Source organism: Lynx canadensis, chromosome A1 (genome assembly GCF_007474595.2).
Source record: "Lynx canadensis isolate LIC74 chromosome A1, mLynCan4.pri.v2, whole genome shotgun sequence".
Taxonomy (NCBI): Eukaryota; Metazoa; Chordata; class Mammalia; order Carnivora; family Felidae; genus Lynx; species Lynx canadensis.
In genome coordinates, this window is record NC_044303.2 from 191197999 (window position 1) to 191270087 (window position 72089).

The 72089-nt window shown below is 40.9% G+C and overlaps 1 protein-coding gene across 1 annotated transcript; it reads left to right on the forward strand.

Annotated features, from left to right (window-relative positions):
- Positions 1-9360: 9360 nt before the first annotated feature.
- On the forward strand, positions 9361-41957 carry TIMD4 (T cell immunoglobulin and mucin domain containing 4). Its single transcript, XM_030328578.1, has 9 exons — positions 9361-9445; positions 13877-14215; positions 16530-16757; positions 18118-18201; positions 19519-19602; positions 36556-36602; positions 38073-38166; positions 39677-39716; positions 40627-41957. The coding sequence occupies exons 1-9, from the start codon at positions 9388-9390 to the stop codon at positions 40709-40711; spliced, it is 1059 nt and encodes a 352-aa protein (XP_030184438.1). The 5' UTR covers positions 9361-9387; the 3' UTR covers positions 40712-41957.
- The last annotated feature ends 30132 nt before the right edge of the window (positions 41958-72089 follow it).

The following is a 72089-nucleotide window of genomic DNA, read 5'->3' on the forward strand; positions in this document are numbered from 1 at the left end:
ACCAGTCAGAACATGTATCCACCCAGGCATCATTTCTCCTTTTCTATTTGTGAGGATGACTTTATAAGGCCAATTGACTCATGCCAGCTTCCTCCTATCTTTGTTTCCATAGCTTATAAATCAAAACAGTGTCTTCCTAATTCTTCATGATTTCAAAGAACTTGCCCATAAGTAGTCTCATTTAATCCCTAAGCCAACTCTGTGGTGAAGAGATTATTCAATCCTATTTTAAAGATGAAGAAATTGAGGTTCAGAGAGGTGAGACAAGGTCTCATGGAGATTTCTGAAATATTTTCGTCTCCTGACAGCCTCTCTCATCTTTTTTCTACTTTGTCATCAGTTTAGCCCTTTAATAAGTCAAAATACTCATTCATTCACTCAACAAGAACTAGTTATCTACTGGAAGCCTGGCATGGGGCCAGTTGCAGGGGGTGTATATACATAGTCCCTTGTCCTAGAGGAGTGCTCTGTTGAAGAAGATGCTATCTGCTGTTCAACCAACAGCCTTTCCTTCTTTTAATTTCCTTCTTTAATTTTTTTCACAGGAAACCATTATATTCAATTTCTTGATTTCAGAGACCTTAGGTCCCTACCAGAAGCTCAGCAGATGGCCCTAATTGGTTGAAACCAGTCATAAATATGTAATAGGGTAGATTTGAGTGTTGACTGGTGATCTCGTTCTGGATAATAAGCTATAAGGGGAATTTGCCTAGAAGAGCATTCCTTTCCAAATAAAAGTCAAGGAATGATGATTTGAAAGCCACTATGACTCTCCTTTCCCTTTCCCAAAGATGAATTCGATGTTTGGAAGTATATTAACCCTTCCATGACCTTGTTGTGACAAACAACATGGGCCTAAGTCCTTGAGATATTTTTGAATTCTTGGGTTGCCTACATCCAGACTTCTTGTTATGAGAGGAAAAACAAACATATTTAGGCTTCTGTTGATTGGAATTTCTGTTACGCACAGTTGAATGGATTCCCAGGTGATTCAATGGACTATTTTGGTGACCAACTAATACACAAATTCTTATTTGTATTAGAGTTCTTAGTCTTTGCCTGTCTACCCCAGCCATTTCTGAGGGACTGTACCCCATCCATAGCTCCAATTTCCTAAGTTACAAATGGAATGACTGAGTTCTGCACAGTGGATCCTTTCTCCTCATGGACAAGGCTGATCCTAGGATAGCCAACTACCGATCTGCCTTTGAACTATAGCCTGGGCCTACCATAGAAAATGAGAACTGAAGGGACTAGAGTTCTCTTTCAAGAATTTGGAATTTAGAATTGAGAGAATAAGTCAGTGAGCTCAGAGAGCTGAGTTGAGAGTTGAGCTGAAAGGATTTGGGGCTGGGTTGTATAATACATACCATGAGCAAGCTGAAATCATGAGGAAGTTGGTCATGGGGAGAGTTTCAGGGAGAGGCAGAGATACCTAAAAGAAGAGTAGAGAAAATGATGCCTTGGAGATTCCTAATGGGGTATTGATTCCAGACCATGTGTGCTCTTGTCGTGAGTTACTTCTTCCTTGGGGCAATATTAGTGAACCTCTGTTCTTGTCCTCAAATAAGTTCTAACTAACATACTAGACAAGAAGAGCTGTATTTTAATCCCTTTTTCCTTGTAGTTCAAAAGATATATTTTTTATATTTGTTGGGATTATGTGTGAACAACACCCAACACAGTGCTTAACACATAGCCACAATTTAGTGAATATTAATTCCTTTTTATTTCCCTAACAACTAGGGCTGTACAGAAGTAGAACTGACTACTTGGAAGGAAGTATGAAAGCTGAGGTGTGACCACACATATCAAGCTTTAGAATGATGAGTAAATTAGTGATCCTTTCTTTACTTGCCTTTTTTCCCCCCCAAGATATCAAGATTCCATGGATCTGCATGTCTCTGACTGAATCAGCTTTGACAAGCAAACCAGTCTATTTTCTTTGCCTTATATCAGTCCCCACAAGGTAATGGGTTAAAATGAATGGCTATACCTAAGGCATATGCCCACCCTAATCATATGCCAGACTGGATCCATATAGATTAAAAAAGGGTTGGTTCCACAAAGGAAGGGATGTTGAACAGGCAACAACAAGATATATCCACTACAATAGGTCATTCTGTCTTTTGTGTTCTTCTAGCTCTACCTGCATAATAACTACTTGAATAATAACTAATATTTTTGGGGGTTCACTATCTGCATGGTACTCTGCTAAATGCTTTCCATAGGCCATCTCATTTAGTGCTCATAGCAATCCAAGATATAGGTACTACCATCTCTATTTTATAGAAGGTTAATTGAGCACAGAGACATTGAGTAAATTGTTCATAGCCATACAGCTAGTATGTGGTCAAGATGGAACCCAGGCAGTGCGATTTCCCATCCCATAGAAAATAAAGAAGTTGATGCAGGGGTCATAGAGTGAGAGGAAGCTTGCTAAATAGGCTCCCATGGTTGACAATGAGCAAGAGAGGCTGTCCTTCTACCTCAATAAAAGAACTCAAAAAATATCCTTTCCCAGGTTGAAGTCATTTCCTGACCTAACAGAATATGTAGTCATAAACTGCCAAAGCTGGAGGAGATTTAGAGATGTGACAACTTAGTTCTAGGCACATTTTAATGAAAATGCTCCCGTTTGTGGAATTCTTTCTTTTATAGGTTTTACTAACAGGCTCAGTAATCATCAACAAAAGATGGATTCCTCTTGGCCCTCAGACAGTGCCCTCCTTCATGTGGCTGATCAGGTCTTTTATGATCTGCCCTTGGCCTGTGTCCCCGTCCCCTCATTTGCACTTCTTCCCTCCTGATTTGAGGTCCAGCCATAGAGAAATTTACACACACACACCAATCATAATCCTCAGATCACTACATTGTCTCAGTGTTAGTCTACACATAGCCCTGTTTTATTTTATCTGTTCATTTACTTTTTTTTTTTTTTTTTTTTTTTTTTGGTCAGAGCATTTAAGTTTTACATTTACTTTTAAATACTATGATAAAGACCTGTGAAGCTTAAATTCTTCAGTTAGTCTAAAATCCTTTGTTGTTATAGTCACTGAGCTTTTACATGTTCTTTGTCCTGCTGGAAATTCTTTTCTATGCTGCCCCAATCCTCTCCAATATCCTTGAGGTCTATATTTAAAAAGTGTTCTTGACTCTCTTTTTCCATCTTCAAGACTGGGCTAGGAATCTTTTCTCAACATTCCCTTACTATTCTGTCCTTTCCTTATCACACCATGCTATATTGTCTATTAACTTGCTTGTCTGCCAGTAGGAGGCACCAGCTTGTGAACTTATTGAGGATAAGAGTGGCTGGTCTCATACTGCTGTCTCAGTGTTTAGCACAGTACATGGCACATAGCATGAATTCCATATATAGTCCAAAGGTTGGTGAACTCTTTCTGTTAAGACCAGATGGTAAATATTTTTAGCTTTGTGGGCAACACAGTGTCTGTTGCATTTACTCAACTCTGCCATTGTAGCATGAAAACAGCCATAAACAATATGTAAACATATGGGCACGGCAGTGTTGCAATATAACTTTATTTACAAAGATGGGTGGTGGGTGGGATCTGGTCAATGGGCAATAGTTTGCTGACCTCTTCTATAACTGATGAAGAAATGAACAAATAAAAATGAATGAGTGGGATTACATTTAACTTCATTTACCATAAAGGAAGTATTGTTTACCACAAAGAACTCTTTATTAGAAAACATGGATTCTATTTTCTTCATATCACTTAACAGTCTTTTATCTTTTGGCTTCCAACAGCCTTATCTTTAAATAGTAATTTAAATAATACCTCCTCTGCGTAAAATTTGAAACTGTCATATTCTTTTTTTTTTTTTTTTAATTTTTTTTCAACGTTTATTTATTTTTGGGACAGAGAGAGACAGAGCATGAACGGGGGAGGGGCAGAGAGAGAGGGAGACACAGAATCGGAAACAGGCTCCAGGCTCTGAGCCATCAGCCCAGAGCCTGACGCGGGGCTCGAACTCACGGACCGCGAGATCGTGACCTGGCTGAAGTCGGACGTTTAACCGGCTGCGCCACCCAGGCGCCCCGAAACTGTCATATTCTTAAGAGTAGGATCTATGCCTTATTTGTCTTTATCCCCAGAACCTAGCAGAATTCCACATGCCAAAAGTAAATAGATTGACAAGCCACTTGTTGAATGATTGAAAGGTCAGGGTGAAAGCAGGTATTTGGTGAAGCACGTAGTTGAGCCAGATAATTGTGTAAACTCTTATGATTGGAAAAACCTTAGCCATCCATCTGAATTACCATGATATAGAAGTTCTTCTAGATTTAAGAACATAGGTCTTTTGATTCCAAATGACTGAAGACCCCACACAAACGGGCTTTATTTCAAAAGGACATTTGTTGGCACATTGACATGTCTTGTTTCAGAGGTTCAAACCTTGTCAAGGACGTAGGATTCTCTATTTCTCCACTTGCCTTCTGCCTAATTGGTTCTCTCATCAGGCAGGCTTCACCCATTAGTGGCATAATGGATAAGTTTGGATCCAGGCCCATATCCTTATAGCTGAAAAATCAGTGGAAAATAGGGAACTAGAACTCAAAAATTCTAGTAAATGTGTCAAGGTTGTGTATCCTTGGCTTTATTCGGATCAATTGTTCATCCTTGATCCAAACACCATGGCCATGAATGAAATCAATACCATCTAAACTGCACTGACTAAAAATGAGGGAGGACCGGCTCTCCAGGTGCAAACCTCCATATGTAGAGGAAGGTGGTAAAGACATGAATTACCTAAAACTGCTATGGCCCTCTCTGAAGAATAATATACTTTAATACAGTAATACAAGTTGAGCATCCAATATTTGGATGAAGACCGTCTAGGGACCCTAACTTAGGAAGAGAGGATAACCAACCTTAACCTCTCGTTCCAGTGTGTGACCCCTTACAGATACTAAATTATTATTAGAATTTGCATTTCTAAAATAAAAGCATATGTGCATTCAAAATGCTTTATTTTAGAATAGCCTTAGGTTTACAGAAAAATGAAGATTGTACAGATAGTTCCCATACACCCCACACTTAGTTTCCCCTATTATTAACATCTTACATTATGGTAATGGTATACTTGTAACAGTTAATAAGCCAATATTAATACTATTAATACTATTGACCAAAGTCCAGAATTTTCTTAATTTTCACCTAAAGGCCTTTTTCTCTTCCAGGAGCCTATTTAGGATACCACATTACATTTAGTTGTCATGTCTCCTGAGGTTCCTCTTGGCTGTAACATTTTTTCAGATTTTCCCTTGGTTTTTTAATGACCTTGGCAGGTTTTTTTTAAGATTTTTAAAATTTATTTTGAAAGAGAAAGAGAGAGAAAGAGAGAGAGCATGCACAGGAGAGAGTAGGGAAGGGATGGAGAGAGAGGGGGAGTAACAGAATCCCAAGCAGGCTCTGTGCTATCAACTCAGAGCCCAACACGTGGCTCAATCTCACAAACCGTGAGATCATGATCTGAGCTGAAATCAAGAGTTGGATGCTTAAATGACTGAGCCACCCAGGAGCCCCATGACATTGGACATTTTGACAAGCATTTGTCAAATATTTTGTAGAATCTGCCTCAGTTTGGCTGTGTTTGATGGTTTTCTCATGATTGTACTGGGATGATGTTTCTTGGGAAGAAGAATTTACCACATGGGTAAAGTATCATTTATACCACATCATGTAAAGGGTGCAAACCATCAACATGACTTGTCTCTGTTGATGCTGGCCTTGATCACCTGCAAGAGGTAGTGTTTGCCAGATCTCTCCACTGTAAAGTTAGTTGTTGTTCTTACTGTCTTTACTGGAAGTTTGGGAAGGAAGTCACTGTGTTCAGCCTACAATTAAGGATAGGAGTTATGTTCTACCTTTCCTTTGAGGAGGAAGTAACTACATAAATTATTTGGAATGTTTTTGGACAGAAGATTTGTCTCTCCTTCCTCGCTTATTTATTGATTTGATCACTGTATCAGTATCGACATTTATTTTATACTTTGGGCTATAATCCAGTTCTAGTTTATTTTGTTGCTTGGGTTGTTCCTGCTTTAGTCATTGGTAGCTTTTTTGGTTGCCTCCTGTGTCCATTTAACAATCACATCATTGTGGATTTTACTTTTTATTTACTTTTTGAGCACTTTCAGACTTTCTAGCACAAGATGCTCCAGACTCATTTTAAGTATTTCCTGCCCCAGTCCTAGAACCAGACATTTCTCCAAGGAGCCTGGTTCCTTTTATTGGTGAGTGGTATTTAGAAACTAAGATCTAGATGTGAGATATGCTTAATATACACATTTTTTAAAGTAAAATTATTATAAAAGGCTTATAACTAAAAAAAACAGCCAATACCTTTCCTATTCCTTCCCATAAAATGTAAACTCTTTTGAGTTTTTTTCTTCTGTGTTTTTTTCCTTCCATATTACTAATAATGTGCTTTTACTGTTACTGTTTGATTGACCATTTTGATTACTGTCTATTGACCTCCTGAAGGGTGAGTACCCCCATTCCCCTTCCTCTCTGCCCATCTTCCCAATATACTTCTATCACAATTTTATGTTAAACTAGTAGCTAGAGTTTACATTATCATGACTGTACAACTATCTTTCCAATTGAGCAAATGTACTGTAATTTCATATTCTTTCATGTACAATATTTAGTGTTTCCTGATTGTAATAATTGTCTACTGTTTTCCTTTTCTTAATTTCCCAAGTGTTTATCAAAATTCATCTTAAATGATTCAAGCCCTTTCTATCAAAGACCGACTTGATCTATTTTCAAAATACCTAAATGCATGAGATAATCTATCAGTTACACTCACCACTACCACTGCCAGCCTTACTCCTCTGTCCTTTTGCTCCAGCCTGGTTTGCTTGTTGTGGTAACAAGTCTGCAAAGATGCTTCCCCTTCACCTCCAATGAACTTCCTGCTATTCGCACCCTTGTATTGTTCCTTCTACTTGAATCCAGGATGGCCTTCTATTTTTTTTAAATGTTTATTTATTTGATAGAGAGTGCATGTGAGTGGAGGAGCAGGGGAGGTGTAGGGATAGAGAGAGAGAATCCCAAGCAGATTCTGCACTTTCAGCACAGGGCCCTATGCAGGGCTCAATCTCATATCATGACCTGAGCTGAAATCAAGAGTTGGATGCTTAACCAACCAAGCCACCCAGGCGCCCCTGGGATGGCCTTCTTCTTGACCAATAGAATGCAGTGGAAATAATACTGAATCACATGTCAGTTTAGGTCATAACCTTTGCCCGTTCTTCCTGAGTCTGTCGGAATGCTCACCTTTTTTTTTTAAATGTTTTTATTTATTTTTGAGACAGAGAGAGACAGAGCATGAATGGGGGAGGGTCAGAGAGAGGGAGACACAGAATCCGAAGCAGGCTCCAGGCTCTGAGCTGTCAGCACAGAGCCTGACATGGGGCTCGAACTCACGGACTGTGAGATCATGACCTGAGCTGAAGTCAAACACTCAACCGATTGAGCCACCCAGGAGCCCTGAGGAATGCTCACTTTTGAGAAAACCATATACTGTGTAAGAAGCTCATTTACTTTGAGACTGCTATACTGAAGGAAGCCCAAGATGCCTGTGGAAAGGCCATGTGGAGGCACAGGGGTACCTGTCCAGCCACTAGGTCTTCTAGTCATCCCATCAATTTCCTAGACATGTGAGTACAAAGTCATCTTGGGTGTTGTCTTTGTATCTTTTTCATATTGAATATTTCCCCAAATGTCTCTGATCCTTAGTTATGTATTCATATTTAAAAGACACACTAAAAACTAATTAGGAATGCTGCATACATGACTGAGGCTCATGAACTGGTAGCTTTATTGAAGGGGAATTGTGTTGGTATTAATGGGGAGCACCTAAATATCAATATTTGTAAGTGTTTTATTAGGGCTATCTAATTTGTCCGGAGACTAATTCTCCCAGATTCCTAGGAAGAGGATCCCACAGTTCAGTGGGTAGTCAGTGGGAACATTTTCTCTGAATCCTTCTATTTTCATCCCTTCCCCCTGTTTTACTAGATTCTCTGAGTGCAGAGACTCATCCAGTATTGTATTTTCACCAATACTTTTACTATGAGCAATGTTGAAGGTCTGAGACTCATTTGGCTGGTTACAATCAAATGAGGATTTTTTTCTTAAATCTAGAGCATTTGTGCATCCTTAAATTCCCTCTCTGGAGCTGGGTATAATTTGGCCGGCCACTGGTATGGTGTGTCTCATAGCTGTGGTTCCCTAAGGACCACAGGTTGAAGGAGGGTGTCATGATCAAGAGCATGGATTTTGGGATCAGGGACACTTGGGCTTGAGTCATGTTTTCACCTTCTTGACTGTCAATGTCATTTATGTAGCCCCCTTAAGCCTCCATTCCCTCGTCTGTTAAATGGGAAAAAATACCTATTTCTTAGTGTTGTGAGAATTAAATAATACATCTGTATCATGTAGTAGAGTGCCTGGAATATAACTAAACATTCAGTAACCAATGATGATGACCTAAATCTATGTTAGAAAACATATCTGTTTGATTTGATTCCTCCTCTAACTGGTTCTGTGGTCTTGGATAGATCACTGAAGCTATAGAATCCAGAGGGCTATCATCTCACCCAAGCCTTATAGTCTGGTTCATGAGCTATCTTTTATGCTCTTCATCATTAGGTGATGAAGACTTCACTAAAAACTGGTAGAACTGGGTCTTGACCTTGGGCTTGTTTGTTACCTGAGCATGTCCTGTTATGGTCACGGTATGCTTCCTCTATTGAATTCTTCTTTCCTTGTCTAGTAAATTCTAATGGTGATTTTGTCTTATGTGATGGTTGATTGCTTTTGTTTGCCAGTTATCAGAGTAAAGGGGCTAAAGTTCCAGGTGATGGAGAACCAGGTGAACCAGGTAAAGGGAGCAGAGCCCATTTCCAGTCTAACTTTTCTTTGGTCCCTATGAGGAGTCCATGTTTAAATAGAAGCCAATGAGGTGAGTTCATTGCATTTTACTACAAGCTGCACAGGAGTGGGAAGGACTGTAGCTCATTCACAGCTTACACATGCACATACACACAAGCACATGCATGGATGCTAACACACAGGGTAGGAAATCTTTTGATATGTATGGACAAAGGAATACAGGTGCAACCTCACTATCAGTCCACACATTTCCACATACACTGGTGGTCAGGAGAAAGAGCTCAGCACATTTTATCATACATCTCTTGAGGGAGACTATTCAGGAGGGAGGAAAGGGAAGGTTATGAGGCAGAAAGAGAAATGAAACTAAAAGGTCCTGCCCTGTCAGCACTAACCAGAGTATAAGAAATGGACTTTGGACAGACAGACTGACTCCTGGGGCCTGCCAACAGTCAAAATGTCCAAAGGGCCTCTTATTCTCTGGCTGCTGATTGAACTTGGGCGGCTTTCTCTGAGTAAGTGTTCTGAATCCTTCCATGCAGGAGTCCCTGGAGAGCTTGGCATCCTGTGATAGATTTTCACAGCCGATCAGGCCTCAGTAGAGCAGAAGCCTGCTTCATTCTTGATTCCTTCCAGATTTTTTTCTTTGGAGGGTCTCTGCCTTTCTACTTACATAGGGTTTTATCCTGAGACTGGTTTTAGAGTTTTACAGTGGGCTAATTTGTATTCAAATCAGAAATGACAACTTAAGAAGAAACACAAAATAAAGGGTCAGATGAAATGGGGAAAAGAAATTTCCTCTGCAGGTGTTATTAGCATAGTTGGGGAATTCTTCTGCAGAGCTCTTATTATAATTTGTATTTTTCTCTTTATTTTCAGTGTTTTTGGTTTGCTTTTTGTTTGTCTTCTTTTGCTGGGTATGACGCTTCATCCCTCACCAGAAGGTGAGGTTTGTTGTGTCCAAGTTTTGGGTGATGCAAGTGTACACATTCATTCTGGGCCAGTTTAGACTTCTGTGTCCTGGCAGCCTTGGGCAAAATGCTCCTCACTGAGCTGCAGTGGTCTCAGTCACTAGTCATTAACAATGGAAACATGTCTAAATTGCTCTGGCTCTTCTATGTATGAAATGAGGGAGCCAGATAAGATCAGTTTGAACAATCCATGATTCTAGAACTAGACAGTATCTAATATCCCTAGCAGTTTTCAAAGTTAGTAGCTATTTGCAAATGATCTCTCAAATGTGCTGCCCGCAAAAGCACTTCTATTCCAAGGAAAACAAATGTGTTCTCTCTACCCTTCAAACCTTTGCCATGCTGTTTTTCATCCTGCCTTTCTTTTCTCGGTAACTACATGCATTATCAGGTCTCCACCCAAGTCAGGCTTTTCCTGAGCACTCTGAGCCTCTGGACGGGGTGAGGTGTTTCTGCTATGAATTCCTATCTTCCATGAAGTCATCCATCAGAGAACTTGTCACCCCGTAGTAATTGATCATTTAACTGCCTCTCTTCCTAGATACTCTGTAGGAATTAATGGAATGAAGGCAATCCCTGTCACTTTCTTTATCAGTGTTTTCAGTGGTCTTTATCTTGTCCTGAGTTGTTGAGGTGTGGAGGTTTACGTTGTGTTGAAGGTTGCTGGAGTCTATGTTCCCGCTCCTGGCTGGACACTGATGGGGTAGGCTTCTCCAATCCTATGTGAAGGAAGCAGCACCTAGAGAACTGTCTTTTGTTCATTTTTCATTTGTACTTTTTCTAAAATGACCAATTTAGAAGAGAGTGATTGCTCAGAATCAGCAAGGATAAATCAGGACTGGATATGCTCTTAAAAGATGCAGAATGAAACCCTTTCCTCAGTAAATAGTGAAAATGAGACCCTGACTGGGGAGGGGGCCTTTCCTGAGGTCACCACCTGGAGAAGGAACAAAGCTGGCAACAGAACCTAGGTTGTACCTACTGTCCTAGGTAATTCCCAAAAAGGGAATTTGATTATCAGTGATTCTTCTGCTCCAAGATACTTTTGTACCAGCAGGGAAGAGCTTCTTGTCCTATTTCTAAATTCTGAAATGCTTGGTTACTTGTACTAATACTTTATTAATTTCATGTGGCATTTGATACTTCATTGCATATAAACCTCCGAAATACTTCTGAAGCAAGTATTATATATCCCCCTTGCTTTCAATGATAATGAGGTCAGGATTATTGTGGCTTTCCCCCAAGAACACAAAAGCAGTAACTAGCAGAATGAAGTTTACGCTGTAGCCTAATGGGTGTTTTTCTGCCACACCAAATTGCCTGCTTCCTTTTTTTAAATATTAATTTTTAATCCAGTCAGTAATACAGAAACACCCCAGGTGAAAAAAATAACAGCATCATAAAGCTAAAATCCCTTTGACTACTCCCTCCTTCTCCAGTTCCTTTCCTCTGATGGCAAAGCCGACTGGAACAGTGAGTTGGGTGTATATCCCACCAGACACTTTTCTATGCATATACCTTCATATGTCTGTGCCCACAGACAAAAAAAAAAAAAAAAATGCAAACTGTTTTATTTGTTTTATAAGATGGTTTTGTATTTTATGTGTTGTTTTGAATTTGTCCTTTTCATACATTAATAAGGCTTGGAGTTTTCATGTCAACTGATAAAGATTTACTTCTAATAACCTTGGAATGATTGCATGGAATGAATAATTCATTATGTTTCCAGGGAATGCATATGCCATAGTTTTGCTGTTCCCCACATACATTGTTCACTTCATTCACATATATATGAAAGCTGCAGCAAACTTTTGCAAACGGATTTCCCTGTGCACATGTCTTTTTGTAGGGTAGATAACAAAGCACGGAATTGCTAAGGCTTAGCTAGGATACACGCATGCTCAATATTAATGGAAACTGCCAAATTGCCTCACAGTGTGGCTATACCAATTAAACTCCCATTTCATTCCAGTGTACTCCAATAGTCTATGTCATTTCCTGAGTCCCTGTCTGGCCAACTTTGATATTATTGGCATTCTAAATTTTTGCCAGTCTTACAGATGAAATTTACTGGCTTCTTGTATTTCTTTATCTATGCCTGTTATGTCTTCTGTCAATGTTTATATTGGGTGTTTTCTTACTGAGTAGTAGGGTGCCTCTTTCTATAGTATGATACTGGAAAAACAAACTGTTTAATCTCCAGCAGAAATAATTCCTGCATATATTTTTAATTAATTTTCCAAACATTCATAGGAATAAGCTCATATTGAGAAAGTTGCTAGTTTTAGGTGCATATGTTCTGTTGGTAATAGAGCTGAAGGTGATGACAATGAATTTCTTATGTATTTATTTTTCCTTGTTTCATGGTAGGCTAAATGGACTTCTAGAGCATTTGTGGTCACTGAAACATTCCTACTACAATGAAATGAATAAACTGTGATTTCAGGGTCTGAAATTTCAGGGCGTGTCTGAATTTGGTTTGTGCTTACCTTATTTTAGAGAGGGTTATGGGGACATTCCTGATACCTGGGTCAGAGAGGAACCTGGTACTCTTGGCCATGTGCTATACAACTTAGCCCAATGGGCCAACAAAGTCAGTGAATGTAGAATCTCACAGGAAGGTACCTTGGAGAAAACAAAGCAGGACGTACGTACCCTAGAGAAAGCAGGTGGAGTCCTGATGATCTGGAGCTTCAGCCTGTCTTCAGTAGCATTTTTTGGGAGTGGAGGGTTAGAACCAGCAATCGTTAGAACAATTGTTGATGCTCAATTAACCCAGTGGGCTTAACATTTGCAGCAGTGAAAATGTTTTGCAGATTCTTAGCGATGGAAGTAATCTTAGAAGAGCTTGTCCACTGGTCCTCAAATCCTGGGTGACTAGCAAGTGATATCAGAATGACCTGGAGAATTTCCATGGGCCTTGGCTTCAAACATTCTGATTCAGGGTTGGGCAATAAAATTTGCACTTTCAACACCTTCCCCAGGTCATGCTGATGAGCAGGCAAAGCTGGGAAATAGGACTGCTTCATTTCAGAAATAGCGATACCTTCCATCTCACACAACTAATATAGTAAAACTAACCCTTGGCATTTTTCTATGCATAGGTGCCATTCTTTCTAATTCTTGTGGTTCTTTCCAGTTTTAACATTAAAAAAGTGGGGCGCCTGGGTGGCGCAGTCGGTTAAGCGTCCGACTTCAGCCAGGTCACGATCTCGCGGTCCGTGAGTTCGAGCCCCGCGTCAGGCTCTGGGCTGATGGCTCAGAGCCTGGAGCCTGTTTCCAATTCTGTGTCTCCCTCTCTCTCTGCCCCTCCCCCGTTCATGCTCTGTCTCTCTCTGTCCCAAAAATAAATAAACATTGGAAAAAAAAATTTAAAAAAAACATTAAAAAAGTGTTCAAACTCCACCTAACTTCATGTTCTCTAGCAACAAATAAATGGTCCAGAGCAATCAATTTCTAGATCCAGTACTGAAAGGAGAGAAGGACAATGGAACGTAGTTCAACAGCCTATCTTACTGCCACAGCATTCTCTGGGTTTGAAAATGGAGGGAGTCCCAAGCAGTCAGGTCAGCAGTACATGGCCACTGTTTATTGAGGATACACTGGGTAGAGTGCTAGTTCTGGATGTGTTTACATGAGTTAGTGGAATTAGATTAAAGAGTTGGATTTTTCATTGGAAAAGTTTTTGGCTTATTGGAATGGTACTCAAGAACAGAGTTTTTAAATCAGCAAAAAGGGCTTGTTATGGAGATGAGTTCAGACCATGAGGTGGGTCAGCTATCTGTAACTGGGAGACAAAAGGGTGTGGAGTTAGGGACTCAGCAGTGGCTAAGGGCACATCAGAATTTAGGCTAAAAAATATACATAATGACTCTTCTCATCTTCCTGGAAGCATCTAGCTGCACAAACATCATGCAGTATATTTGAGAGATTTTAGTACTGCACAGCCTTAATTTTTCTCATCTTTCCTCACAGTTCCAGCTGCACCAGAGACTGTGAGAGGGTTTTTGGGTCAGTCGGTGACCTTGCCCTGTAAGTACTCCTCTTGGTCTGAAAACAGCAACAGCATGTGCTGGGGCAAGGGCCAGTGTCCCAAATCCAAGTGCAACAATGAGCTTCTCCACACTGATGGGATGACGGTGTTGTCCAGGAAGTCATCAAAATATGAACTTCAGGGCAATATCCGACAAGGCGATGTCTCCTTGACCATCTTGAACACCAACGAAGGTGACAACAGTGTATACTGCTGCCGCATAGAGGTCCCTGGCTGGTTCAATGACGTGAAAAAGAACATTCGCCTGCAGCTGAGGAGAGGTGTGTACATGAAGGGGCTTGTGTCTGTGGAAGGATAGATTCAACAGTTAATGGGGAATGGATGTACTGGGTGGTGTTGGGGAGGCTGTAGGTGCTTAAGCACGAGGGGGCAGATTAATTTTAAGATGTGTTGCTATGACTAGAGGAGGCACAGTATGGAGCAAATACCCATGGGGGCCAAGAAGACCACAGCAATGAATGGGTGGGGGGTGCATGGGAAGGGAACCAGTGAATTGGAGGGTCAGTCTGCAAAAGACATCTACTTCTTATTACGAGATTGTTGCTTTGTGCACAGTGTTTTCAGATTTCGCAATTTTTACGTGTATAACATTGATTTTTATATGTTGGCAAAGATTTTTTAAAAAATACCATATAAATTAAATAAAATGTGTCCATGGGTCAGCTTCAGCCCATAAGCCAAAGTTTGCAACTTCCAGCAAAGGGGAAAGGGCATGAGACTTGGAGACAATCACAGCAGTTTTCAGGTGGCCTTTCCGTCTGTTACTGTCAGTTGCTTTTGATGAAACTGCAATATGGTGGGATTCTTAAAGATTTGAGCTACATAGAAGGCAGCCTCTGGTTGAATTATGCTAACAGTAATCACCTTTCCTGCTTGTTGGGAATGGTGTCTCAGAGTAAGCTCTATGTTCAAACTGCATCAAAGATGGAGGGTTATCGGGGCACTTCAGTGGCTCAGTCAGCTGAGCGTCCAACTCTTGGTTTTGGCTCAGGTCATGATCTCATGGTTTTGTGAATTCAAACCCTACATCAGCTCTGCACTGCCAGGATGGAGCATGCTTGGGATTCTCTCTCTCTCTCTGCCCCTCCCCCACTCACGCTCTCTCCGTCTCTCTCAAAATAAATAAATAAACTTAAAAAAAAAAAAGATGGGGGATTCTTGTGCTTTGTTCCTGACTGGGTAGGCATCTTGGAAGGCAGGATCATATGCTTATAGCCACATGTTTAACAGAATTCTCAGGTGACACCAATGCACTCTAAAATTTGGGAACGACTTATGTGGATGCTTCTTATTTCAGAACTTTCATATACTTTAGTATATTTTTCTTTAAAAGCGACTTTGTGATAGAAAAGGTATTTTTCTGATTTACTGAAGTTTTATTAAAGTTAATTGAGGCTAATCCAAGTCTTCTACTTTCAAGCCTGATATAACCAGCTATTATTTTATAAAATACTTGTTGAACTCAATATCTATGGGTCATTTCTAAGCTCACTGAAATCTGTTAGAGTTAATCAAAATTTGACATATTTAAGAGATGGTAGCATATGTAGAATAACTGTGGCTGATGAACCCAAACTCAAATGTTAGGGGGTGAGTGGTGTCGGCATGAACTTGTCATTAATATATGAAAGAGACTACATTCTCATCCCATGTTGAACACCTTGGATTCATTTTTATTACAGATTTTAATTTTATTTCATTGTGGAAAGAGCACCTATGGTGAGTTCTGCTCACTTAACAAATTTTCAAGTATACAACTTATTATTGTTAACTTTAGGTATGAGTTGTACAACAGAACTTGAGCTTCTTCATCTTGCTTGACTAAAATTTCATGTTTGGGCTCACTTTTGATGCAATTGTTCATTTGCTCACTGATGTAATCTTTTTGGAATATCTACCATGTGCCCAACATTGTGGTAGGTATTAGATTTGTAGCAGAGAACAAAATAAATAGCAGACTTTCCCTTATGGAGCTTACAGTCTGGTGGGAGAAGCAGGTGTTAAACCATAATCATAAAATAAAAGTGAAGGTAAAGTATAGAGTGCAAAACCCAGAAACCTAATTGATTGCAGAATATGTGTGACCTCCTTACAACAGTGTCCTTTTAGCTGAGACATGAGGGTTCAGTAGGAGTCAGCCTAATGAAGAGAGAGGCTCGGAAGCAACAGGTACAAAGTCCCTCCAGTGTGAGGTCACTGTTTAGAGAGGTGAAGAAAAGCCAGTGGGCTGGAGACAAGTGAGAAGAGTAAAGTGGAGACCTGAGATTGTAAAGAAAGAGCCAGATCAAGTGGAATTTTTGTGGGCCAACTTGGGGTTGGGTCCTTTATCTCAAGGGCAAGGAGGACCCAGTAAAATCTTTTAAGCAGGGGACCAACATAATTATTTGTCATTTTAAAAGATTGTTCTAGCCAATGTGTAAAAAGCATATCGGAAAGGTCAAGAGTAGGGGCAAGAAACCCAACTTTCATGGGCATTCCAGTGGTCCAGGCCAGTGGACCAGGTGAGGGCAGCAGAAACAGAGAAATGGACAGATCCCACATATATTTGTACAATGTATCTTATATCGGTTACAGCTCCAACAACCAAGCGCCCAGCAACCACTACTGCCATGACGACAACCATAGCTGTGCTTCCAACAACAGCTGTGACTACACCTGAACTCACAACCAGAACACCACTTCAGACTACCCTCACAGCTGTGGCAACCACGTGCCCCCCAACAATATCAACCTTTCTTCCTGAAGCAACCCCAGTTCTTGAGACCACTGACCCTTCAATGGGAGCGCCCACCTTCACTACAGGTATATGGTACATTTGGCCATTCTTTCCCTTCTGCTGGTCAGATGTATCTTGGGTCCCTTGCAACAGGGTTCTTTTACTGAATGGGGCAGTTCAGAGACTTGCCCTTGTGTGTGTGCATTCTGGTTTGCTAGGGTTGTCATAACAAATGCCACAGGGGGCTTAAACAACAGAAATTTATTTTCTCATAATTCTGGAGGCTAGAAGTATGAGACAAAGGTGTCAGTACGACTGATTTCTTGGCTTATAAATGGCTACCTTCTTTCTGTGTCTTCATATGGTCTTCCCTCTGTGTCTCTGTCCTAATCTTATCTTCTCATAAGGACACCAGTCGTATTGAATTAGGGTCCATCCATATAACTTCATTTTACTTAATTATTTCTTTCTCCAAATAAGGGCACAATTTCCTGTATTGGGGGTTAGAATTTCAACATATGAATTTTGGGGAATATAGTTCGGTTTATAACTGTATGTATGTGCGTGTGTGTGAGTGAGGATGTGGTTTCATCAATCTGTTCCTTTTCTTTGTTTTATGGTTTCCTTTTTTGCCCCCCATTTTTTCTGTTTTTTGAAAGTCAGATTTTTTGGTTCTCCAGTTGACCTTCCAGGAATCTTAGAGATATTTATGCAACAGCTAGGATATGTCACCTGGGGTCAGACCCCAGTTTTATTCTTCCAGGGGTTAAGTCTCTGCCTTGGCATTAGAGATTGGTTGAGGAAAGGCCTCCAGATGCCTTAAAATATCCCTTGATGATGAACTAGTTCTACCTTTGTTTCTTCCTTCCTCTTTCCTTCCCTTCTTCTCTCAATCCCTTCCTCCCTCCCTTCCATTCTTTTCTTTTTCTTTCCTTCCTGCCCCTTCCCCCGCCCAAGTCGTTTTTGATCCTCCATCTTGGACCCTCACTGACTTACTAGCTTCATTACTTATAGGGCTTATCAAAGTGCCCACCATGTTTCAACCTCTGATACCAAGGTAATGCTATTGGAAACTCATTAAGAGATAGTGTGAAGGCTTTCTTAGCTGTCTCAGCTGCCTCAGTAAGGCCTGGATAATTTAAATAGCTTTATAATATTGAATCAGCTAATTCTGTTATACTCTGGGTTGTCACCTAAAGTTCATGAACCATAAACCAGCCAATTTTTGTATGTATTTTTAATTGTTTTTGGTGTTTAAAATAATCACCTTAAACTATGACATTTGTAGTTTTCTTGATCCTAAAAAAATTACTTGCAATCCTTGAAGAAAACCTGAAATATATAAAAAGGCGCAAAGACAAGTATAAAAATAGCCCTGGATCCCACCACTCGGCACAAACACTTATTTTTGCAGCTCTCTTTTATCAAACTTTTTTTATATTCCAGAATCAGAAAGTTTCTTTCTCTCCAGTGACTCTGAGAGAAGCACCGAGGTGACCTCTGGAAACATTGCCTTGCTTACATCCAGAGGTATGAGGACACTTTCTTTCTCTTTCTTTTCCTCATTTCTTAGGTTGAGGAGAGTAAAATGCTATTGAATGAGATAACTGAAGATGAATTTTGTGTCCTGTGTGCCATGAACCCTATCTAGGACAAATTGGACCACATTTGTGGTTCATTCATTCTTGTGGCTTTGAGAGAGAAAGGGGGGTGGGGAGAGAGACTGACCTTGATTGTTTAAGCAATTCCTCATGGTAGCACATTTCTGGAATATTTGCCTTTCCATTCCAGGTGAGGCAGTGCTTAGCCGTCTCATCCTAATTCCCAGTACAATGATTTTTTTTGACTTCCTTGAGGGACGTCCTCACTTGATCATTGGCTTTCTGTAGTAGAGAGAGAAATTCATTCATGTGATCTTTCATCCATCAAGACTTCTTTAGGTATTTAATAGGGGTCCAAGGGCAGAGAATATCCTAAAATAAGGCACGATTTACATCCATGGGGGGGTGCTAGAGAGAAGTGCCCAGGCTGGCACTTCTCTGTTTTATTCCTTTTTGCCAGGGATTTCTGGCCTTGGCTGATTTCCCAGGTGAGTTGGAGAGTTGAATAACTTCGTGGATATAATGGCCTTAGGTGAGTGCCTGGCATGTCAGTAAGTGCTCAAATGGCAGATTTTACTTAATGGGGCTTATAGTCAAGTAGAAGAAAACAGATATCTATGGGGTAAATAAATGAATCTGTTCTTGTGTTAGTACAATATAGGGAGGCAGTATGGCACAGGGTGTGTGCTCTGGTGTTACACTGCCTGGGTACAAGACCCACTTCTTAACTGTTGTATGACTCTGGGAAAGTTATTTAACCTCTTTGGGTCTTGGCTTCCTCATTGATAAAATGGGAATAATAATAACACCTATCCTGTGTCTCTTTCTGAAGATTAAATGAGAGGATACTTGTAGATCACTTAGAACAGCATGAACTGAATGCTCTGTAAACATTAGCTCTTCTTCTTCTTCTTCTTTTATTATTATTTTTTATTTAAAAAAGATTTTTTTTAACGTTTATTTATTTTTGACAGAGAGAGAGAGAGAGACAGAGCATGAGTGGGGGAGGGGCAGAGAGAGAGGGAGACACAGAATCTGAAGCAGGCTCCAAGCTCTGAGCTGTCAGATGCTCAACCAACTGAGCCACCCAGGCGCCCCATTCTACTTTTATTTTTTTTATGACAGAAGTTAGTTTAGGGGACAGTGGGGCACCAAAAATAAAAAAGACAAGTTTTTACCTAAGTTTGTTTTCTCTTTTCCTTTGTTTCTGTTTTGTTTTGTTTTTGTTTTGTTTTGTTTTTTTCAGAATCTGAAGGTTGGGGTCTCCAGTCAACGTCCCAGACATCAATGTGGGAAATGAGTGAGTCAGTGACTTTTCCTCAGCCAAGAGGTAAGGGGCTGTGCTCGTGAGGGTGATTTTGTCTTTGACCGTGGGAACAATCTGTCATCTGCCATCTGCCTGTTTGTCTTGGGATTTGGCTATTTTGGTTCCACTGTGGTCACATCCTACATCTTCCCACAAGCTGGGAAAGTGAAACCAGCTAATAGCAGCCATGTTTGCTTCTTCCCTCTTCTGCCTCTTTTCTGAAACCCCTGTGTTGGGATTCCCCTTCTTCCTTAGTTGTTTCTGTCTTGGAGCTAGAATTGCCAGAAAATCATCCATTCATTTAAAAAAATTAGTAATTTATTGTAAATTACACAAATATTACACTAATGTATTTTTGTTAGGGATACATAAAAAGTAGGAAAAAAATCTCTTTGACTCCCTGTCTTTAATCCCAGCCCTCCCTGTGATATAATCACTGCTATTAGTTAAAGAGGACCATTCCTAGATCTTTTTCTATTTCTTTATGTGTGTGTATAGAAATATGCAGTTTTGTTCTGTTGTGTAAATTAAAAAAAAATTCTATTATACTGTATGCAGCCTTCTGTATTTTGTTTATTTACCTAGCATTATATACTGGACTACTTTCCTTTCCAGTCCATGTAGATATATACCATTATGTTAAATTGCTGTATAGGATTTTATACTGTGGATACTTATAATATCCAATGCCCACGAAGGGACATTGAGGTGTTCTAATATTTCATTACCATAAGTAGTTTGCAGGGGCATCCTTGTATGTGAGAGCCTCCTTAAGTGTCTATGTCTAAGGGTCTAGGGTGGTGACTAAGAAGGAGAAATCCTAGGCTGAAAGAAATGTACACTTTAAATTTACTAACCATTACAAAATTGTCTTCTGGAAAGGCTTTGCCAATTTATTTTCCCACCCACAGTGTCTGCTTTCCTACATCTCCCCTATACTTGATATGACCATTTATTTAATTTTTTTTCAATCTCCTGAGAAGAAAATTCTGTCCCATTTTTTTGTTGTTCATTTTTTGTTGTCTCATTTTTTGTTGATTAACAAGGCATTTGAGTGTCTTTCCATATGTTTATTAGCCAAACAATGGTCCTGTAACTCTGTGAAGGAGGCAGTGTAACATCACTCACAAAGGCTCAGCAGATAGAATTGGAGAGGATGGGCAAGAGTAAGTGGAAAGAGGATACATTTTGAAGGAAGACTATAAATCAAGGTGAAATGCAAGGGTGACCTAATGTTGAAAAGTTTTGGTTTTTTTTTTTTTTTTTTTTGGCGCTACCTCATTCAGCTGGAAGACGGGAAATTTGGACTAGTTGTTGTTAACTTAGGTGAAGCTAGATGCCAAAGATCCAAACCTTCTTTGTCTGTGGCGTAGGGTAAAAGTGGGGGCTGTTTCCTGGCAGAAGAGAAGGTAGCAACGAGAAAAATGATGGAGAGTGGGCAAGGAGTTCTCAAAATGTTATCATTCATTCCATTTAAATCTCAGGCTATTTTACATTCAACTGCAAGGAAACAAGAGGTCATCTTGATGTTTCACCCTCTTCTGTAATACCCCAGATAATTGTTATTTCACTCCTCCTTGATAAATCCTGGAGGAGAGAGAATACTTGAAGCAACATCTAGAGGCTGCATTGCTGAGAAGGAGCTTGCTGTAAGAAGGTCTGTCTCTGTGTAACCTTTACTCATTATGGAAGAAACCAGGACTTATTGAACGCATATTATATGTGGTGCAGTGTGAAGCTGTTCTCATGGGCCACTTCATTCAATTCCTTTTTAGCAGATGCTCATACCCCTATTTTGTGCAACTTTTCTAAGGCCACACTGCTCTCAGGTTCCTGATGCAGGAAGTCTAGCTCTGAGTCCAAGCTCTTAGATATTATTTTATTTTGTCTTGCCTATCTGTCTGAAATAAATGGTGGTGTTCTTTCCGTTTACTGTCCTCTCATCCCACTGGTTGTAATGAAACATTTGTAACAATAATTGCACTTTCTATTGCCGAAGACTTAATTATGTGTTAGGTACTGTACTAAGTGTATTTAATGTGTATTTTCTTATTTAAATCTCATAGTGACCTTCTGATCGGGTACAGATATTATACCTATTTTAGAGATAAAGAAATGGAGGGTCAGAGAGTTTATTAGAGTAGCTGACATCTACTGAAGTCTCTCTTTGTTTCAATACTGCTCACGTTAAGCGCATTATTTCATCTGGCTTCTCACAAAATCCTATGAGATAGATACCATTATCACCTCCATTTTAGAGTTGAGGAAGGTTATATAACTTATCTGGTAAATGATGACCCGGGTTTAACCCATGTCGGTTCAACTCTGCTGCCATTCTGACATCATACTGTGTTGCTTCTCCCCACCCCTCACTCCCCAGTCTAGAGCCATTTACAGAATAATTCAGGATAAGTGCTACTTCTTCATTCACATGAAAGTGCTTTCAACTCCTTTCAGAGAGCTCACGTGACTCTGTGGGGTTTCTTTCCCTGGCCAAATATCCCTGATTCCTTCCTCATTTCTTCATGTAATTTTGGATGGCAAGCCTTCCGTGGATGAGAGCTGGTTTCAATTCTTCAAGAAGATCTGGTCAAAATTATTATTCCCTAAAGTCAGCATTACCCAGAGTGATAGTTCTTCGCCCCCACTCCATGGCTCCCTAGAATGGAGTTCGGAGACGTGGAGTGACTTACCCAAGATCATAGAGCTGGGCAGAGGGAGAGCTGGGACTCACACCAAGCCTCGGAGATTTTAAATTTTAAATGTCTGTGGTCTCCTGGGTGGAGTTGTCTGTGGACGGGCTGGGGGTGGTATGAACCCCCTGAAATTACATATATAATTATGTGTGCATATGTGCACATGCATTTTTCTGAGGGAAAAGTCTAGGACATATCTTTAGATTCTCCAAGAATTCTGCAAAGCTCCAAGTGGTTTGGAACCATCATTCAAACACAAACAAACAAACAACAATAAAAACTTGCATAGGTTTCTCCCCTCCCCCCACCCCGGAGCTAAAGAGTCTGTTTGAAGAATGCAAACTCTGACCCCTCCAGGTACATAGGAACTCAAAGCATTCCATCCAGCCTGAGGGTTCATTTCATTGGCAGCAGAAATTTGTGAAATAGTTCCAATTTGTTCCCTCAAGACAAATTTGTTCCCTCCCTCAAATTTCTTCCAATTTGTTCCCTCTACTGGGGAGGGACTCTGAAGTCATAATCTGATGGCCTGGGATTAAGTCTGCCATTGATTATGCCTTCCGTTCTTTTACTGCCTCAGTAACATCTCAGATCCTTTCTTTCTAGTCTTTTATCCTCACAGCCTCCAGGGTAGCTCTGGGTGGGGGTTGAAAAAGCTCACTGGGGAGTCTGAAGGCTCAGGCTTACATCCCAGCTCTGCCATTTTTGTGTTTCTGTTTTCTTTTAGATCCTCAGGTGAGTTATTTGTTCTGTTCTTCTCTAAATCTCAGTTTCCCGAAAACGTACAGTGATGATGATATTAGTACTTATTTCATAGGACTGTTAAGTGAGGAAACGCATAAGAAAAATACCTGGTACCTAATTACTGGCTAGTAAACGATAGTCCTTATGCCCTGTCCCCATTTCCTTTCTTCTTCACACATCTATTATTCCTACTCACACACCTTCATTTTTAGGTCTCTCTGGCAGGGTAACAAGAGGCCACTTTCACCAGCTCCCAACTGACTTGCTGTTCCTTATAAGCACACAGACACTTTTGGTTTTATGATTTTTTAAAATCTGTTAATTGCACCAGGGAAACAGCCAATGAGTGACAAAATTACAAACCTGGGAAAGTTACAAGAGCTTTTAAAATCTCACGGTAGTAATTCTCTACTTGTTACTGGAGTAAATCTGAGATTCTAAAAGCTCTTCACTGACTCCCTTTTAGGTGGCTCTACAGAATTCTTAATCATTGGTTTTATTCCTGCTTATGGACACATTTCATCTCCTGCTGCCTCTGAATTGTTTTGTCCTTCTCATACTGCTCAGTCTGTAGAGGCTCCACTCTACAATGTAGGCGTGGAATTCAAGTCATGCCTGAAAAAGAGCTGTGGTTGAGTGTGCCAAGCAAGAACTTCCAGATTCATGTTATTCATTTCATAGGACAACTCCAAGTAGGTTATCTCCTGCTTCAGTGCTCCCTCTACTTTTAAGGCATTTGCTGTAGACATCATGTGAAAAGGCCTACCTAGGGTGGCAAATCCTTGCCTCCACTCTAAGGCTGCCTAGAAATGGAGCTCAGAGATGTGAAGTGACTTGCCCGAGATCACACAGCTAGACAGAGAGAGACCTGAGACTCACACCCAGGTTTCAGGGGGTTTAAACTTGTGTTCATTAACTCCCAGGGAGGAGTATTGTCTATGGAAATCTGGGAAACTGAGAAGATTAGAAACTGGGGCCCAGAAAATGGGAGGAATGCTTTTAGAAACAGCTGCCCTATTACCATGTCTTTCTGTTTGACAAAGTCATCCAAAGCTTCATGGTCCAGAGCAAGCTGGCCTTTCCAAGGAGCCAAAGGATTCTCAGAGGACAAAGTGGTTGGAGATGAGACTTTTCTCTTTATCTTGGAATTTGTTTTGGGTACTTGGAAATAGGTAATATGATTTTTTGGTAAAGGCGTTTCAAATCCATCATTACTTAAACATGGCTTATTGAATTGATTTTCTATACATGGCATGGGAATAAATAAGTCATGACATCTGTCCTAAAAGGGGTCACACGTTAGTAAGATATACAGGCTATGTATAGCAAACAATCATCCAGTGGGTTTAGTTTTGGGATAGAAGTATGGAAAGTTTTCCTGGGGGCCCAAAGAAGGGAAAGATGGATTCTCTCCTGGAAAGGATGGCAAGCATAATTTAACTTAATAATCTTTGAATTGGTTCTTCAAGGATGAGAACATTTCATTGTGCAGGGAAGGGTGAACAGGCAGGAAGAAGAGCATGAACAAAAAGAAGGGAACTTGATAAGAGTATGAAATCTTTGGAGCTTGTCTAATAGTCTAGTTGAATAGAGACAAGAAGCTGGGAATGGTCTAGGTTCTTAAGGGACTTGATTGATAGGCTGAAGAATTTAGATTTTATTCCAGGGTCATGAGAAACCATTCATGTTTTCTGGGTAGGGAATGATATTTCCAGTTCTGTTTTAGGAAACATTGCTCTGGTAAGAGTGTGGGAGATGTATGAGAAGGAGCAAGCCTGGGGGCAGAGAGGCTACCCAGGAGCCTTTTGTAATAATTCATACCAGAGATGAATGTCTAGAGTAGAATAATGGCAGCAGTAACTACAGAGAGGGGACAGAGTCAAAGCCACTTAGGAGTTAGGATTGGGAGGACAGTGACCAGAGTAAGAATGAAGGATGACTCATTCTCTGTACTTGGGAGGTTAGATTGATGTGACAGGTTAACTAGTAAGGAACCCCAGGAAAATGGGTGAATTTGTTTGGGAGAGCTGGAGTTTGAAGGGCCCCTGAGGAATGTCTAATGGGCAGTTGGGAATATGGGGATGGGTTGACTTACGGATGCCTGGGTGAGAATGGGTGTCTTTGATGATTGGCACCTACCTCTGATCAAATAATAATTACCATGATTCAGGTTACAATTGTTGAACAGGGACTTAAAAATACACCAATAATTTAATACATATTATCTCATAAGGGACAGTTCAGGGCTCTAGATACGATTTGGGGAATCACTGATAATAAATGACACCAAATGCTTTTTATATACCAGGCTTGGGCACAGTGTCTCATTGTGAGGCATTGTCTGCATCTGTGAGAAAGATGCTATCATTACTTCCATTATAAAGGAAAAGAAACTGAGGTTTGGAGAAGTTAAATTTGCCAGAGTTTGAACCCTGGGTCTCTTGGCTCTTGAAACTCAGCTCTTAAGCACTTTATTATATTTTCTCATTAGGAGAGGGATAATGGAAAGCTCCTGTGAAATCACCTAAAGATATTGTGTGAGATGGAGGGAGAAATGAAAAGGTACAACCCCATAAAGGGACAACTACATTGGAAGAGGAGGCAGGGATGAAGACAGAAAAAGTAGGAAGGGATCCAGCAGAGCATGAGTGCAGAGAGGGCTGAGCTGACAAAAGTTATGGAGGGTATAGTCAAATACTGGGAAATTCAGAATGCTGGTCAAGAAGGATGAGGCCCTTAGGTGGCTGTGAACCATTAGGTGAACAGTGTTAGCTCTCTGGGTAGATGCTCTGAAGTCCAAGACGAGCAATTGTTAGAGAATGAATATTAGGTGTTCTTTCAAGAAGTTTGAGGATGGATATTTAGAGAAGGAGATAGTGAATGGAGCAAGGTTGGTCCTGGTGTAGCAGAAGGGGATCAGTCAAAAATGAGAGAGGTAGGGTTTGGTCTAGAAATGGAGGTAAGAGAAAAGGGAGTGAGGAGAGAATAAATGAAAGTGTGGAGCAATCTGATCTCATGTTGGCCTCCCAGGGGATGGAACCAAGACCTTGAACTTCAAGGTCATCCAGTTCATGTATATACCAGACCTGGCCATGGGTTGAAAACACAGGGTGCTTAGTAAAAATATAGATTGCTTTACTCTACCCAAGGCTTGAAGAATTAGAACCTACCCTGGGGGTGGGTCTAAGAAATTGTATGCTTAGCAAACTTCCTCAGGAGATTCTTTTGAAGCCATCCCATCCCTGGCCCCAAGAAGACATTTAGGAGTTGCTGGTGTAGTGTGCACTCTTCGTTCTACATAGAAAGAAACTGAGGCACACAGGCATAAAAAAGTTCAAAGAGAAGTGGGAACGAGGCCCCAGATAGGACTCTCTTCTGGCTCTCAAATCAGAGCTCTTTCCCCTACATTGCACTATTTTATTAAAGACAAAGCTGAGCCATGTTAGAACTTAACATTTTTTCTGGGTCCTCAGTTGATCAAGGACATAAAGAAGTTGTAGGGGGAATTGCTGTTTTCAGTACAAGTTCAGCAGAAGGAACAGAGGAAGGCAGGGGAATGAAGCAAAGCTCATTTTCACTCACAAATGCCGTTGTTAGGAGGAAAGAAATTGGATGCAGTTGATTTCAAAGTCAACATCTTTCGTGAGGCATTAGCCGATTTGTTTTATCTCTCATGCCCACGCTGTTCACAGGCTCGAATCAGTTGTAGGCTGGCAGTCTGGGGATAAAGGCAAAGGACAAAAAATGGATTTTCATGATTCTTCTCACAATAGCATTATATTCTACCAACCGTACAAATGATATTTTTTCATTAATAAAGCTGGGATTGAATCTGTGTAATTCTAGCATCTAACAGCTCACCTTCAGAAAGGTCAACCAAATAAAAACAAAGGGAGTTGCCAAGCTTTAAGAGAAGTATGTTTGTGGTAAAGCAAACAAAGGGAAAAAGAAGTAAGGTGTCTATTTCAGCCACTGAAATAGACCATGGAGCCAGTCCTAAGATGGGGCCTCGTTGACGGATAACCCAGTGAGCTGGGTGACCACTCTGCACACGGAAATGTTCCTCCGACACTGATCTAGGCCCTGGAGAGATCTTTGGTGTCACAGGGGAAAGGGTAATGACATACCTCAGCAGGTTCTGTGATGAGGCAAGGTATCGGTTCTCCCACTGTGAACAAGTCATTGACTGAAGCCCTTTGGCATGGCCGCCTGTTGAACTCTGGGGTGCTCAGCAGCCCAGCAGAGGGCGGCAGACATGGAAGGTGGAATCAGATAACATTGCTCTAACATTGTGAAGAGTTTTCAATCAATAAGAATCGTGCCTCAGATAAATCTCACTGGCTCTGATACTGCCACTGCTTGACTAGTGACCATTACTAGCTGTGCAGTCCTGGGCAAGAGATGGGACCTCCCTAAGTTTCAGTTGCCTCCTCTTTCAAGCACTCTGCTGAAGTTTACTTCCCTTGGTAGACTTATTTTGAAGTTCAAGAGTGATAATGTGAAAGTGTTTTGTGCACTTTCAGCTGCTTACATTGTGCTCATTATCATCATCATCAATAATAATAGTTAGAAATCTATAGTTATTTATATATTATTATAATAAATTATAATAAATTATAAAAATTATATTATTAATATTAAAATATTAAAGTTATAGTTAGAAAGATCTCCTTTCTAAAAACTGCACCCATCAAAGCAGCAAAAAGGTTAGGGTTCCATTCCAAATGGATTTCTTCCTATTTTGCTGCAAAATAGCAAGATCATTCACTCTCCACCACTGAACTTTCTATGGCAACTGTATGTGAGCATTTGCCATATTTTCCAAAGACCGTAGAGCTCAGAGGATAAGAGCTTGGCCTCTGCAGGTAGATAATCCTGGCTCTGAGATTTGCTCTTTCCTTTCCTAGCTACACGACTTGGGCAAGTCACCTGACATCTCTAGGCCACAGGATTCTCACTGGGCAGTGAGAAAACCAACGGTGTCTATTGCAAAGCATTTTCTTTAAAAAAAATTTTTTTTAAGGTTTACTTATTTTTGAGAGAGAAAGAGAGAAAGGGAGACAGAGACTCTGAAGCAGGCTCCACACAGTCAGTGCAGAGTCCAGTGCAGGGCTCGAACTCACAAGCCGTGAGATCATGACCTGCGCTGAAATCAAGAGTTGGGTGCTTAACCGACTGAGCCACCAGGTGCCTGACTGCAGAGCATTTTCTGAGCTCAAACATGGAAGTGCTTTGACATGGAAGTACTTGGCATTGTGTGTGGCATGTAGTATAGTTAAGTGCTTGGTATATGGTATCCACTTATTATTATTGTTGTTGTTAGCATTTCTGAGGTTCCTTGGTAAAGTGAGGACTTTGCCACCTCCCTCAACCAAAATCAATCAGCTGGTGTAGGAAGAGCTTTGCCCTGCAGAGAGGAGTCCGGGGTTGGGGGGGCGGGGATGGTGGATTAGGGATGAGGTCTTAGCTCTGCTTCACTTCATATTGGCACGTGAGAGTAGTGACTTGAGGTGACAACTCTGGGCTCTCATAATGATGACGACATTTTTGTTGGTGGGGCATCCTTGGAGGCAGTGGAAGTTTGATGCAAAGTTTGGAACGCAGTGACTTAAAAAATATATATATATATGATATAAAATTCATATCACATATATATAAATATATAAATATGTGATATTAATATATAAAAATATATAGATATATATGTGATATAAAATTTATATCATATATATAATATATATATATTTTTTTGAGAGAGAGAGAGTGAGCAGGGGAGGGGCAGAGAGAGAGAGGGTGGGGGGAGTAGAGGATCTGAAGCTGGCTCCATGCTGACAGCAACGAGCCCAATGTGGGTCTGGAACTCAAAAACTGTGAGGTCATGACCTGAGCTGAAGTCAGATGTTCAACCAACTGAGCCACCCAGGTGCCCCGGAACTCAGTGACTCTTAAATAATGGTGTTCTAGAGTTTCCTTCTGTTAACTCATCTGCATGAAATGTGAAGTCATCTTACCATTCCTTCTTCTTTATGAACCACATTGGGTGCCAACCCAATTTGCTGTCTGTTCCCTTTCAAAATTTAAAAAAAAAAAAAAAAAAAAAAAAGGTCCTTACCCAATTTTGCCCTTGGTGCTAAGGAACACCTGACTCACATATGGAATGATTGATTTATTTCAGCGTATGGTGCTCTTTTGATCATTGCACATATTAAAAACATTCAGAGGTCTCAAATTTTAAAGCAAGTATGTGAATTGAAGAAAGTTGTGTTTCTGTTTTCAAAAGCCGTTTTGAAATTCCAGATCTGCATTAGTGCTGCCAGGCAAGTACAAAAAATATGGGTTCTAGTCACTTCCTTCGTTACTCATTACTGTGAAACCCTGAATGAGTGAAACTGTCTCTAGATTTTAGTTTTTCCTTAAAAAGGGGGGGGATCAGAGGAGATAATTTCGAATTCTTTTCAAATCTAAAATACTCTCAGAAGGATCTTTTTTATCTTGCCTTTGAATTTTTAAGGCCATACCACCAGTGGTCCAGAAGGGGGCAGCATAAGCCAGATGCTACCTATGGAAGAACACCTGAAGGCTTGAAGTTGTCACTTTTAAAGTCCTAGGATTGTGCTAAGATTGTATCATTGAGTTGACTTATATCAGAACTAAATTTGCTTTAAAAGTACATACAGATGAGTCCTGTGTCTATGAATTTAATGAGTCAAAATACTCAGTTATCAGTTTTTAAGCAGACCCACTGAGAATATAGAGTGCTTTTATTTCCAGTTGATTTCTGGCACGTAGCCCACTGGCTAGAGTTTGTATTTTCAAATAGGATGCTAATGTGCTCTTTTTCTTTCCTCTCAGAGTGGTTATAATCATGATTTTTTGAGTCATTCAGAGTTGAGTTCAAATTTCCTTTATTATCTGTGCTACCTTGAAAGAGTGATTTAAACTTATTCAGCCTCAGTTTATGTCTGTAGAATGGATGGTATAAGCATTAAGTGAGATAATTTATATGAAGTGCTTATCGCTCTGCCAGGCATACCTTAGTGCTCAATAAGTTGACTTTTACAGGGAGTTCCAAGTAATTTTGAAGCAAATTTCCACCAGTGGGATGGCAAACGGGGTGATGTTCAAAATGGATTTTAAAAGATTTTCTTAACTCAAAATTCAATGCCATTCCAGATCTGCACATAGCATGTAGTTTTATTTCAGTGAGTAAGTTCGAGTCCACTACCTTAGGCATAACCATCTTGAGGGGAAGTCTCATCACTCTAGGGTCTGAAGGTCTAAAGGTTTTAGCATTAAAATTGTGCTCTGATATAACACATTTAATTCCCTGACTCCGTGGGTGTTGTTTTTGCATCCGGGGACTAACTATACCGGAAGTCAGCAAACTTCTGTAAAGGGCCAGACTGTACATATTTTCGGTCCTACCAGCCATGCTGGTGGTCTCAACTACTCCGCTCTGCCCTCGTAGTACAAAAGCAGCCCCAGATAACACATGAACAAATGGGCACTTCAATAAAACTTTACTGATGGGCATTCAATATGAATTGCCTGTAGTTTGCATGTGTGATGAGTTATTCTTCTTTTGATTTTTCCCCAATAAAAAAATATTAAAATGATTCCTAGCTCTCAGTCTGTACAAAAACAGGCAGTAGGTTGGATTCAACCCTTGGGCTATAGTTTGGCAACCCTTAATCTATATCATCCAGATACAGGACACATTCTTTAGAAAGGGCAGATGTGAGTCTCCTTCAACAGAGCTCCTCCAGCATATGTACTGAATACTGCTTCCTATCCTACTAGATGATAAAAGTCAAGGCAATGTTTTTATGTTGTGGTTTTAACATTTACACTTTATATTTTTATGTTATAAAATAAATACATGCTCTTGTAAAAGAAAACAGCAAAACACTGTAAAGTGAAATGACCTTGTATTCTAAACATTCTTCCCAAGCCCTCACCCAAATGACCAAGATGAAGAAATAATTACCATAACAGTTTGGGCTATATCTTTTCAGATCGTTTTTTTTCTCACGACAGAGTAACGTCTATCATTTTTTTTCACACAAAACATTTTACAAAATCATTTTTAAACGTACTTTAAAATGTATTCAACATTTTTTTCAATAAATCTTTATTACAAAGCCACTATGTATCATGCATGTGTTAGTTTGAACCATATGAAATGCTGATATTTAAACCACTTTTTAAAAGCTTTTTATTTTGAAACAGTTTTAGACTCAATACAAACTTGCAAAAATAGTACAGAGAAAGCTATATGTTCCTCCAGTTTCCCCCTCCCCCGCCACAAACATCTTACATAACTGTAGCACGTGGTCAAAGTAGGAAATGGACATTGGCATGATGCAGTTAACAAGTCTACAAACTCTACCTGTATTTCACCAGTTTTTACATGCATTCATTATCTAAAAGCAAACAAACAAACCATTTTTGATATACAGAAAAGTCTCTCTGCCTATATATAAGTCTATATTCTCGCTCTCGAGACTTATATGTATTACCTATATATGTATATTACACACATATTACAAACACACACATATGTAATATATATAACATGTAATATACATACATGCGTATTACACACATACATATTCCATACATATATAATATGTAATATACACACATGATATATAATATGTAATATACACATATATATGATATATAATATAATATGATATGTATATATGTGTGTGTGTGTGTATATATATATATATATATATATATATATATATCTCCTGAACATCTTTGTACACCAGTACTCGTATCTAGGGGGGGTGTCTTTTACTAATAGCATCACCGAGTTCTTTTTCAGCTGTGAGTTGATGTGTTTCTAACAGTGATCTTCAAAGTGTCACTTAGAAGGTCACTGTGGCAGTGCTTCAGCGAAACCTTGAGAGTTTGCTCTTGACTCAGGCATCTTGGAGAGTTTTCAGTAATTAACATATGGTATATATTTTACAGTTAAAATTTTCTCATTTGAGAAAATCTAGAAATTATAAAAAAGTACAAACTAAAAAATTTTTAATTGCCTATAATATTTCCACTCAATGTCAGATGTATCTAGTCTTTCAGTATTTCTTTTCAGTTTTCCTTGTGAAGCAAGAGGTATGCATGTGTTTGTTGTATGTTCTTAAGTATTTACATACTGATTTTCTATACTAAGCATAGCTTTACATCCTTTTTAAAAAATTACCATGAAAAATAATCATTTTCTCAGGTCATTCAAATTCTTTTTTACAAAGGCATCCAGAAATTTAAAGGTTGAAAAGGACATAGGAGATTGGTTGGGGCAATATCAGCATTTTGGGATGAGTAAACTGTGGCTCAGAGAGAGCAAATATCATGCCCAAGGTCACACAGCCAGGAAACCTGGGGTAGATACATATTCAGAGACGGCAGTGCAGCGTTGGGGAGACCCATGTGTGTTCTCACAGGGCTCCAAAGTCTGGGATGGAATCCCACAGGAATTCCACTTTGCCAGAGTACCCATAGGCCAATTTACTGATTTACAATGACAACTCTGCCAAGACTGTCCATATCTTCGTATTTTTTTTAAATATAAATGCATTCTCACCCTGTAGGGAAGTCTAATATTAATCAGAAGTATCGGTGAGTCCATAGACCTGGGAAAAGTGTGGTTAAGTTGAAGATTCTTTTATCATTGTTATTACCTGGTGATGAATTTCTTTTAGGTAGATAACCATACATATATGGTGAAAGTACAAAGTGTACAAAAACATTTTATTTATTTATTTAAAAAAAAATTTTTTTTTCAACGTTTATTTATTTTTGGGACAGAGAGAGACAGAGCATGAACGGGGGAGGGGCAGAGAGAGAGGGAGACACAGAATCGGAAACAGGCTCCAGGCTCTGAGCCATCAGCCCAGAGCCCGACGCGGGGCTCGAACCCACGGACCGCGAGATCGTGACCTGGCTGAAGTCGGACGCCCAACCGACTGCGCCACCCAGGCGCCCCAACAAAAACATTTTAAATGAGGGTCAGTCTTCCTGTCATCCCTTGTGCCCGTCCCCAGAGCCGCTGTTCCTATGGAAGACCTTAGTGATCACTGTGTCTCTTATGAATTCCCAAGGATGCTGTAAAAATTTACCAGAAATGTAGTGGCATAGACCAACACAAATTTATCATGTTATTGTGCAGGAGGTCAGAAGTCCTAAAATTGAGGTGTCAGCAGGGCCATGTTCTCTCTGAAGGCTCTAAGGGAAGATCCCTTCTTGTCTCTTCCAGCTTCTGGCGCCTCGGAGATTCCTTGGCTTGAAGCCACATGCCTTCAATCTCTGCCCATCTTTACGTGGCCTTCCCTGTGTGTTTCTCTGTGTCTTCTTCTCTCCTTACAAGGACACCTGCCATTGGATTTCAGACCGATCCTAAATCTAGGATGGTTTCATCTCAGTATCTTTAAACTAATTACATCTGCAAAGATGCCCTATTTCTAAAAGGTCACAGTCTGAGGTTCTGAGTACACATAATTTTGAGGAAGACCATACTTAATCTACCACAGTTCCCCTCTCACAGAATTGCTTTTCTTGCAAGTTCTGGGGGGCTCCTGCCTTTGCCTGAATGTGCTTGTGTAAGAGGTCAGGGTCTTGAGGGTGGAAGGACCAAGGTAGCACAGAAAACACAGAAGTGAGTAGTCTTCACTTGCCTACCCCATCCCCTAGCTGTTAGCGTCACTGCGTTTCATGGGTAACAAATGTCGCCAGCCATTTATTCGGTGTCTAACTCTATCTAACACTGGGTTTGGAGTGCCTCCATTGGGCCTTTTGGCATTTTCTGAAGAAGAGAAGGAAGATGAGGAGAAGGAGGGGAAGGAGGAGGAGGAGAAGGAAGAGAAGGAGGAGTATTATTTGGTATCACTCAGCAGTGTTTGTGTTTACAAAACGTCTCTCCCATTAGACAATTCCAATTTAAAATACAGATTAGCTGTGACAAAACTGACCTGGGATGGCTTTTCTCTTTGATGGTTTCAATTTCCAGCTTATCCGTCACAAATGATTGTAATACTATAGGATTTTGACAAAACAGGGGTAGGAGATTTGAATTCTTACCTGCAATTTCCAGCTCTAGGGGATAATAGCAGAGAGAAAAACAACAATAACTGAGTTGTAGGATATGAAAACATGCTGAATTTTCTCCTCAGAGTTTATGCTCCTAGGCATTCAACAGGTCACTTTTCCTGTCGAAGAAATAAACTCTTGTACCAAATTATGAGCCTTAGAAAACCCATCATGTTTTTTCTTATGCCTTGAGTGCAAGGAAGGCTGGGAGAAACAATGATCAATTTCAGTAATTATCGGCCTAGATTTTTATTATATTCAGGCCTCGTCTATGTGTGGCTTTATGTTCTGTTTCTATCAGCAGGTTTTGTTGCACATGTGATTTTGCATTCTTCCTTGGCATTTTCTCCTGGCCTGGATTCCTTGACACAGTTCTCACTTTCTACTCTCTGCCATTTGTTTCTTCTGCTTCCTTCTCCCTCACCTTCTCTGCCCACCTTTTAAGTGCTGGGGTTTCTTAGGATTCCTGCTCTTCTCTCTCTGGACACGCAGCCCTTGGATTTCTTATATGCTCTGAGGATTTTAACTCTCCTTGGAGACCGATGACTCCCAAATCAGTATCTGCAACTCCAACTTTTCCTGAGTTTGATTCAGATTTAAATCTGCCAACTGCACGTTAGGCCAGTGTTGTGTGTGTGTGTCCCTCAGGTGCCTTCCTCACCGACTATAAATTTGAACTCCTCATCCTTTTCACTGAGATGGACACTTCTGTTCTGTTTCTTCTGTGCCCAGTCTTAGCAGACAGCTGGGCAATGGCCCAGAGTCTCAAGAAGGAATCTGCAAATTATCTAAGACTTGTTTCTTTCTCACCCTCCCGTTCAACGTCCACTTCCTCTTGATCTCCCTGCTAAGCATTTCTGGAATCTGTCTCTCTCCCTTTGTTTCTGCTGGCTCTGAATTTCAGACCTGGGACCAGATGATAACTGATCATCTCATCTGGTTATTTCCTTATCCTCTTAACTAGACCATAACAAGCTTAAGATGTTTCCATAGTTTCCCACTGCCTACAGCATTAAACGGAGACTTACCAGCATGACTGGTTCCTGCCCATTTCTGTGTCATCCTCTGCCACTCCACATTCCTCATTTTCTACCTTCACAGCCTCTTGCCATCCCACTTGGAACCACACTGTTCCATGCTTCATGGCTTTTCTGATGCTGCTCTACCTAAAAGCCCCTTACTATCTTTCATTGCTAATTCTTACCCAACCTTAACTCAGTTCAGGTGTTACTCATTCAACAAACACTTACTGAGCAACGAGTGTGTGCCAGGCAGTGTTGGGGTCCCATTGTTGAGCAGGCAGAGGGACACTGTCCTCATGGAGCTTAATTCTAGAAGTTCTCACTGAACTATGATGGTAGGCTACATGCCTCTCCCTGTGCCTGCCCTCATCAGCAACCTTCCATGGTCCATCATTAATTACCTCAGCCCGTGGGGCCACTGGTCTTCCTTCTGTAATGTACTATAAATTTCATGATGGTGGGGCCATGCCGTGCTTATCTTAGCATTCTTAGTGCCTGGAATAGTACTTAGTGTTTGGTAGATTCTCAGTATGTTTTCCTTGTTGAACTCAATTATTGTTTGTACATAAAAACATCCATGTCTCATGAGACCTTCACCTTCTGGAGAACACTTACCCTTGGTCCTCCAGACAGGTCAGCCATCCTTGTGATATGCCCCTACATCTTGCATTATTTATTCCCAGAATTTTGCACAATTAGGACATTATTTTTTCAACCACTCACTTTTTTTTTTTGTTTCAATTTGATTTCCTGAGGGCGCCTGGGTGGCTCAGTCGGCTAAGCATTTAAATTCGGCTCAGGGCATGATCTCACAGTTTGTGAGTTTGAGCCCCGCATCAGACTCAGTGCTGACAGTTCAGAGCTTGGAGCCTGCTTCAGATTCTGCATCTGCCTCTCTTTCTCCCCCCACCCTACCTCAAGCTCTGTCTCTCTCAACAATAAAACAAAAAATTAGAAAAAAAATTGTTTAAAAAAATTTGGTTTTCTGCCTTAAGTTGTAAATTTCATCAGCCAGGTTGATGGTCAGGCTAGCACAGTACATGGCCTATAATAAATGCATAATAGATATTTGTTAACTAATGGATTGGCACATTTTTTGGCTGGATAAAAATCCTGAATGTGTTGCTGGGACCTACAGAAAATGTAGACCCAATTGCCTGCTGACCTAATGCCCCACTCTACCCATCTATAAAATGGAGATATTCCTGTGGCATAATGTTGGATAGCAGCTGAGTATCAGATAAAACCATCTCAAAACAAATGTGTTGTAAATAAATTATACAAAAAGAAAAGATGGGATTGAAAGATTAAACACATCAACTAAAATTCCAGATGAGGTCTGAAATGCCTATTTCAGGATGTGGTATTTTATTCCTCCACAGAAAATATAAACATTTCCCCCCACTTTTCCTCCCCAGAATCTGAGACAGCAATGGTTGTGCAGAATGAAGCTCAATCAGAAGAGGTAAAATTTTTGTGAAGTATTTGAAGCATGTGACTTCCATTTTTAAAATCCACAATAGAGGTTTGCAGAAATGAACTGGGGAGGACAGATCTATCTAAGCAGCAACGGTTGTGAGTTAGCTGAGGAATCTGTAGACTTGTGCTCTTGGCAGAACTAACATTCATATTGTTACTTCTATATGTGCAGATGCTTTGGAAACCAATAAGAAAAAAAAACATACAAAAACATGGAAAGATCAATATGTGTTCCTTCTGCATGGCCCAGGGTTAGTGACGTCCTGCCGAATCAACCCTTGCCACCGGCATATTTCTTATTTGCTGACCGTGCCTTTCATTAATTTTTATCATCACAAAAGTGGTTCAAGCTGCATCATGTAAAAACTGTCAGCAGTATAGACACCTATAAGGGAAAAGGGAAAAAGGTCCCCATCCCTTCTTTCTTCCTTCCCTTCTCCTTCTGCAGAGAGAGATTGTTGTCCCTCCTTGCTGCTGTGTTGGAGAAAGGGACAGGAAGGTGAGGAAATGGAGCATGACCTGGGCAGCAGAGGTGGCATTGAGCCCCTACCAGAACTAGGTGCTGCCTGCAGAGCAAAACTCCTCAAATGATTTGGTGTCAGAAGTCCTGTACACTCATAAAAATTAAAACAAATTTAAAGTGATGTTAATTCATTTAAAAGCAAAGAAAGCAAATCTATTACTTGTTGACCTAAATAATGTTTTATGAAAAATAACTCTATTTTCCCCGAACGAAAAAATATTAGCAAGAGAAGTGGCATTAGTGGCATTGTTTGACATTTCTGCAAATCTCATTAATGTCTGGCTTGCTAGGAGACAGAAAGATACTCTTATCTGCTTGCATATTCTATCATTGGAATGGTGACAGTAGTCCATTACTTGTCACGTAACCTCTGGGAAACCCTACCTTCCATCTTGTGAGAGAATGACAGTGAAAAGGGCAAATAATGTCTCATGAAAATCGTTTTGATCTCATGGGTCCCCTGGCTACACTTTGAGAACCACTGCTGTCAAAAAGTTGAAATTGAATTCCATTTTCCTCTTCTATCTTGTTGCCTCTGGAGGTCTAAGTCAGCTGAGGTCCTGAGTTGCACAGAACTGGGCAGAACTCAAAGGATTTAGGTGGTAGCCAATGAAGAGACTTGACCATGGAGAACACAGGGCTCACAGCACAGCTCTTTCCTATCTTCAGACCCCTGAGCCCCACAGCTCATATGCCTGATGTCGGAGACAGGAAGATTTGGGGGTCTGGGAAAATGTTCCAGATTTTCAGAGATTATTTTTAAAAACTTCTGATTTGTAAGGCTGCCTTGTCTTGATCTTGAGACATGTCGGGCAAAATGGGGTGAGACGCAGTGAAGCTGCTGGTGGAGGGAAGATATGATTGGGACCGGAAGCTGTGTGAGTATGAAGTTCAGAAACGAGTGGCCCCATCACCTTCCCTGTGTCTCACCAGGTAAAAATGGTCATCAACCCTGACCTGCTAATGATCATTGCTCCCTCCGTGGGATTTGTGCTGTTGGTGTTGCTTGTGGCGTTTTTCCTTCGAGGTAAGGAGGGCAGGCCCAGGTGGGATGGAGCCCTCAGAGCTGTGGAGGCTCCAGGAGGGCCTGGGAGTGAACAGATTCTGCTTTCTGCCCCTGTCTCCATCCCCCAGAGTCCTCTTTCCATCCGGTCCCTATCCTGGTCAAGGGAAACTCATTCTCCCTAAGATGCTAAAGCCTTCATGTATCATCTTCCTGATGGAGTTTGTATTTTGGAAAAGAAAAAAAAGAGTACTTTCATTTACTGGATGCATAACCTGTGACAGTTCTGATGCTATGCTCTTGATGTGCCTCTTTTCTCCCTCATTACTGCCTTAAGTGGAAAGTGCCATTATTATCATTGTCTGGGGTGGAGGAAGTTGTGGCCTGGCCTCCTCCTCTGACTAGGACTGCCCCAGGAAGAAAGCCATGAAGGATCTTGGCCTTATTATCTCCTTAAAGCAAGCTTTCCTTACCTGGGTTCCACAGAGAGACCTCGGGGGAAAGTGAATCCCTTGAAATCATGTGTGAAGGTACTTGCATGTTGATATCTGCATTTTTCAAGGGGCAGCGTCCATAATTGTTATTAGATTCTCCAGCCGGTCTGTGACCTTGCACCCCTCCTTCCCACCACCACTCCTCACTTTCAAAACAATAGTTTTGAAACACAGCAAAAAGGAGTCATGAAACAGGGTTTTAAGTTGTCATGCAAAGTATAGGCATGTGGCATCTGGTCCTGTTGTAAAATGGGGGAAAACTGTTCTGTAGTCATCAACAGAAACTGTTTGGAGGTGGTAGATAAGGAGATAAGACTGGTAACCATCTCAACTGCTTTGAGCAGCAGTAGCGAAACTTGCACATTTCAGCACCTGTACCTAGTGAACACCGCCAAAGGGAATTTGAAACTCAGTGGAAGCCTGTCTTTAGCCTTCATGCAAAGCTCTCTTAAAGGCAGAGGCCATTGGTCCTCATACAGTTTTGGAAATTCTGAGTATGTCTCATAAGGAAGTGTTTTAAAACTTGAGTGAGTGCTTGAATTATGAGTGGGCAATGACTTAAAAATGAAGCGGCTTGGGGCGCCTGGGTGGCGCAGTCGGTTAAGCGTCCGACTTCAGCCAGGTCACGATCTCGCGGTCCGTGAGTTCGAGCCCCGCGTCAGGCTCTGGGCTGATGGCTCAGAGCCTGGAGCCTGTTTCCGATTCTGTGTCTCCCTCTCTCTCTGCCCCTCCCCCGTTCATGCTCTGTCTCTCTCTGTCCCAAAAATAAATAAAAAAAAAAAAAAAAAAAAAAAAAATGAAGCGGCTTAACACTATTGCCCACACATGGGAACAACTGTGTAAGTGATGGGCACTGCCTCAGGACCCATAGAGGCAGTCACTAGATCTGGGAAAAGGAATGCATTTCCCTGCCTAAACCAGTCCCTAAATTCTCACCTTTGGTCCACCTCTGCTCTTGGGAAGGCAGCTCCTGGCTTAACCCAGCATTTCACATGTCCTAACACAGCTACTCTGCTTATACCATGGCCTTGTCTTTTCAGGGAAAGTCATGAAAACCAATTGTTTCCAGAAACACACAAGGTAATTCATCTTGCATGACTGATTGTTGTAATGATTGTACAAGCTGTTACAAATGATTAGATACTACTCAGTGGTTTAATGACTTGTTCTTGTGTTCTGATGAAATACAGGGTTGGAGAAATGTGGCATTAGAGGTGAAAAAGATGTGGGATTTAGCTCACATTAACCTCTGTCCTGGTTAACACTGTGTTATGTTTGTCCGAAATATAAATACAAAGGCAGGTTGCATTAGTAGAAGCATGGCATACAAAAGAAAGAAGGTGATATGTCACTATCCTCTGTGTTCAGAATTTTTTGTTCAACTCTGAGCAATTCATTTTAAAAGGACGTTGTTAAACAGGAGTTTCCAGAGAAGAGAGCTGGCAGTGGGGAAAATGAAAACATGTAGAATATCATTCCTGGGATTTGGTGCCTCTGCCCAATTAGATCATTGTAACAGTTTTTTTTTTTTTTTTTAATAGTCTGAAGAATCTCTGGAAAGAGATTTTGAATATCTGTCCTGTTTTATAGCTTTTTGGGAAAGAAATGAAAAGATTTGGTGTCACCTGATGAAGACTGCTTTCATTAACAATTACGTCAATACCAAAATATCAATTAACAAATAAATATTAACAAGTGGGGAAACTGGGGCTTAGCAAGGTGACTTTCCAAGGTCATAAACACATTTAGATCACAATTTTATATTTTGCCAATATAGAAACTTTTAATTCCCTTATTAGAATAGATTTGCAAAAGCCCTTTATCTCCTGCAGCCTCAGTTTTCCCATATGTGAATGGAGAGGCTTGGACCGGATGGAGTTTGAGCTCTTTTAACTCTAACAGCCATGGTTAGGGGCCTTGTGATTTAGCAGCATCTGTTTATTCCTGGTCCTGGTGTTTCCCATTTTCAGCCTCTCTTTTCTCTTTACAGGCTTGACAATGTTGGAGAGTGTAAAAACACCTCTGAAGATATGCAGCATGGAGGGGAAGTTGAAGATGGTCTTTTCACACTCTAACGGGCCACCTTTTCTTAGGATTGAGGATGGGGGCATCATGTGGGAATTGTCCAAATAAGTCCTAGAATGTTTTGTTTTTAAAGCCCCATCTATTCCATTGGTGTCATCCATTCAGTCTTGCATTAATTTCACAAGTGCAAGGTATTTTAGAGACCAAACCTTCCCTGCCAGGTGCTTTAATCTCCTCTGTAGCATCAGGCTAAGGGATCTTCCAGACTACGCTTGAATAATTTCGGTGATGGTGAGCTCACTACCAAACCTAAAGGAGATCATTCAATCTCAGGGCAGTTCTGAGACAGAAATATTTAAAACAAAGCTGTCTCCAGAAAGCACCTGCCTGGCGGTCCTAGTTGAATTTACTGTGTTTACCCAGAACATGTATAATCTCTCTCCTCTCTGGCAGCGCTCCAGATATTGGAAGGAGAGCTTCATGTCTCTCCAAAGTACCTTGCTCATGGGACATGATTTCTGGTCCCTTCTCTACTCTAGTTGCCTTTGCCTTGTATGCATTTGTATCTCTCTCTTTATGCCCAGCTTACGGAGTTCAGTGCCCCACTCCAGGTATGGTATGAGCAGCCCTGGGTCTCATCAATAATTTAGGAAGTAATGTGGAACCACGCCATAATTTTGGCTCACCCCCTGTTTTGTTTTGTTTTTTTAAAGAGAAGATTCTCCCTTAAGGAGTGCTCTGCAGTGGTGGGTGTGTGGTCGCACAGAGTCAGGAGTTTCCTGCAACAGGAGGCAAAGGTCCAGGTGGAGGTGGTTGTCAGAGACCTCATTTAAGCTGGAATTTCCCTGGACTCGTACAGTAGCTTCCAAGCCACCTCCCAATCTATACCCCTTCCCTTCTCAATTGGTTCTCCATGCTGTGGCAGAGATATCCTTTTCTAAATACAGATCGTAGATTCCTGTCTCCTGACTTCTACTTTTGGCATAGAGAAAGCATGTGGGCTCTGCCTGAGGCTGGGTGGCTGGGTGGCCGGGACTTCGGAGGCTAGGCAGCCAACATAGATGAGTGAGGCAAGGGGAAGTGCTGGGCCGTTACAAAGTGGAATGTGTCTGTGTCCACTTGAAGGCATTAACACTCCAACTTAGAATAATGACCTGGCCAAGCAACACATGGCCATGGGCTAGAAGAAGGCAACTGGTCTGAGACTCCAAAGTCCAGGGGGTAGTGTAGGGTTTTGCCAAATGATGACTTAATAAATATACAATTCTTATCCTGAGACTTCCTGATCAGAAGAGATCGTTGGTCTAGTTTTTCCTCTCTCTCCCTCTCTGTGCAATCAGGATGAATTGGTAGCCACCTACAAATAACTTCCTAGTATCTTGGGCCCAGGAGAGAGAATCACTTCCCTTACAGAGCTTAAAAATCTAAATGAGACAAAACACATATGGGAAATGCAACAGAATGGAATCAGTGTTGATTTTCCATTTGCACAAGGAAGAGCTTTGATGGAGACATCATTCTTACAGCTGATGTTTACATAGTGGGTCCACAATCAAACCTTGAGGATTTAGAACAACCTAATTCTGCAACCTGGACCTTGGTCTTTCTAGGCTAAATGAGATAACATCCAGTCCTTAAAAAGCATTCGCTATGGTCTAGGTACTCTACCAAGTGTTTCAAGGCAATTTCTCATTGGGTTCTCACAGCAGCCCAGTGAAACAGGTAAATTACTCCTGCTTTTGGAGCTGAGAAAACAGAAGCAGTGAGAGGTGAAGAAACTTGTCCAAGGTCACATGGACCAACATCCCTATGACAGAGCAGGGCTTTGAACCAGGCTGGAAGGACTCTACACTCTTAACCACTACCCTGTGCTTCACAGCGAGGGCCTTAATTTAACACTTTGTGCATACAGAATTGCGATATTGGCCTGTGTTGGTCCCAGATGGATTTTAGTTTGCTCAAATCCATGGCGACCTAGGTGTTTTGATGGTTCTCCAACCCCCAATCCTTTATAGCTCAATCTTCCCTGGTCCCCATATTATTTACTCAGAATCTTATTTGCATTTGCAGAGGAAGCTGCAAGTGGAGAACCTGGCAGGAACCTTAATGAAGCCAGGTGGGACACATTTAAATGGGAATGTGTTGAACTAACTCATGAAGAGTTGGAGCCAAGCTGTCAGCAGGCTTAATGAAAGGTTAACAGGAATCCAGCAATGGGTGGCTGGGGAGACTCTTTGTCTCTCTAAAGAAAACAAAAAGTTGAGAAGTGAGTTCCCTGGGTGGAGGCAGGATCAGAAGGAGGAAGCCACTTGTAACCAAAAGCCTGGGTCTCAAAATAGAATTTCATTGGGTTTGTAAACATGTTATAGTCGTTAAAAAAAAAAAAAGGCTCTGTGAGTTCTCGGCTCTCTGAACATCAAAGGACAGCGAAGAGAAATGTACTAGATGGAGTATGATTAATGCTGATGTTTTTATGAGGGTCTTGAAATGTGCTGGAGGTGGCTGCTCACAAAATGGAAGGTGGGTTTACTTTCCAACTGAGCTGGAAAGGTGCTGTTCTGCAGTTGTATGCTTTATGGGGTGCTGCACGTGGAGTGGAGGGTGGGTGCAGGAAAGACACCCACGTATCCAACAATTCAACTCCCATGTTTTAGCTGATGAAACAGAGGCCCTGACAGGGGGCCTTAGTTACCCCAGGCTACACAGTAAACCAGTGCTAGAGCACAGACCTAAACCATCTCTCCTGGACTTACCTCTGTGGCCATGTCACAAACCTGTCATTGGATTTTTCTAGGTCCACCTGGATCTGCCTGATTATTTACCCTTCTGAAGTAACATTACATTCTTGGTGCATTTCTTTCCCTTGACCCATCTTTCCCAGCAAACCCTTGACCCTAGGGTGACTGACACTCCCAGAAAGAGGAATCAGAATGTAGAAGTGTAAAACTTGGCTGTTCTGTTGCTCTTTGAAGAACACTACCATAACTAGGGTGACTTGTCCTTGTCCTGCATGCTGGGAACCCCCTCAGTCCTGGACAAACTGGGATGATTGGTCCACCTGAGTCCATAACTAAACTAGAGCTGAAAACAACCACCCTTGGAGTTCTTTCAATCACCTGCTCTTGGCTTTCTTGCAGCGATGATGTTTTCACCACAGTGGGACTCAAGTGGAGTTTAATTTGTTTAGATCCCCTCTTAAAATGGACTACTAACTCTAGATTCTAGACCTTTGTTATTCAGAATGTGGGGCTCAGACCATGCTGTTGTCATCACATGGGAGCTTGTTAGAAATGCGGAATGTCATTCTCCCACCTCGAGCCAGAGAATCAGAATCTGCATTTTAACAAGGTCTCCATGTTATTCATACGAACATTAGGTTGAGAAGTACTGGCCTAAAGCATTGATTTTCAAAGTCGACAGCACATTGAAATCATATGGGGATTTCAGTATTAAAAACTACTGATGTTCAACTCCCCTCTGAAATCCTGATTTTAATGGGCATGGGGAGGGGGGAGAGACCTGGCTATCAAGAGTTTTTATGCCACCTCGGATAACGCTAATACTCAGCAATGACTATGAGCCACGATTCTAAAGACAGGGCAGCTTTGTGCCAGAAGGTAATGTTGCTAATTAATCAGGACAGCTTTTGGCCTAAGTTACAAGTTTATGTGGGTCTAGTACCCCCACATGATTTTGCTCAAAGAAATGATCGATAAAATTGTCCAAGAAGATCTGAGGAGACAAGATAATGACCTAAATGTCCCAATTACTATGGATGAGGCCCATTAAAGTAATTAAAAATCAAGATATAATATTTGGTCTGTGGAAAGTGATAATGAGAAAACAGAAAAGATAAACGGAGAAAGAATGTCTAGGGGTCAAGGTGGTGCTATTAATCTTTCAGAGACATCAGGGGGATAATGAGGAGATGATGCTAAGATTATAAAAGAAACATGGGAGATTGGTTAAATGGAAACCTTTGTTGCAGAGTAAGGAACTTGGTAAAAAGGGAACTATCTGCCCTCTTGTACCTAAAAATAATGGGAGACCCTCCTCAGGGCACAGTTACTCATTATCTTAGTAAGAATGTATTCAGCTGCAAGTAAGAGAATACTTAAAAGTAGTGACTTAAAGACTTTGAATTATTTCACATACCTAGAAATCCAGATTTATGTTGAGGTAGTAGAGTCTCTGTGACTTCTTTTGGCTCATTCTTCATGGTTGCAAGATGGCTGTCATTGCTCTAATGTGTCTCCTATGTGCCAAAGAGCCATTTTGGGTGCTGGGGTATAGTAATGAATTGGACAGACCTAGTCCCTCTTCCCAGATAGCTTACAGTCTCCAGAACCATTTCATCTGTGTTACGCATTTCATGATTCCAAATATTTGGATCGTCTTTAATGTATCCGAGAGGCAAAAAGATTGAAGAGTTTAAAAAGGATAAAAGTTTAGAAATTCTGCAGACACACCTTCTTGAAGCTGGGGAACTGTGCCTTTCATGTGAGTATTGGAAGTCAATAGAGGAATGAGGCAGAAACATTTCAGCCCTAGTAGGTGAAAGAAAATTATCCAAAAATTCTTAGCTGCAGTGAAGCTTCATAAACATGACAGGGAGTAGGTAGTTTGGTATAAGAGCAATGGTGCAGTAAGGGAAATAACCTCTTGTGTATTTCTGTACCGTTTCCCATTTTTGTTTCTAAGCATCTCCAAACCTATGGTACTCTGTGTCAGAAGAGGAGGATATCTCCATTTGATAGGGGAGAAAAATGCAAGAACAGAGAGACAAAGTCACTGCCTGCGTTCCCACAATAGTGGGAATCAAATGTCCTGATTCCTCCTCAATCCAATGGATAAGTATTTTCATGTGTGCACCTAGCTTTGTGCTTGAACCTAATAACAGGGCTGGCAGTCATCACTAATATTATTTGAGCACTTTCTGTATGTCAGGCACTACCCTAAGCACTTTACATGTATCATTTAATCTCTCTATGAGGGGGGTTGCCAGTTTTACCCTGTTGGACAGGTGAGGAAATGAAAGTTCAGATTCATAAAGTAGCTAATCTGCAGTTGAGCTTGGATTCAAACTCTGAAGCAGCTTCAGAGCTCATGTCCTCAACCCCTGTGCTCTGGCCCTTCCAGGTATGTAAAGTGCCTTAGTGATCTCTTCATGATGGTAATCCTGTGTAAGGTGGATGGGGTTGGACTGGGGGTCTTAGGGTTTCCCCTGATCACCTTCGTGAGGTTCAATGTCTTCCCTCTCTAAGTTTGTCTGACTAGACCAACCTGGAAATGGATGGAACAGTGTGGAGGGCATGAAGCTCAAAGAGTCTCCCATTCTTGAAGGGACTCGAGTTTAGCTTTACTTTCAATGGGGCTATCTGTTCAGGCTCAAAGATTGACTAATCAGAATCTGGCACTTAAAATATTCTATGAATCTGGCTCCCTTCCCCTTTAAAAACATACCTGGATAAAAGAGAAAGCAAAGGGCCTGGGTCCTACTCTCCTGCAGAGCCTCTGGTCCTGCCTTCCTCTTCTCTGCCTGGCCCTCAGTCCTCATGATGCCTCTTATCTCCTCTCTCTACCTTGTTTATCTCTGTTCCCTCCTCAGCTTCTTTCCTTCTCTTCCCTGGTCCCTCTGAGATGCGTCTTATCTCCCTTCAGCAGTTCCATCAACAAAGTCCTATCATTTTTTCCTCCTGCTTCAGGATGCCTGGAATCATTTTAATCTGTTCCTCCGAGCTTTGGTTTTCAATCTCCTCCCAAACTTAATCTCAGACCCTTCTTCACTTAGATGAAAAAAAAGGCCAGAATGAGATTACATTACCTGACAAAACCTTCTGGCTCGGGGATCAAGATGATTAGAAAAGACAGCAGAATCTTTCTTACTTTACTACCATGCGTTTGGTATGTTGTGCTGAGAAAAGTTTTTTAATTAACCAAAGTCTCACCATCAATTAATGCTACAACCTCCATGACCAGCCCCCTGCTTTTTTTTTTTTTTTAATTTAAACTATTGTTGAAAATTTTGTAACATGTTGGTGTATGGAAAGAACCCAGCTCTCTGGGTCAAATTGGCCTAGAACCTGAAGCTGTTCTTGCCCACCTGGGTGGCCCAGGACAAGTTGCTTTGGCTTCTCTTAGTCTCAGCTTTATCATTTATAAACATGGAATAGTAACAGGACCCTCATAAGTAAGCATTCAATGTAGCAATGCCAGTAAAGCAGTTGGCACAGTGCTTGGCACAGGGTAGGTGCTCTAAGACTAGCAGGCACTGTTGTTAGTGCACTCTGCAGCCCCGGCAAGTTTAGAGTTACCTATGTTAGTTGAGAGTTGCTGGCAGGACCTGCAGAGTCCCCCAGGAAGGTACCTACAGCGCACTTGGAGAACAGGCATGTCGAACCTGTGGGCTTCTGGTCTATCGCAGAAGCTGCACATATGTCCCCTGATCTGGGGTTCTCATACTTTAGACACCCTAAGACCCATCTGAGAACATGTTAAAATGCATATACCTGGGTTCAACCCCCCAGAGATGCAGATTCAGTGACTTGGAATTGGGCCCTACTACCTGAATTTTTTATGACTGTGGTAGAGTTCTGAAGCAGTTCTGAAGCAGGGAGCAGTGGACCCTCTGAGAGTGTGGTTCAGAGGCTCACATTCAAACAGTGCTCATGGCAGCTAGCCTGATTGCTAATCACTCTGTCCTGCCACTTTCCTCGATTCTGATCCTGCTTTACCTTTGTCTTTGGACCCTGGTCTCAGCTCCAGTTTTGCTCTGATTTAGTTCTTTCTGGTTCACCGTGGTCAACCCCAGGGCATTCTTACCCTCTGGTTCTTAGCCTCAGCTTCCCCCACCTGCCCGAGGTCTGGCTCTGGCTGAATCCTGCATTACATGCTAAATTGTTCCCAAGTGATGCCATCACTCACTCCTACAGCTTCTGTGCGCCAGTTACGGTTATCATTCGCCATCCTCCCCTGCCTTTCATTCATGCCTTTGGTACCAGACACCCCTTTGGACTTCCAATGTGATGAAGAATCTAGGAAGATGGCAAGGGCACCATTTTGAATTTGAATTATGATTTTAAAACACTGGGAATGTGGACTGTGGACCATGTACTGAATTTTTATTGCCCTTAAAATATATGCTGGGCTATTTTTTATTTCAATTTTAAATCCATCTCATATATCTTGGTTCATGTGGGGTTTTTCCACCCCTGTGAAATGATGAAGAATATAAGAAGTATGCTCTGAAAAAAAAAAAAAAAGAAAAATGCTCTGGTTTCTATCTGGATTTCTTCTTCTTTCTGAATTGTGGCTATATTAGATAGATAAATAGATAATTTTTAAAACTATGGATATATAAGAAAAAACATGAAATTCACCATTTTAACCACTCTCAGTGTACAACTCAGTGGTATTAATTACATTTACAATGTTGTGTAACCATCACCATGATCTATTTCCAAAATTTTTTCATCATCCCAAACAAAAACTCCGTAATTATTAAGCAATAACTCTCTATTCGCCCTTCCCTCAGCCCCTGGTAACTACCATTCTACTTTCTGTCTCTATGAATTTGCCTCTTCTAGATATTTCATGTAAGTGGAATTAAATCCTATTTGTCCATTTACGTATGGCTTATTTCACATGGCATAATGTTTCCAAGGTTTGTCTGTGTCGTAGCATGTATCAGAACCCCATTCCTTTTTTAAGGATGAATAACATCCCCATTGTATGCATATACCATATTTTGTTTATCCATTTATCCATTGATGGACAACTGGGTTGTTTCCATGTTTTGGTTGTTGTGAATAATGCTGGCATACAAGTATTTGTTCAAGTCTCTGCTTTTGAATTTTGTGGCATATATGCCCAAGAGTGGACTTACTGGGTCATATGGTAATGCTACATATTTAGTTTTTTGAAGAGCCACCACGCTGTTTTCCACAGTGGCTACCTTTTAAAATTCCCACTAGCAGTGTATGAGGGTTACAATTTTTCTGTATCCTCACCAACACTTGTTATTCACCTGTTTAAAAAACCTTATAGCCATCCTAGTAGGTATGAAGTGGAATCTCCTGGTTTTGATTTATACTTCACTAATGACTAATAGCATAGAACATCTTTTCACGTGCTTATTTCATCATTTGTATATATTCTGTGAACATATGTCTATTCAAGCCCTTTGCTCATTTTTAAATTGGGTTGTTTGTCTTTTTGTTGTGAGTTGTGGGAGTTCTTTATATATTCTGGATATCGATTTCTTATCAGGTATATGATAGGAAAATATCTCCCATCTATAGGTTGTCTTTTGATTTCTTGATAATGTCCTTTGCACAAAAGTTTTTAATTTTAATGAAGTCCATTTTATGTATTTTTCCTTTTGTTGCTTATTACCTTAGTGTCATATCTAAGAATTATTTCTAAATACAAAGTCGTGAAAATATACCTCTATGTTTTCTTCTTTTTTTTTAACGTTTATTTTTTTATTATTGAGAGACAAAGAGAGACAGAGCATGAGCATGGGAGTGGCAGAGAGAGGAGGAGACACAGAATCTGAAGGAGGCTCCAGGCTCTGAGCTGTTAGCACAGAGCCCGATGCAGGGCTCCAACTCACAAACACAGTGAGATCATAACCTGAGCTGAAGTCAGACGCTTAACTGACTGAACCACCCAGGCGCCCCACCTCTATGTTTTTTTCTAAGAGTGTTTTGGTTTAGTCTTATAGGTCATTGATTCATTTTTTTCATGTTTATTTATTTATTTTGAGACAGAGAAAAAGAGAGAGAGAGAGCATGAGCAGGGTGAAGGAAGGGCAAAGAGAGAGGGAGAGAGAGGATCCCAAGCAGGCTCCACACTGTCAGCACAGATCTTGATGTGGGGCTCGATCTCAGGAACCACGATACCATGACCTGAACTGAAATCAAGTGTCGGATGCTTAACTGACTGAGCCACCCAGGCACCCCAAGTCATTGGTTCATTTTGACTTGTTTATGATGTGAGGTAGGGAGTCCAACTTTATTCTTTTTGAATGTGAAAATCCAGTTTTGCTGGCACCATTTATTGAAGAGATGCTCTTTTTCTCCATTGAATGGACCTGAAACTCAAGCTTAACTTTATTTCTCTGAAAATATGAAGCATGCTTGTCTGAAAATTCCACTCCTTTGGGTCTTTTGGGCTGTGTTTCTGTTGTCCTTTGTCTCTGCATGTTCTTGCTCATGGTGTCTTAATTTCTTGTGTGCCTGGCTACCTTGATTATATAAAGGTTATTGCATTTGAAAATTATTTGCAGGAATAATTTGAGTCCCAGCATAATGTGATTTACTCCAGAAAGAACTTGCATTTGCTTCTGCCAGGTGCTTTTGTGTGTCATCAGTCTCGGACCACCAAAACTCTAGTTTACTGCTCACCGTTCCATGGTTTACTTAGATGACTTGAAGCCAGGTTGCAAGTTCATGAGAGACCAGAGTTACTACTGGTTCACCTTTAACCTGAGGGGACAGCCCTTTTTGACCTAGCTAATGCTAAGTAGTGGTTCATCAAAGTCCCTAACTTTGTGAGTTCCAAACTTTGACACTTTAAAAAAGATTTTTTTAAGTTTATTTATTTATTTTGAGAGACACAGAGACAGTGTAAATGGGGGAGGGGCATAGAGAGAGGGAAGGAGAGGATCACAAGCAGGCTTTGTGCTGCCAGCACAGAGCCTGATGTGGGGCTTGAACTCATGAAACTGGGAGGTCATGACCTGAGCCGAAATCAAGAGTCAGTTACTTAACCGACTGAGCCACCCAGATGCCCCTAAACCTTGACACTTTTCATCTAACTTCATGAGGTAGCCAAAACCACCATTCAACTTTGCAGATATTCCTTCCAGATTAGAAAACACTTTCAAAATAAAGGCAACTTTGAGTTCTAGACTTACCTTCCTGATTTAGCATTTTCTTTGGGTTGAATCCTAGTGATTTGTCATTATTTTGTTAGCTTTTTGACATATTAAAGAACACTGAAAAATATTTTGTTGAGGCTTCTGTGTCTTCAATGGTTAGTCTAAATTACCTAATCAACATGGTCAGTACCAACTGTTCTTGAAAATGTCTATTTTCCCAATAGCCTTGCCAATGCTAATCATTATCAAATTATTAATAAAACCATTTTCTTTGAAACAAAGATGGATACAACAAAAAAATATTTAGTTCCATGATACAATTAGTGTCTTGTAAGTGTCAATAAGATTAGTGTCTACTTAATAGCCTGCATTGAATTGTTTCCATCCCAAAAGTATACTTCCTGGTATGTACATTTAACCTGGAGGAGAACAGACCAAGGGAGATTTGATGTCCGTGAACAAATGGTTGAGGAACTGCCACTGGAAAGAGGAAGTAGTCTTGTTCTATGTTACTCCAGAAGGCAAATTTAGGACTGGGAATTTTAAATTCTAAAAACCAGTTTCTAAGCAAAGGAACGCTTTGCCAGAATAATTTAGAATATTGCGGTGAGTAGGATTTTGGTTACCTAGCATTCATTTGTTCTGCCTTTCATTTTGAACTGATTTCTTTGATACTTGTCTTCTGCCCTTTAATTATTTGTAGTTCCCTTGCACCTGACTCATCCCCTATCCAACCATGGCATGTAAACTGAGCCTGGAGAATCAGAGCACTACATCGCCCTACTCCCCACAATAACGAGTCGGTCAGGGATGTACACAAGGCCCAAGTGATGCCAACTGGAGCCAAAAAGACCCGATTCTAAGACTTTTGTTTCCGTTATGCAGGATGTTGATCTTTTCCTGCTATGAGAGAATAGGTGGCCACTGTTGTGCCACCACAAAGGGAGACTATTCAAGAGGAAGTGGAACCCAGATAGGGGAATAAAAAACAAACCCTGGTGATATTGGTTGAGTCCTGATCATGCCAAGACTAAAAGTATAAAGCTAAAAGTAAAAGCTAAAAGTTTAGCATGAACTTAAAAGACTGTTCATGCTGTGTGATGAGAGGAAATAAATTGCCATTTTGCTTAAGCTAGCTTGATTTGGGCTTTCTGCTCTTGAAATGTTAAGAGTTTTAACTCAAATGGGTAGTAAACTCCTCATTAACAGTAGTGTTTATGCAGAAGAGGATGACCAGCCTTTGGAGTAGTTTTGGAGGGGATACCAGAATATCTGGAAAGTTGGCTTTGAGGACTTCCAACTTGAAGTTCTTGGTTTCTCCAAAAGTCTCCTTTACTTGGAGTTTGTTCTGCCCAGGAGACCTGGTAAGTTCAAAGAGAATCCAAAAACACTGTGTTGGCTATCCCTCAGGGCCAAGCAATACAGAAGTTAATACATGTCCAGGCCTGGGATGCATATTTAATGGACAAATCCATAATGTTGAATCCCAGAATGAATGATTTAGAGTTGGATTATTCACTTTGCACTAAATTAAGTTGTCTTATTTAGCCAAAACAAGACTTCCTGACAGGATTTTCGTCATAACCTTGGCTGAGTAATGAGTTTCTTTGCCAGGATGAATTATTGATTAGACCTTTGTATCATCTGCCTGGCAGATGAAGGAAAACTATTTAATTTTAAAGATGTTCGTATTCAGATGTATATGCAGAAAAGAAGTTTTGAGCACTGTACTTTAATGCTCCATCACTTAATCTTCCCAGGATTATTTATGGAACAGGATCTGAGTTATATGACAGTGTCGGGTTATTTTTAGGCCCAAATAACTAATACTCCCCATCTGTGGATGTAAATGTTTTCTCTCCTTTGTTGTTATAATTCTATGTGTTTAGATCCAGATGTTTAATTTATTTTAAGAAATGGGGGAATTTCTTTCCAAGCCAACTGAAACACCAAGTTCTTAATGATGATGACTTACGTTTTTATGATGTGTTGAATTTTGTCAAATGTTTTCACCTCAACTTCGTCAATGTATTATAGTTAATTAGGACTTAGAACGCACCACGCACATTGCTAGGAGCATTACATGGATTATATTATTTAATTTTCACAAAACCTTACAAACTAGCTGCTATTATCATCTCCATTTTATAGATAAAGAAATTGAAATGTTGGCAGGTCACAAGCTTGCCCAGAGTTAGACAGAGTCAGAGTGTTAACCCAAATGTTCTGACCCTGGAGCTTAAGCTTTTAAACCATATCCTAAGCAATATATCGCATGGCTACTGAAAATTTAATATCACTATCTGCATGGGATGCCACATCTTTTCAGCACCACATGGCAAAGGACTTTGCTACTTTATGGTTTATCTCCATCCCCTTTCATTCTTGGAGCATCCCCTCTTTTTTATCTTTTGCTTCAACCTTCCTGCTTCAAGGGCACTCCCTTCTCTCTGTTCTCCGAGTTTGTCCAGGAGTATAAGATCCTGAAAACAGGGGCACCTGAGTGGTTCAGTCAGTTTAGCATCCCACTTGGGCTCAGATCATGATCTTGCAGTTCATGAGTTCGAGCCCTGCATGTCTGCTGTCAGCATGGAACCCGCTTCAGATCCTCTGTTTCCCTCTCTCTAGGTCCCTCCCTGGCTCACTCACTCTGTCTCTCTCACAATAAATAAACTTAAAAAAAAAAGATCCTGGAAAACAAAAGCCAAGAGTGTTCTGAGAGCAACTGCTGTTCTGAACTTTGTAATACAAACCTCCCCAGAAGTACAGGAGCACAAAGGTCCCACTACCTGGTCTGGGTAGCCTGGTGAGACAAATAGGAAGAACAAAACATGAACCCTATCTCAATAAATCATCCTGCCACGGCATGTGCCTTTTCACTTCCTTCTTGAAAATGAGAACCAGCAACACAGCCACAATGAGTCTTGCTCTTCCACGCCCAAAATACAGATTTCAAGTCCAGCTGCTGCTCTTGAAAAGCTACATGAACCTACTAAAGAGATTTGGAGCAATGTCTTGGGAGGAACTGGGAATTCTTAATTAGAGAACAGTAGCTGGAAGGCTACCCTGAAGAAGAGGGGTTATGGAGCATTATGAGGAAAAATAGTCCGAGTAGGCAGAGTGACAAGATGTCAGATCCATGACGCAGAACCTGAGGGAAACTTCTAGAAGAAAGCAGGTGGAATGGTATTGGCTGCCTTAGAGGTCATTAGTTTTCCTTAAAATAGGGATATTAAAACAGAGACTGAAAGATGTGTTTGTCATTGTGTTGTAAAGGGGATATTTAAATATAATTTGGGGTGCTTGATCTTTAAGGAGACCTTTTACCCTGGGATTCTGTGTAAGGGTAATCAGCTGTGCTTATGTGGGTTGTGCTAAATTGATCATAGTTATCCCTACATAGCAAATACCAAAGAAGCTAAACTATTCATCTTCATAAACTCTGTCTCTCTCTCTCTCTCTCTCTCTCTCTCCCTGTATATACGTTATCCTTGTCCTGAGAGAAGTTTAGACTTCTACATATCTGTGTCTTTGAGTGACTAAGAGGAACCCCCTAGAAAAGAGTCTTGGAAATGCAGACCAGGCTGTCCTCAAGGTAAATCTGAGTTCTGGCAGACTGATAGGCTGCTAAGCACAACCAAGAAAGCCTGAAAGATCACAACAGGCTCTGGCAAGAGGGCCTTGTCTAATCTAGGGGTCAATGAAAGGGAGAAATTGGAGGACATTTCTTTCTTTCTGTGATCTGAAGACTTCACAGCAGACACTTCTTGTCATGGATAGAACTATAGACTGTCACTGCCCAGGAGGGGGCTGAGAAGATGGTCTACTTCTAAAGTCTTCATGTCCCAGGTGGCGAAAAGGAGAGGCAGAAAGAGCAGTGAACTTGCATGAGATCAAAACAAAATTAGCAATTCAACCTAGAACAGAACCTTCACTGCAGTCTTATTATACCTTCTACTCCTTGGCACAGAGTAAACTAGGGAGGCCATGCTTCTCTGCAGGAGTATCTTCCCAAGGTCATCAGTGTCATGCCAAAATTTGAGAAAATAATAAGTTTTGAATATTTTGCAAGTCTAGGCTGAAAAGGGAGGGATTTTTTTTTTCCTCTGCTGCTTTGTATTCAATGCAGCCAGTATTTCTCATTACCTACTTAACACTAGCGCTACTCAATTGTGCATATGAATAACCTGGGGATCTGGTTAAATTGCAGATTCTGAAGCTCTGGGGTAGGGCCCATGACTCAGCATTTTTTAACAAGCTCTCAAGGGCTGCTATGGCTTTTCCTTGGCTTGCTGACATGGTGGGGCTGCAAGCAGAGCCCAGCCTCAGCCTTCAGACACTCCTAGGACTGGCTGCACCCCCTTTTGCCTCTCAATGATCTGCACCTGGCGGGCTCACCTGAGGGCCTCACAGATCTCCTGTGAACTCAATATAAGGGAAAATGGCGCAGGGTAGACGTTTCCAGACTGATTCCCATTCTGTGTAGGGGAAGCTGCTGAGGCCAGAGTTTGGTAACGAATCCTGTTTTGGTGGAAATTCCAGAGGCTCTTCCAAAGGTAATACGGCAGCAGGCACCATTGCAATTGGTTCCTACAGCATTTGATTCTGAAATCTCCCAGAACGGTGGCTTGATGTTTGTTGAATGGAATTAGGGTAAATTCTCAAGAGGCTCTGGGGACTTTCTCACTGCTTTATAAAATCAAATTGAGTACATCAGAACTTCGCACTATTAGTAGTTCCCTTTCCTCTCTTTGCCCCCTTCCACCCTACCAAGAAAACCTATTTGAAGCTTACAAAAGTTCATTCTGAGAATTTCATTATCATTGTGCCATTCATAATTCATTATTTAACCTCCGTGGATGGCAGGAAGTGCAATTTTGAACAGTTCTGCTGGAAGAAAATCACAGGGTTAATCATCTCTGCTCTTTGTGAGTAATTGGAAAAATGGTATCCTGGTAACAAGACATTAACAGAAAACTTGTTTTTACCAATTTCCATAGGATAGAAGAAGTCAAGTGGCGAATAGAGTCCTTTCATTGTAAATTCGTTTTCTCCTGACTCACCCACTCCTGGGACAAACCTATGGGTACTATATTCTGAGATTGATTGCTTGTAACTTAAAAACAGTGTTGGACCCGCGTGGTAGAGGGAGAGCCCCTCCCTAAGGAATGTGGTGGAGGCCTCCTCAGAACAAAGGAAGGCAGGGTGGCCCCATCAACTCCTATACACCAATGCCTAGCTCTGACATGACCCTGTAACTTGGACTGTGTCCAATCAGACTCTGTGTCACTATATATAGGTGACAAAGAAGTAGAAATTGCATTAAAGGCTACACCCTGCCGCACCTAGGTGCCGCAAGTTTTGAATTTTTAAGTGTCAAATGGTGCTTAGCTGCATGAAGGATCTATAATTTATTGACCAGTCACATATTGACGGGCACGTAGGATGTTTCCCACTATTGTTAACTTGCAGTTTTACTATGTAGGGAGTGGAACAGAGGGAAGAAATTTCCTGCTTTCCTGAAGCCTGAAGAGTGAGTGAAACAGGCCTGAATGTTAAGGTCTACTTTAGTCTTTTTCCTGAGAGGAGGACTTTTCTCCCAGATTGGGGGCCATGACAATGGGGGATAATTTAAGAAGGCTATTACCAAGGCAGAGGAACAATTTACTCTTGTTCAAGTTCTCTGAGATGCGCGGAAAGGAAGCAGCAGAATACAAACGTCTCTTGGGGTCAGGGTGAGCCGGTGCCTTGTTCCAGCAGCAGCATTTACGAGCTAACAATACTCCAACCTCAGGAGAGATGCCATGGGCTACTGGATTAACCCAGAAACTGGCCAGACCCTGTGGCTAAGGAACCTGAGTACGAGGGAGAAAGAATTTACCAAGTTGGGGTGGCATATGTGAAGCCATTTGCAGTCCTAGCTGACTGAGCAGAGCTGCTCCTAAGCTCCATTTGTGCTTTTAGGTTTGTTTTTGCAGTATGCTGGATATGTTTAGCTGTATAGACGGATTTGCGGTTTCAATACCTCATATATAGGTCAATGGGTCTGGCACCTGGCAGGAACTCAATGAATATTAGCTGGTTCTGATTCTCTGGTTCTTGCCGCCCATTTGTGCCCTTGTGTCCCGCTGTTCCAAACAGCTCTGTTCCAAAGGCCATTCATGGAAGCCAGCATGTTCCAAACCGAGCCTGTTGTTGTCTTGCTTCTCTTTCCAGGGCTTCCTGGTATCCATCATCTCCCATCCCTACTGCCTTGTCCAGTTTAGGCCCTCATTATCCTCTGTCTGCACAGTCACAATAGCCTCCTAACTGGTTTTTCTGCCTATGGTGTTCTTCTGCTGTCAGTTCATCAAGGACCAGTGCTTCCAGGGAGTTTTGTAAATCACAACTCCAATCAAGGCCTTCCCTTTCTTCAAAATCTTCAGGTCACTGTGCCCAGAGGATTCCATTGTCATTCCTTGGCTGGGCATTTAGTGGGTTCTGTGGGCTGTACATCCCCTCCCCCTCGCCCCCCACCTCCCTTTCCACATGTAGCTCCTGCCATTTCCCATGAGTGCCCTCTGTTTTGCCAAAATAGAGGCTGGAATCCAGATCCTCATCACTGCCTTTCTAGTTTACGTCACTATTTTTTGCCCTTTAAGACAATTTCAAACATAAGCTCCACATCACTAAGAAAACAGAATAGAAAGCATGGGGGTTGGCATTTTCTGGGGTAACTGCATTTCCTGTATCATTAAAATTTTTTTTCCTTGACCCACCCTGAAATCACAAATAACTCTCCTGGATTTTGTTAAAACTATTTCCAAATGTTTGTTTCTACTCTTAGTAATTGCTAAGATGAAGAAGAGAAAGTGTAATTAGGGTAACATTCTGAAATTCACTAGTCACTGAAGACTATAGGCTGAAGAAAAAAAGTTGAGCCAATTAAGTTCAAAGTGACCTGACCACCTTGAAAGTTTCTTTTTAGATCAGTTACTCAGGGTGGTAACTTTTTTTCCCCAGTTTGGCTCCCTTTCTGATTAAAAGAGTCACTTTTACGACTTGGTGCCTACAAGGCACAGGAATCCCTGAGTGTGTACAGCCAGCACCCACGTTTGTGGAAGAGTTAGAAGGAGAGGATTTCTGAGCTAATACTTTAAAACAAAAAGAAAAGACACAACTGCATTCATGCTTGAACACTAAAGGTCAATTGTTGCAAAACCAAAACCCCACAAAAGACAGGAGGTGCTCACAAACATGCAATCCACCCCCAGAAATGCCCTCCCATGGACACTTTTTATTATTTGTTGTGCTTCTGTGATTTTTGTCAAGGTGAACCGGAGCTGAACAGAGGTGAAAGTGGTAAAAACAGATTTACTCAGGAAGTATTGCAATAGGGGAATAGAGACCTCAATACAGAACTGGGCTCAATTCCAAATATAACATGAACAAGAAGGGATTTAGAACCAAGGAGCAGGCTGGGGGTCAGTGGATGGGAAATTGCTAATGGGGAGTTTCTAGTGGAGCCAACATCCCAGGAGTCTTGCTGAAGGTGGGCCAGAGTGATGGGGTATCCTGGGGATGGGGAGGGATGAGGAATTTGGTCAGATTATCAATTCCCTTCTGACAGTAGGGGATTCTTGCATTCAAAAACAAGGCCCAACAAGGAAGCCTCATCAAAACTTGTTTTGAGAAGGCTAATGTTTGGTTAAGGAGAGAATCTCTGTTAGCTTCTTGTCGTTTTCATCTGCAGCATTTCTGATGACCTCTCTTCCAAAATGTCTCTGCCCTTAAGATTTTTTTAAACAATCATCCCACTTGTGTGTGTGTGTGTGTGTGTGTGTGTGTGTGTGTGTGTATTTTTTCTATTGCTTGAGGATTTTGACTATTTAGGATCAGAGGACTTGAGATTCTCCTTTATTGGCCAAAGAATATTGGAGCCAAAATAATCAAAGTTTATTCACTTCTACTTTGAAAATTCTCCTGTCTATATTGTAGTCAAGATTTTCAAAATAAGATCTATTGCTTCTTTACTATCTGCAGTTTATTGCAAGACAACAACCTTCTCCCTGAATATTTCCTGGTTGGGACCTCTTGAGGATGAAGGTGAGGTCTTGGGAGAAGAATGAAATGACAGCAAAGACTGAGATACAATGCTATGTTTAAGCAAACCAAATATATACCAATAAACGGGGCACCTGGGTGGCTCAGTCGGTTAAGCATCTGGACTCTTGATTTCAGCTCAAGTCATGATCTCATTGTTCATGAGTTCGAGTCCTGAGTCCTGCTCTGTGCTGAGCATGGAGCCTATCTGGGATTCTTTTTCTATCTGCCCCTTTCCCACTTGTGCGTGATTTCTCTTTCTCTCTCTCCAATATATATTTCCAGTAGAATATTTACAAATACCTTGTCCTGAGAGCTCCTCATCCCCAGAGGGCAAATAATTGATTTGAAGATTGGTCTTAGTGTTTTTGTCTGATGCTGTTATTTTGATTTGCTTCCAAGCTATTCCCCGTCCACCCACCCCCACTTTCAGAAAGCTCTACTTTGCAAATATGCTTCACAGGAAAGAATTGAAGGTGAGTTGGGGGTGTGGAAAAGGAGTTAGGCATTTCTGTACTGTATAACTTTACTAAATATAATACCAGATTTATAACCCCATCATTTCTAGGCATTTCCTCTTGGGTTTTGTATTTTCCCATTGGGATAACTGATATTTACATACAAAGTAATTTAAAATAGTTATGACTAGCTTTAAGGCATGCCAGATAATTGCATTTTTTAGGGTCTTTTTTTTTTCTGTCACAAATACGGTGTTTGCCCCACCCCCTACCCCCCACCCTACTTGCCTTGCTGACAGTATTTCTGCATACATTTTACTTGTTTGCAACAGGTATTTGTTGAAGAATAGATTTGGATAAACACTTTGGATAGCTCTCAGCTTTACAAAGGGAGGGGAGATTAAGAGGGCATCCTTGTTCTTAGCTGCCAGCATTTTTATAGGACTCACCTAGCTTCTCTGGTTTCCCTGGACCATAGTTGTCAAAAAAGGGATTTTGGAACTTCTATTTCCAAATTGACCCTCTTTTGGTGGCAGGGGAGGGGGAATGGCAAAATTAAGTTGTTTTTTTTTAAAGGTATTTAATTTTTAAAAAATATTTATTTTTGAGAGAGAGAGCACGAGTGAGCATGAGCAAGAGAGGGGTAGAGAGAGAGAGAGAGGGAGACACAGAATCTGAAGGGAGCTCCAAGCTGTGAGCTGTCAGCATAGAACCCAACGTGGGGCTCAAACTCATGAACTGTGAGATCATGACCTGGGCAGAAGTCAGACACTTAACTGACTGAGCTACCTAGGCACCCCCAGAATTTTAATTTTAAATGGCCAATGTGATATGCAGGAACATTTGGACAGCAACACCGTAATTGGATGTTGTAGAGAAATTAAATGGTAATTGACTCCTAATGAGTTTCTAATAACATTGCTGAAGACTCAAAAAGAAAAACTCTTTGCCACTACCACATCTTTCTTTGAGATTTGTGCATTTATTATCATTTTCCCCTGATCGTTGTTAGCTTTAAATTGGTATTCGGATGACATTATATTTACTGCTCTAAATACTTTTGACTAAAAAATTTACAAACCTAGGACCGTAGCTTTGTTTTTGTGTTAAACTTTTGAATCTATTTTCTGTCTTCATATTTCTTGGGCAGAAAAAAAAAAGCCTGGATTATAAGAGAGAGGTGCTATTAAAATGCAACTCCAGACCTGTTGGTTTACCAAACTATGAAAAAGTGACTGGGCATCACTCGATCATTGATCATGTGGGCTTGTCTGAAGCACATCTTGAGGAGGCAAATGCATTAAAAGAGCCTCATGAATTGCACTGAAAATACCATGAGAACATAGAGTCCTGAGGCTCTGTCCTCTTTCACCTTCCTGCAGTATTGATGGACCTGCTGTGCATGAGCGTGAGGAGGCGTCTGAGACAGATGATATGCAGGCAGGCTTTTCCGTCCTTGTTGCCAGTGACCCTATTGTAGCAGGACATTGCAATGCAAATACCAGTAACCATAATAATGTAACATCTTTCTTTTCCTATCTATTTATCTCCTCCTCTAGAACTTAGTAATGGGATGGGATTTGGGGAGCTGTAATGGACAGGAGATGAGCGTATTTCGCCCTAATACCTTATTACTGCTAGAAACCTAGACCCACCCCTCTCTGAGTATCCTAGGGCACTTGTGGAATCACTCAGTAGGAGCAACTCATGAGAAAACATAAGCATTGACCAAACAGTGCTCCAAATGTCAGAAATGCTAGGATTTTATGGACAGAGTAGCTTCCTCAGTTGCTGACTATCTTTTGATCACTGCCTTCTGGGTGCATGCCCACGGTTCCTTTCTCTGCTCCTGGAGGACCAATGGGCAAGAATTAGAAGGCTGCTTTTGGGTTCTGATAGGCTACTTTTTTATCTGCTAACAAGTGCAAGTATTATGAGCTACTTATGGTAATGAAGACTCTCATGAATATGAAAAAACTTGCTGAACTATAGTATAAGAGTATATCAAATGCAATCAAAGCACAATTGGAAGGTAATGGTTGGTATTGATATTAATAGCTTGGTTGTGAGTTTTATAATAGTATCAGCTGTAGAAGTAGAACCCACAACTATCAGAGATGGGTTAAGATAGGATAAAGATTACTAGGATTGGATGTCAAAATATGTGGCTTTAAATTCATCCCTTAGTCCTTTCTCACATGTGTGATCTTGGGAAATCACATCACATCTCTGGGCGCAGTTAACTCCTTTGTAAAATGAAAGCTTGCTAGGAGGTAATACCTGCCTCCTCGGGTTCCTGGAAATGAAAAAGGGTCTTTGTGGACTGTGCATCACAATGATAGGGGATCAGACTTCTGGCATTTTGCTGGGATGGTAAATGTCTTGAAATGCAGGGGACCTTGAAGCACAAAGAAAAATCTCATTTAAAATGTTAATGGCGCTCCAGCTGAGAAACACTGTGATGATCTTGACCTGTATTATAACCAGGCTAGTCCATGACTAACAGAGTTCATGAGAAAATGCAGCTAAGGGCAGAAACAAAGCATTGCCAGAGATCTTCTTGATTTGTTTTTTCTTTTCTTTTGTTTTAAATAAGGTGCCTTTATAGGAAAAAAGAAAATAACATTTCCAGCCCATTTTAGAATTCCTCCTATGGGCACCTGGGTGGCTCAGTTGGTTAAGCATCTGACTTCAGCTCAGGTCATGATCTCATGGTTCACGAGTGTGAACCCCAAGTTGGACTCTGTGCTTACAGCTCAGAGCCTAGAGCCTGGTTCTGATTCTGTGTCTCCCTCTCTCTCTCTGCCCCTCCCCTGCTTGTGTGCGCTCTCTCTCTCTCTCTCTCTCTCTCTCAAAACAAATAAAAACATTTTAAAAGAATTCCTCCTAGATCATGCTGCCCTCTAGGACATTTGTAAATCTTCTTTTCATATTTTTTGTTACATTTTTCAAGAAGCACTTGAGGTATTTCATGAGATACATGAGGTAACCACACTAAAACACAAAGTGTTCCCATTTTCCTTAGCCTGTCACTGCCTTGTGTGCGGATGCTGCCCAAGCTGGGTGGAATGAGAAGTCCAATGTGAATACAGACTCCTGCTTCTATGCATGGCTCAGATTAAATTTTCTGGAACAAAATCAAATAATCCTATGTGAAAACAGTCACCTTGGTCCCAAAATGATGGGAGAGAAGTGCTCATTTTCCTGGAGGAATTGGGCAGATAAAAGCTCAGGAATCAGCACAGGAGTGGTTTTGCAGAAAGTCCAATTTCCTCATTTTAACTTGAGGGTATCAAGGACTTACCTGAGATCACACAGCAAGTTCATGGCCAAACCAGCCCCCGAGGTAATGGTAGGCTGAGTACCCTGGTTTTTCACTAGACGTTCCCTACTCCTTCCTTCTTAGCAAAGTCTGATTGTAGGTGAGATTTTAACAGCAAAGATCAAAGTGTAAAGGACCTGTGTGCCCACCAACCAGCCAGCATTTAGTGTACTAGCAATTTGCTTTTCCCTGGGACCAGGCGATACCAAACGGCCTTGACTTGGTCTTCTTTTGGCAGAGTTGATGAAAGCTATTATAATGGTCAGGATTTCTGTTGTAAGTGGCAGAAACTCAATCAGCTTAAATAATAAGGATATATTGGCTTGTAATGAGTAAGAATGAAAGGTGTTAGGAGATGCAGGGCTCAGGGAAATCCATCATCACTCCCCACCTTGTCGGTTTCTCTCATCACTGCCTCTCCCCTACCAAAGGTGGGCTATTTGTTTGTATCTAACTGTGCACATTTGGTAGGGGTGTTGGTAATCCTAGACTTAGAATCTTTTAGTACCGTCACAGCAAAAAGACAAGAGATGACCTTTTTCACTGGTTCCAGCAGATGTCCCTGGAGGAAAGTTTATGTTAGGGTCATGTTCTATCCCTGAACCAACTGCTGTCACCTTGCAACTAGGGTTCTTCTCTCACTGGCTGAGAGGCTTGAGTGGTACCTCAGAGGTTAGGGGACAAGTTGGGGATAGTTCATGTTTTCATAACCATGGGGAAAATGTTCTTGTCATCCAAAGCCTTAAGTATACACAGTATAATCAAGGGCTGCGTATGTAACATAGGAGATACGGCTGGAGTTCAAAAGTACAGAGTAAGGTATAAGCTGGGGAAAGCTTTATGGAGGGTGCAGGACTTGAGCCAAATTGGAAGGTTCAGAAGGGAAGGTGAAGGGATTGAAAGAGTAGGATTATATAAGGGTAAATTAGGGGACAGATCTAATGGGATGGACAGTTATCAAAGAGGACACCTGGTCTTACACAGTATTTATATGTTTCCTATGTTTCTCCTGAGCACACAGGAGATGTTCAGTAATTCTTGTCGGGTTAAAGCTGATTGGCTACCATCATTGGCTACCTCGTACAGAGGTGAGTGCCACAACCTTCAAACTCAGGGGTCAGCACGTTTTTCCTGTAAAGGGCCAGATAGTAAATATTTTTGGGTTTGTGGGCCATACAGTCTCTGTCTCAGCCACTGAACTCTGCTGTTGTAGTGTGAGAGCAGCCATAGGCGATATGTAAACAAATGAGTGTATAGTGTTGCAATAAAATTGTATTTACAAAAAAGGCAATGCAGTGCACCAGAATCGGCTTACAGGCTGCAATTAGATAATCCCTGTTCTCCCTTCTCTACTTCCACTCTTCCCAATCTCCAAGCCAATTCTTCACAAGAGCAGCCAGAGTCATCTTTTTCAAGGTATATTCAGAACCCATCACTCCTTTTGTAACTAAGATGTGCGGCGGCTGTCATATTTGTTTCGGATAAAAGGCCAACGTTTTCCAAGCGCCCAAAGCTATGCTGGTCTGGCCCCTAACTATCTCTGCCCCTCTCCCTCCTCAAGGATGTGCACCAGCCACTTTGGTCATCTTCTGTCCCTGGGATTTAAATGACACAATCCTGCTTCAGGGCATGTGTATATCCAGGAACTTCACTATGGATTATTCTTCTCTTGTTCTTTTTTCTTTGGTTCTTAGCTAGATAGAACTTGTTCATAGAGGCCATCTGTAATCACCTTGTCTAAATTGGGCAAAGCCCCTCACCACTGTCTATCTCAACACTACTTGCTTTTTTTTCAGAACACCTATCACAGTGTGTAATTCTTCACTCATTTGCTTACTTCTTGTCTGGTCTTCTACTAGACGGCAAGCTCAGAGTTAGGGACCATATCTATTCTGTTCAACATTTTGTCCTCAAGTCCTGGAAAAGTCCCAGGTATACAGTAGAGTTCTGTAAATGTCTGTGGATGATTTAATCCGCAGTCTTCTGATTGTTTAGGATTTTGTTCCTTACCTCAATCTCACTCGACTTCAGATTCAAATTATGAGCTGTTTATATCACAAAAACCAGACTGCCCAGAGCTTCTAATTCTCCTGCCAGCTGGTCTCCTTTCTCAGCAACTTGGGTTTATTTTCAAGAGTATGATATATTTCAAAGGCACAGAAAAAGAGCCATGTGCCTACCCCCAGATGCTAATATTTCCATGTTTATTTCAGATTCATTCTGTGTTATCAACATTTTAAGTTAATTTAAAAATTTTAAACACTTTAAAATTAAATGCAAATTTTTAAAAAGCAACTTATATTTTTCTCAGACTGTTTCCTGCAGTGGGAATGGTTTCTGAGAAAATCCTGGGCGAGCGAGGATGGCATCTTTTTTAGCACATGTTCCCTGGGCCAGTGAGAACTCTCTTCTATCTTTAGCATAACAATTTATTACCTTCTGCCCACTTCCCCAAAAAGAATACGAAGCCAGATCATCACAAGGCACAGTTCCCTACTTTTGGATAGTTTTTTATTTTATTGTCCACGAAGCTGCTTGCCAAAATCCTATGCTAAGGAAATAGATCGATATCAAGAAAAAAACTTAACTGAGTCTTCTTACAGGCAAGCTGGAAGAAGCCGGGCCATCTTTGAAAGGTCTCATAAAAACACACCCATGCTTGAGAAGACAAACTGTTTCCTTTTTTAGCATAAAAGACAACATCTATTTGTCCATCTCCCGTGTTTACGGAGTTTTCTCCAACATCTCCACCCCTAGCCCCCTGTCTGTCCGTTTCCCTCCTGCCTCCTTTCCCTCGACGCTCATCTTCAAGGCAACTGTCTGGTTAAAGCCCTGGGATCTGCTTCGGTTCCTTCCTCAGCTCTGGGTGTGAGAAAGAGGAAAAGCCTGATGTTGTGGAAGAGGTGGGTTGCTGTAAGGTGCTTGATTTCACCGCAGGAGGTGCTTTTCAGACGTTAAATCCTTAAAACGCACAAAGCCTGCCTGATCCCCGAGAGGTCAATATTTAACATCCTCCTCATTTTCACAGATGGCCGAGTAAACTACAGAGCAGCTGTGATTCTTGCATCTTCAGAGCTGCCATCCAAGATTTTTGATAAACCTCAGGCTGTCCGTCTTAAGGAGGCTGCCTGGGAAATAGATGGTCCTCTGTGGGGGGGGGAAGAAAACCCTTCCATCCCAGAAGTCTTACAGAGGACCTCCGTATAACACAGTCTCGATGAGCTCGGTTCAAATCCCACCACAGCCAATTGCTAGCTGGGTGACTCTGCGCCAGTTACTTCACCTCTCTGTGCTTTCCGTTTCCTCTTCTGTATATTAGGAGAGAGCACATACGAAATGCTCAGCACAGTGCCTGGCATATGGAAAGCCTTGATGAATGGTAACTGTGACTTGACACCCATGGAAGGGAAGCTGTTTCGTGTGGAGCCCTGCCTGCTGTTTCTCCCCACTGCCCACTACTTCTCCTGAGATATTTTCACAGAATGCCTAGGACTTTGTAGAGCACATTGTGAGCACCCCGGACTTGCTGGTTTTCCCCTGGGGGTTTTTGGATTTCTTGGTCTGCTGCAGACTAACAGCCTTGTCCTTCCACGATAAAATTTAAGATGAAATTAATGAAGCTGCTGCCCCACGGTTCTCAGGAATCAATAGCCGTGGCTCCAGAACAGAGCCAAGACTTCCTCATGGCTCTGAATGCATCCTTTCCTTCCCGGGTGGAATGGGGGTGGACTGGCCAACAATTGTGGCTGGCCCACTGGTGTTCAGGTCCTAATGAGACCGCTCTGGGACCCTCTTGTCTTCCACAGTGTTACTTCAGAGTCTCCTGGGTATGTTGGATGGTGGAGGCCCTCAGCTGGTTCCACTTGGGTTGCAGATCGGCAGAGAACCTCCTTTCCTGAGAGGTGATGAGATTACCTTTTTTGCAAACTCATCGTTGTTAGGACATCAGATGGTGCAGATTTTCTCACAGGTGTCCTTGGAGTTTAAAACATCCCATCCACCACCTCGGCCCCTTTGTCTCCTCCTCGCTCTTCATGCAAGTCCACACTCTTTGTCTCCTATCCCCTGGCAAGTTGACAGCACCATCTAACTTCTTGCTTTCCTCTCCTGGTTTACTGTCTGTTTTTGACAATCTGGCTTCAATCACAGGCAGCCTCAGAGGGGCCTATCCATCACATCTGCACCACTGCCTGGCGACTCTCTGTGGCACAGGGCCGTTCAGTTTCTGCCTGACCCGCCAGGTTGATCTTTTTTTCTTCTCAAAGTTTTTCCCTGCCACACTGCTGCTCTGCCCTTCATCACCTGACCCTGTCACCTTGGATTGTTGACATCCCTAATCCCCTGGGATTGTTGACATCCCTTCCTTTAAGGAAGCCAAAGTGTCCCGATGTTTCTGAAAGTTGATTTGCATGAACGGGCATGATGGGAATGCCGAACTATAAGATAACAGTAATAATGACTATATGTATAGAGGTCTTTCCTGCCAGTTCCTAATGTAGAGCTCCCCAAACCCTTATAAATAGGGGCCATGAGAATGTTTTGTGCTAACATTTAGTCTTTGACCCCAGTTCCTGATGCAGACCTGCTAAAACACTTAGAATTTTGTAAGTGAGAAGAGGACCAGGAGTGTCATTTGTTCTAATATTTGGTCTTTGATCCAGGTTCCTGACATAGGGCTCCTAATTCCTTGGAACTTCCTGGTTGGTAGCAGAGTCTTTTGTTCTAAGGAGGTGACTGTGCTCCCTAAAGGGGGCTGGTTACTGGAAGGATCAAGCCAGAATTAGAAGCTTGGAATTTTCAGCCCTAACTGCCATTCTCCAGGGAAGAAAGAGGGGTTTGAAATGGAGTTGATAATTGACTGTGCCTCCATGAGAAATCTTTCATAAAAATCCCAATAGTACAGGTTCAGGGAGCTTCTGGGTTGGTAAACACATCTACATGCTGGAGGGTGGCACACCTCAACCCCACAGGGACAGAAGCGCCGGTGCTCAGGACCCTTCTGGACCTTGCCATATCAATTTCTTCATCTCACTGTTCATCTGTAATCTTTATCATATCCTTAATTATATAATAGACCAAGAAGTGCAGGTAAGTTTTCCCTGAGTTCTGTGAGATGTTCTAACAAATAATGGAATCCAAGGTGGGGGAGTGGTCACGGGAACCTCTGATTTGTAGCCACGTCAGACCAAAGCTGTGGGTAACCTGGGACATATTATTTGAGATTGGCATCTGAAGTGAGAGACAGTCTCTGGGGACAGATCCCTTGACCTTGGAGTGTGTGCTAACTTCAGTTAGTATTAGAATTGTGTTACAGGACACTCAGCTGGTGTCACGGAGAATTGTTTGATGTGTGGAAAATCCATCTACCTGGTGTTCGAACTATTGTGAGTGTGGAGGGTAGTGGGAGAGTAAGGGAGACACACACGAGTGTTTTTCTCACACACAGACTTTCTGCGTTTCTTAAATTCTTTCAGGCTCATTTGACAGATTGAGCTATTTCCTATGAAGCGATCCACCACCCTGCTCTAACACAATGTCTGATGGTTGAGAGTAGGTCCTAAGAATTCTTATTCATCTTAGAGTTTTGGAGAAGAAAACCTTATTCTCAGGAGATTTTTGACAACTCTTCTCGGTACACAAATCTTTATCTCAAGTTGTAATTTCTCCCCATACAGTATGGGTAAAGAACAAGTTCTAGGTTGAAGAACAGGGCACTTGTTCAAAGGTCAGTGTCTAGTTTTAGATCTACCACTTAGTCAACAGAAGACTCCACAAAAGTCCTTTTTCTTCCCTGGGCTTAGTTGCTTCATTCATAGAATGAAAATTACTAAGGCTCAAAAGGCGTTGTGAGGATTGAATTTGATGGTGTACTTAGAGCAGTGTCTGGTATTCGGTAGAAACTCAACAAATGTTTTTCAACAGTCTGTATCTATTTAAAGAGACGATTGAATACGATGATTTTTAAGTAGGACACCTGAGTTCCATTTAGTGATGGATTAATTTAGCTTTTTTTGTTTTGGGGGAATGAGTCTAAAGAATAACATCAAAAGTCTTTCTCATCAACCAGAATTAACATTATTGTTTTGGTGGTTGACATCTCAACATGCATTCTACATAAAATTACGTGTCTGAGGCAGTCATGCTGATCTCAATCCCCTTGCCAGTGTTTAATTTAGGGATGAGTATATTTGGTTTGAGAATTGAGTGAATACTGCAACAGTGGCCATGAAAGCATGAGGGTAAACTTGTTTGGGGATTTCTAGAAAGGTTTCCTAACTTAGAAGATATTTACCCTTTCTGCTTCTGTCATGACTGTATCTTGATGTGATACCTGGAGATGTGGCAGCCATCTTGTTGGCTGTAAAGGGGATCAGCGTGAGGGGCAAAGCCACCACACTCACAATGGCAAAACAAATAGAGAACAAACCTGTTTTTTCGATGATGCTGTCAAACTACAAAGTTAATCAACCCTAAAAGTAACTCTGCTTTTGAATTTTCTGTTAAATCAGTTAAACCATTTGAGTCACATTATTTGCAGCCAAAAGCATCTATTTGTTACAATAATTACTAACATTTTCTCTATCTATCCCTGCACTAAATTATACATTGTGTTAATTAATATGGCTTAACTGTAAGTCCTGATACCTGGTAGGGATAGTCTTTTTATTCTTTTTGGTTATACTTGGTTCATTGCTTCTTCATATAAATTTAAGATTCAGCTTTTCCATTTATACATGCACGTGTGCATGCACACACACACACACACACAGACACACAAACACACACACTTTTAAAAAGCAACAATAACAACCAGAACATTAACAACAGCCCTGTCTGGACAATTTGGAGGAGAACTGATACTGTGATAATATATCATGTTTATAGTATCTTGATAATAAAATATATCAGGTTTATAGTATTTATATATACATAAATGCATGCATATATGTATATATATATAAATTAAATTGAAGCCTTTAATGTTTTATAGCTTAAGTTTTCAGAAAATGTATATATAAACAACACATTTCCTGTGAATTTTATTAGTTCTTCCTAGACCATCTTTATAATATATATACAACATAAATATATATACACACTATATATTATATATAGTATAGTGTGTATATATGGTATACATATGTAGTATATAAACATTTTCTTTGGAAAATTTATAGAAAAGTTCCAAAATTAAAAAAGTACAAGTATGCTTACATATAGTTGTATAATAGAGAAATTGGCTGATAAGACTATCAGGGAATTCCTAGTGAAAACTTTAAGGCCTGGAGAGAGGGTGATGATACATTCAAAGTGCTAAAAGAAAAAACAAAACAAAACTGCCAATCAAGATGCTTTACCTGGCAAACTTATCCTTCAAAAACTGAGGGAGCCATCACCTCTAGACTTGTCTTGCAAGAAATAGTGAAAGGAGTTTTCAAGCTGAAACAAAAATATGCTAATAAGGAACATGAAAACATATGAAAATATGCAACACCCTAGTAAAGATGAGCATTTAGTCAGAATCAGAATACTCCAATACTGTAATATTGTGGTGTTAACTATGTGACTCTAGTATAAAGGTTAAAGGATAAATGTATTAAAAACAGCTATAGATACAACTTGTTACTGGATACACAATATAAAGATAGAAATTATGACATTAAAAAAAATGGAAGAAGAGTTAAAAAATACAGTTTTTGTATGTGGCCAAGTTTCAACTTAGAGTAGATTGTTATAGCTATGAGGTATTTTAAGTAAGCTCAGGGTAATCACACAACATGAACCTATAAGAAATACACCCAAGATAAAGAGAAGAGAATCAAAATATACTACGGAAAATCATCAACTCACAAAGGAAGACAGCATGAGAAGAAGAAAGGAACAAAGGGAATACAACAGCTAGAAAATAAGATGACAGTATCGAGTCCCTTACCTATCAATAATTAAGAGATTAGTGGATTAAATCCTCCAATCAGAAGGCATAGAGTGGCTGAATGGATTTAAAAAAAGAAAGCCCCAATTTAATTATCAAGAGAATATAACAGTTGTAAATATATATGCACCCAAATCAGAGCACGTAAATATATTAAATACTAATTGATATGAAGGGAGAGGTGGCAACATAATAATAGGGGACTTCCATACCCTATTTTCGACAATGGGTAGATCCGACAGAAAATCAGGAAACCATGGACTTGAAGCATACTTTAGACCAAATGGATCTGAGAGACCTACAGAACATTCCATCTAACAGCAGAATACACATTCTTCTCAAGCACACGCAGAACATTCTCCAGGAGACATCATATTTTAGGTCACAAATAAGTCTTAGCAAATTTAAAAAGATTGAAACCATACCAAGTATCTTTTGCCACCACAATGGTATGAAACTAAAAATCAATAATAGAAAACCTGGAAAATTCACAAATATGTGGGAAGTACACAACACACTCCTAAAAAACTAACGGGTCAAAGATAAAATCAAAAGGAAAATAAAAAGATCTCTTGAAACAAAGATGGAAACACAACATATCAAAATTTGTGAGATGCGTGAAAAGCACTGCTAAGAAAGAAATTTATAGAGATAAAAGCCTAAGTTAAAAAAAAAAGAGAGAATGAAAATAAGCAACCTAACTTCACACCTCACAAAGTATCAACTGAGACCAAAGTTAGCAGAAAGGAGATAACAAAGATCAGAGCAGCAATAGAGAATGGAAACACAATAGACAAGATCAACAAGGGGAGCCTGGGTGGCTCATTCAGTTAAGCATCGGACTTCAGCTCAGGTCATGATCTCATGGTTTGTGGGTTCAAGCCCCACATCAGGCTCTTTGCTGACAGCTCAGCGCCGGCAGCCTGCTTCACATTCTGTGTCTCCCTCTCTCTCTTCCTCTACCCTGTTTGTGCTCTGTCTCTTTCAAAAATAAACATTAAAGAAATTTTTAAAAAAGATCAACAAAACTACAAGGTTTTTTTTTTGTTTGTTTTTAAAGATAAAATCAATAAACCTTTACCTAGGCTTATCAAGAAAAAAATTATAAATGAAATAGAGATTACAGCAGATAATACAAATATAAAGAATCATAATAGACCACTGTGAATAATTATGTGACAACAGATTGGGCCACCAATAAGAAATGGATACATTCCTAGAAAAATATAACCTACCAAGACTGAGGCATGAAAACATAGAGAATCTTGATAGACCAATTACTAGTAAGGAGATTGAATGAGAAATCAAAAATCTCCCAACACAAAGAAGCCCAGGGTCACATGACTTCATGGGTGAATTCTACCAAACATTTAAAGAAGAGTGAATGCCAATTCATTTCAAACTCTTCCAAAAAATCAAAGAGAGAACTCCCAAATTCATTTTAGGAGGCTAGCATTCTCCTGATACCAATGCCAGATAAGGACATTACCAAAAATAAAAATAAAAAAAATAAAAGTACAGCTCAATATCCCTGATGAATATAGATACAACAAATCTTAATACTAGCAAACCTAGTTCAACAGCCGATTAAAAGGATAATACACCATGATGAAATGTGATTTGTTTCTGGGATGCAAGGATAGTTCAAAATATGCCAATCAATAAATGTGATATACTCCATTAATAGAATGAAATATAAAAATCCTAGGATTGTCTCAATAGATGCAAAAAAGCATTTGACTAAATTCAA

Bases quoted from the DNA above. Each gene is read 5' to 3' on its own strand.
- TIMD4 (XM_030328578.1), top strand. From the start codon at position 9,388: ATGTCCAAAGGGCCTCTTATTCTCTGGCTGCTGATTGAACTTGGGCGG. The intron at 36,603-38,072 runs GTAAAATTTTTG...GTGTCTCACCAG, and splicing joins ATGAAGCTCAATCAGAAGAG to GTAAAAATGGTCATCAACCC. The intron at 38,167-39,676 runs GTAAGGAGGGCA...TTGTCTTTTCAG, and splicing joins TGTGGCGTTTTTCCTTCGAG to GGAAAGTCATGAAAACCAAT.